Here is a 65,382-nt window from a genome sequence, read left to right on the forward strand (position 1 = left end):
CCGTGCGCAAGCGAAAAGTAAGATTTTGCATCAATATACCATGGTTGAGAAGGTGCTGACGGAACTGATTCCTTATAGATACAAGTTTGGGGGTTTCAGCGTTGTTTTAAGAACGGAAAGTATATGTTAATGTGCAAATTATATTCATCATAATAATTCAGTAATAGTAATGGACATTGAAATTACTATGTAGTATGTATGTGTGTTGTAGGATGAATATTATGATTTATGCCTGTTATCGGCAACCATCTCGTTTCAGACAATTTTGATTTTTACAAAATGATTATACAGATTTTAATAGGTAATTAGTTTTTTATTAGGTATATTTAACAACTATCAGTTAAAAAATGTAGTGTTTATTTTTTATTTTACTCGACTTAAAAAGTGTATTTGTTTTATAGTCTAAGTCAGCGGCAGGCAACAGGCGGACCGCGAAAGGTCGAATATCGGACCGCGAAATATTGTAAATATTAATTTAAAAATTTTAAAAACTTATGGTGTATTCCGAAATTTAACTTAAAGTTAATTTTTCAACAAATTAGACAAATAACTTAACTAACTAACAAATTTTTTTTTGAACTTCCGTTCTCATTGTACATAAAAAAAAAGTTTAAAAAATTTTTACTTCGTGGAGCCCTTAAACATCCTACTTCCTACTAATATTATAAAGGCGAAAGTTTGTTTGGATGTATGGATGTTTGTTACTCTTTCACGCAAAAACTACTGAACAGATTTTAATGAAACTTTACAATAATATAGCTTATACATACATCAGAATAACACATAGGCTACAATTTTAACCGACTTTCAAAATGGGGGAGGTGTTATGTTTGTTTTTATGTTCAACGATTACTCCACCGTTTGTTAACGAATTTTCAAAATTTTTCTTTTGGTATATAGGGTATCATCTCAATTTGGTATTATATTTACAAAAATGGTGATCTGATGAAGGATCCATAAGTAATCGAAGGAGATCCTCAAAATTTATAGGAAAACATGTGGTGACTTCGGTTTACTACTACCAGAAAGTAAGATTTTGCACCGAGGTATACCTAGTATACCGTGGTTCGGAAGGTGCTAAGAGAACTCCTGATTCTTTATAGATACGAGTTTGGGAGTTTCGGCGTTGTTTTAAGAACGGAAAGCATATGCTGCTATGCAAATTACATTCATCATTATCGTCATCACTAACATATTATACCATGCATCGTCCCATGATTATGAGCCTATTATGACCCTGTTATTGGTACTTTTCATAGTCTTTTAGATCGAGACTCGAATTTGTCAAGCGATAATTTAAAAAAATCTATACTTTAATATTATAAACCTAAAGAGTATGTTTGCTTGAACGCGCTAATCTCAGGAACTACAGGTCCGATTTAAAAACTTATTTCAGTGTTAGATTGCTCATTTATCGAATAAGGCTATATATTATAACGCTAACCTAATACGACCGAAGAAACTCAGGAAAATGTGGGAAAAACGGGGGAAATATTAGAAATTTATCTCACAAACTACTGGAGCAATTTTTATAGCAATATTTATGTGAAGGGAGTATAGCTATTTTTTATGGAAAATGTACGGTTTCTGTAAAATTCCTAATTATGGCGGGCGAAGCCGCGCGGGACATCTAGTATATTATATAAACATACTTAACATGATCACGCCATAAAAGTTAAAAAAAAATAATACTTTGTTTATAATATTTTTTTAACTTGAACAAAAAACTATAAATCCAAGTAATATTGTCAAAAAAAAGTGGTTTCATTTATCATCACATAATTGTTTTTATATCAATGAAAGACACATGTATTAACTAAAAAAAATCCACCATTTGTTTATAAAAAATGTATAAACAAATGGACTATTTGGATGCTTTTAAATTTTTTTTTTCTCAACTTTATGCTCTTGAAAATATTATGATTTTTAGAAACATTTTTTTTTCTACTATATTTAGTAGTAACGTATTTAGCGCTGCTAGTATAATTTTTACGTTACGTTACGTTACTACTAAATACGTTACTACTAAATACGTTAAACGTTTATTCTATTCTATTCTAAATGAGGTGGGCGCACGCGACGGGTGCCCGCTCGCGGATTCGTGGCCCACGGCGGTCTTTCGACGCGTGCGCCCGCGCCCGTATCCGCCCGTGTTTTAGCGTTGGCCCTCAGGGCTATCTCTGTATGTCAAATCTAACATTTCTTTTTAAATAAAAAATAAAAATAAAAAAAAACATTCTAAAATTAAAAAAGCGGCCCAAGCGGGCCGCGATAAGTGATAAAAATAGATTTCCAAGAATCCGCGATCAATAATTAACCGGTTAATTTGGGTTTTCAAAATCGTTTGTGTGTTAGTAACCGGTAACATTTACCATTTGGGTTAGGTAAAAACCGTTCGCTTGTTTAACCGGTAAATAAAAGAACGATATATTTACCGGTTTTTAACCGAAATAAACCGGCATTTTCAAACCGGTTCCGAGCCCTGCATATGACGTCACAAACGTGACAGTGCAGCGCGTAAGGGTCAATTCAGACCGCAACCCGATTCGTAGATGCATATTTTCTAAATTTGTACAGAACTTAGAAGACTTTCAGACGTGTTAGACTGTCAATTCAATACAAAGTTAGAAATGCATATACGTGTCGCGTTGCGGTCTGAATTGACCCTTATTCCCCCATTCACTTTATTCGCTGTCATTCGTTTCGACACCGCCTCATATGACGCAACGCATAACGCATCATCGCTTCAATATCCATACTTTACTGATAATATAAATGCGAAAGTGTGTCTGTCTGTATGTTACCTCTTCACGCCCAAACCACTGAACCGATTTTGCTGAAATTTGGTATGGAGATACTCTGAGTCCCGGGAAAGGACATAGGGTACTTTTTACTTACTTTCCGATAAATAAACGAATTTTTGCGCAATGGAGTTGTGGGCGTCATCTAGAACTACAAAATATAGTATATTTGTAAAACATTGTAGCCACGCTACTGCAGCAGTTCTACGCCTTTCGCAATAAAAACAGCCTATCCATAAAGTCTGCCTTTATCTGAAAAACATATCAATGGGAGCAACCAACTTTTCGACTTACGTTGATTCTTTGTATCAGCACAATAGACATAACGAACCAGTAGGCAAACAAATTAACCAATCGGTGCGGGTACCGCAGCTGTAAGCATACATTGCGTAACAATGCGTTGCTCAAGGTCAGGCCGATATGACATACTACGTCAAACGTATTTGCAAGTAGACTTCTAAGGGTCAATTCAGACCGCAACGCGATGAGGCGAGGCGTGGCGTGGCATACATTTGTATGGAAATGACAGATTTCAATTGCGTGAGACATCTTGCGAATCTGTGTAATCCATATAAATTTATAAATGCATCTACGCGTCGCGTTGCGGTCTGAATCAACCATAAGGGCCAACTCACACGTACCACAACCACACGACATCTCGGCGACAGAAAGTCGCCGAGCAGTGGTTACGTGTGAATGGTGTCGCTGCAGCCGCAGCAGCTGCAGGGGGAAGAGTGCGGGCGGTGTGCGCGCACTGCCGTTGCATCGACGCAACGTTGTGGTTGCGATGTGGTTGCGATGTGGTTGCGATGTAGTTGCGATGTAGTTGCGATGTGGTTGCGACGTGGTCTGCTGTGGTTGCGATGTGGTCGGTATTTGACAAGTGGTCGACAACGACTGCAAAATGTGGTACGTGTGAATGGTCCAGTTGTTTCACAATACGAAATATACGCCCGACCACGTGGTGTGGTTGTGGTTGTCGTGTGGCTGTGGTACGTGTGGGTTGGCCTTAGTCGGCCTACTGATCTATGTCTATTGTGATGTCTATTGTGGTATCAGTTTTAAAACGTGGTAATTATGATTTCAGAGGAAGGACAGGAATACCGGGAACTGAGTAATTCGATATCTGTCTGATTAGTATTATAGCTATCAACGCCTTCGTGACTCGGAGGTCGTGGGTTTGATTATCGCGTTTGAAAAGATAATCGTTATTAATATTATACCTATATTTGTGAAAGCGTGGATGTTTGTTACGCTTTTACGCAAAAACTACTTGACGAATCATTATAAAACTTTGTACACATACTCTTATCGGTATCATAAAGAAGTAACATAATATTATGTAGTATAGTTTATATAAAAAAAAAGAAAAAAAAAATTGACGTGGACGCGGACGAAGTCGCGAGCAACAATAATATTGTTTTCATGTTTGGATGCTCATAATATTGATCCATGATGCATACGTCGGATAGGCATGTAAAAAGTCGGTCCTGCGCCTGATCTCTCGCCAGTCGTGTCGGTCTTCCGTCCCACTAGGTTATAACTTATAAGATATAGCACACTATACTTACAGTATACAATCACTTTTGCCTAGCCGATCTTGAAAATAATATTATAATAAAACTTTCTAAACGGGAGCCGGTGTTAAAAGCATTATTATTATAAAATTATTATTAGTAAGTTATTACTACCTATTTTAACTGTTGAAGCTGGCCAGCAACATTCTCTTGAATAAACTAAGTTTCCGTTTGCTTTGAAGTTTGGAATTTGAGCGTATATTTCTTAGGGACTTTTAGGAATTGGTATGCGTATAAGTCACTTTTCACTGTAATTTCTATGTTATAATTTAATAACTAAGTATAAAACACTGCTACATGCGTACTTAGTACTTACGTTGAATAAAATATTTGTTTTCAAATGAATTTTAATTACACACCCGTTTTTTTTATTTTGGGTTTAGTTTTATAGCCAACTTTTATGCATTTTTTAGTAATTTTCAAAATATGTTTTAAAAAAACTGAAGCAAAACTAATTTTGTCTTAATATCTATATATATAAAACTCAAAGGTGACTGACTGACTGACTGACATAGTGATCTATAAACGCACAGCCCAAACCACTGGACGGATCGGGCTGAAATTTGGCATGCAGGTAGATGTTATGACGTAGGCATCCACTAAGAAAGGATTTTGATAAATTCCAACCCCAAGGGGTTCAAATAGGGGATGAAAGTTTGTATATAATAATACTTCTTAACGCGAGCGAAGTCGCGGGCAAAAGCTCGTTACTAGTATAATTTACTTACTAGTATAATAGATGTGTTATTCGAAATTTTATCTCTAGTACTTCCTAATATAAGCGCAGTTATTTCTCTTGGAAATGTATTATTTATCGGATCCCGCGTACCGAATAACAAATGCCATTAAAATTAATAGATCAAGAGCCGACGTTAATTGGTACAAACACGCATCGTATTATCCCCTAATGCATATTATATTACTTTCAATTTCCACGACTTAGGGCCCTTACACGTTAGGCTATGGATCACCAGGATTGTGATGTTGGTTAAGCGGTCTACAATACGAACGTATTATGCACATTCAGCCTAGGTGACGCGGAAAACTCCGTTGCGCAAAAATTAGTTTATCGCGCAGGAATCGTAATTTTTTTCAGGATAAAAAGTTTTCTATGTTCTTTCAAAATTCAGCAAAATTGGTTTAGCAGCTTGGGCGTGAAGAGGTAATAGACAGACAGACACTCATTCGCATAATTTATAATATGGACAGCGGGGCTAAAATGGTGACATTTAGCAATTCCTCTCAATCTATTCAGCAAATGAATTGTCAAAACTGTCAAAGTGACAAATGTCAAATTAGTACAAATTACTAGACATGAATTGCAAGCAGACTTGCATTTTGCGATTTTAAAAAAATGAATCATAATGTAATTAATAATAATATGATTCTCCAAAGCGACCATTTTAGCTTCGCAGATTATTTTACCTAATAAAGCCGGCGCAGCAACTAATGTTCCAGCTACTCTTAACGGTCTAGCTATCACAGATGTAGAATCCTAGGGACACTGGCTCACTAATACACCCATGACCCAGTACCACTGCAGAGCGCACGTCTATACTCCGTCACTGCCCCTGCACAACTGAAACTATTGACTACTTGATAGATGACTTATATAGACTGCTGCCCCACTACTGGTGTTTATGAGACAATGTTATGTATCTACTATGTAGATTTGTATTAGCTTCATGATGTAGATACACTGCACATACACTACAACATAATATATTATGGAGAATTTTAACACAGATGTACGTATAGATCGAAGGACAGACAGATAGACAGACGATATTAAGAGAAGATTAAATAATATATATTTAAGTTCTTTGCATTTTATGATTCCATCCATATTACTATTATTATAAATGCGAAAGTGTGTCTGTTTGTCGGTTACCTCTTCACGGTCAAACCGCTGAATCGATTTTGCTGAAAGGCATGAAGGACGTAGGCTACTTTTTATCACGGAAAAATGTATGGTTCCGCCGCGGTAATCGAATTTTGGTGCAATGTAATTGTAAACTAATGTAAATTAGTTTATTCTAATTTTCTAACGCTCAAATTTTTCATCTCGCTCTAATGATTCAAGTTGAAATCTTTCAAGTCGATCGAAAGCAATCTTTATTGCAATATGATAAGGGTTACTGATTGGATCTCCGGGGGATTGTCTAAACATTAATATTAAGTTATTTAGACTATACGATACGACTTTATTATATGGCAGAACAGTTCTAGAAGAAAAGAACAAGAAAGACCGCTGATTTGTACAGTGGATCCTTAGATGTCACAATATAATTGTGTAATATCATAGATTTTTTTGGCAAGCACAGAATTAGGAAAAGTTTGATTATTCAATCGAACTTCGTCAGTTTCAATGAAAATATTTATTATTGCACGGCATCTACCAAAATGTCTTCAATAATTTTAAATGAAATTAAGTAAATTGACAGATCTTAGAAAATGAATATTTTGCGCAAAAACAAATGACAATAGACACAATTAAAAGTGCTGTAACGAAATGTTTAGATCCATACTTATATTGTGTGTCTGTCTGTCTGTTACCTCTTCACTCCCTAACCTCTGGACCGATTTTGCTGTTTGGTATGGAGATACTTTGGGTTTATCCCGGAAAATGAATGGTTCAACAAATTTTGGCGCAACGGAGTTGCGGGCGTCATCAAGTTTCTTGTAAAATGTTAAATATATTATATTATTATTACTTACAGTATAATAATATTTAGAACGTCCATAATTATGTAGTCGTGACGACATATCGTATCGTGTAAACGAGCTAAAATCAACAAAGCTCCATTTGATATATTCATCGTGTAGTGGGACACTCAAGTACTCCGCAAACAGTGGCGCCGTAATCAAGTTAGTCACTCTTTGTCCACTATTGACAGTGGCAAGCCATTGACAGTGGCCAGCCATTGACAGCACTTTGACAGTTACAAATGACAGTCATGATTTACTGCCAGATGTAGCTGTAATTATCGTCGTAAGGTTGATAAATAGAGAAGTCGATTTTTAAGTTGATGGTTTTGTCATCGACACATATTATGATCTATTTAAAAATTGATTTAATTATTTATGAATTGTAATGAAATGTCATCGAATAGCTTGTAATTAATTTAATTTACATAAGTAACTAAAACTAGCTAAGCCGAGCTTTGTGAGGGCACGTGTTTTTTTGCGTGTAAGGCAGTTTTCTTTTTATCTATACTAATATTATAAAGCGGAAGAGTTTGTTAGTTTGTTTGTTTGATAGTTTGTTTGTTTGTTTGTTTGAACGCGCTAATCTCAGGAACTACTGGTCCGATTTGGAAAATTCTTTCAGTGTTAGATAGCTTATTTATCGAAAAAGACTATAGGCTATATTTTATTACGCTAAAACTAATGGGAGCGAAGAAATAGATAAAAATGTGGAGAAAATGGGGGAAATTATTTGAAAGGGCTTATTTTAACGCGCTAATCTCAGGAACTACTAGTCCGATTTGAAAAATTCTTCCAATGTTAGATAGTCCATTTATCGAAGAAGGCTGTAGGCTATATTTTATCATGCTAAGACTAATAGGAGCGAAGAAATAGAGGAAAATGTGGAAAAAAACGGGGGAAATTATTTGAAAGGTCTTATCTCACGAACTAATGGAGCAATTTTTCTGTTATTTGGCACAGATAAGAAGTAGACCTCGTGAAGGATCATAGGCTATTTTTTGTGGACTAATTTGTCTGTGAACTATCTAATTTACGCGGGCGGCGTGGTCATGACATTACGCGTAAACAGCCAGCCAGACAGACACGTCAAACTTATAACACCCCTATTTTTTGTCGGGGGTTAAAAATTAATATGTTAAAGAACAAATCAATAGCTTTGTCCACACTGTGCCTTTTTTTGTTCATCAAGGGCATGCGTTATAGCGCAGTCAACAGCGAACGTGAGGCATGCCCGCGACGCTATGACACTTTTCTTTCCAACGCGGGTGGATTTTGACGCATTCAATTATTGAATATGCCAAACGAAAGTTGAATAAAAAGATGATGACGAAAATTGAAGATGAAATTGCATTGTGTGGACATAGCTAATAGGCGTGATCTAGTTTTTCCGTAAAGTGTACCACAAAAGTGCTCAGGTTGTGGGATAAAAAAAATTATCTTTCAGCGCTACTACTTTTACAGTGAACTCTATGTAATTGACACATACACACCCTAAACTATTATCACTCAGTTTTATTACACCCTGTATAGAGTTTACTGTGAAAGTATCAGCACTGAAAGAGCAAATTTTTTTGTGATTTGTATTCACAAGCGCCCCAGTATCATGAGTTTGCCCATACAAAAGTTTAAAAAAAGTTTACCTTTCAGCGCTGCTACTTTCACAGCAAACTCTCTATAACATACACACCCTAAAGTATTATCACTTAGTTTTGTTACGCTGTATAATTTATGAGAAATTTCAGCAGGTATTTTCCAACGTTAACTTATCGTAAAGTTTATATTCAGATATATTTATCCCATTAGAATACAAGACTCTAAAAGTTGTTTGGGGCAGGAGTCCCCTCTAGGGTTCTAACGCTTTTAACAATTTCCAACTTTGAAGTTTGGACTAACTAATCAACATAGTAATGTTTTCTTACATTTACTCAGAAAAAATTTACTCCAGGGCTTGGATCCATACTATTATTAAAATGCGACAGTGTGTCTGTCTGTCTGCTACCTCTTCACGCCCAAACGCTCCACCGATTTTGCTGAAATTGCGGAAAGAACGGTTCCAGCGCGATATACAGATTTTGGCACAATGGATTTGCAGGCGTCATCAAGCCTTATTAATATAAATCACCTTAACCCTCAAATTAACATGTAAAAATATTATGTACAACCTCCTCCTTTTTTTAAAGTGGGTTAAAATTGACTAACACCTCTGTTTCCGACATGGTTTTTAGTATACCCACTCAGTTTGATACACTCAAAAGATAACAGAGTATATTAAAAAAGCATATGAATTATAACACCCATATTTCGTCTATGTGACATTTTAATAATCATCAATTTCGGCTTATCAGAAAAGTTGGGCCGCAAAAAGTGAAATCTCATGAAAAATACGATATTGGTAAACTTTGTGGGGTCGATGATATGGCGGTATGGAATAAGTTACTGCTCTCTCAAGTCTATATCAAGTTTATGTATTAGATATAACTTTTATTAGGTCCCTTTTAAGGTTTATTATCCATACTAATATTATAATGTGAAAGTGTGTCAGAAGATTGTTTAATTGTCTACTATTAATCTTTTAGGTACTATCTATCCTACTTCCTAATAATCCATACTAATATTATAAATGCGAAAGTGTGTCTGTCTGTCTTTTTGTTACCTCTTCACGACCAAACCGCTGCACCGATTTGGCTGAAATTTGGTATTGAAATATTTTGAGTCCCAGGGAAGGATATAGGTTACTTTTATCCCGAAAAAATGTACGGTTCCCGCGCTGTAAACTAATTTTTGCGCAACGGAGTTGCGGGCACCATCTAGTATTATTAACCGACTTCCAAAAAGGAGGAGATTCTATGTTTGGCTGTGGATATTTTTTTAAGGTATATTTTCAATCATCTTTGTAGTACGGGGACGGTGGCCGCTGTCATTAAAACTACGCGACGCTATAGTTATGCAGAAACGATATTATTGTAGTGCCCAAGTGTGTGCGCAGTAGACAATGGTTGTAATGTAATATTATTATGTTTTTACCTTTTGAAGCGTAGCTAGCAGAGCAAAGGTTTCTCGGTAAAAAGAGGGGGGGGAGGGATTTTCAATCAAGTCACTGGTCCTGACGCGAATTCAATATTTTTCATCCATCCCCAAAAAATGCAGCACTAAAAACTTTTCATATTAAACTACATGCGTCATTCGTGTTCTGTCAGTAATTTGTGTCGTGGTTAGACCTTAATAATCTTAGTAAAATATTCAAAATATTTACCCAAATTACAACAACCCTAACCCTTTCAAGTTATAAAAGTTTCCTTGTGGATTCTAAACATCATCGCAGCTGGGTTCTGGGGCTTGATTCTCAAGATTCTAGTGTTATTTCGATCACGGGAACTCTTACGCTAGTGTGCACAAAATTAACATTGCGTAACGTAACATAATATTGTGCTAAATAAGAACTGAGAACCAATTGGGTGAAATACTTAATTTTATCAATTGGGCTGTAATATGTTACATAAATATTACAGCCCAATTGATAAAATTAACGGAATCTTTGAGCACAATTTTTACCTATCTCCAGTAGTCTAATTAATTCGTAACTTTGCATACGTAGAGCTTAGAACAATGCAATAAAAAAGTGCATTGATGCCGAATAATACAGCTTTGTAGGTCCTATTATTTCTGAGCAAAACCGCGGACCGATAGACGCGGATGAACAGGCAGACGGACAGACCGAAACTATAAGGGTTCCTTGTTGACTACGGAATCCTTAGGAAAGGGTGTTTTTTTAGTTTTCAAAAACTAATTTTACCAATTTCTTACTAACTTGTCCTACATGCTGTTTGACGCGCAAGTCGATGGCATCTGATCGAAACGAGATTCAATGCTTGAAAATCGGACCCCTGCTGAGTGAAAAGTTTACATAGTTTCTGTATTATTCTCCAAATATGGCGGAACTTCGTGACATCTCGGAAATATCATTACGACTAATTGTTTTTATGTTTGACAAAGTATGCTCAAGTTTTAAACTATGCCAAAGTATTTGAGTGGTTAATCCTTTATCTTGTAAACTGGGATGAAAATGTAGTCTTTCAACTGCATCGTTGGAATTTTGTCCCGTGGTGCCCTAAGTTCACCGTTCAGAAGCAATTTAAACTTTAATATACCATACATCTCTTTACTGTAATTACTTATTGATGTAAAGGTCACCTAATTATAATACCATCCAGTTTATTTCAGCCATACCATCCATGGAAGTAAAACGCATGCAAAGAAAATATGTATTTCCTCTTCACGCTTAAACGATTAAACCCATTTGGATGAAATTTGCCATGGTCCGTTTCGAATTTTTTCAACTCCATGCCCAACCTTTGGGAAATACCGAGACAAAGACGGTTCACATTGGCCAATAACCCTCTTTTTTTGAAGTCGGCTAAAATGAATCATTGCATTATGCACGAACGTTGGAGGCAACATAAAAAGACGTGAGTGGAAGAACCAGATAACTAACATTTTATAATATAAGGACATATTACTATTTTTGTCCCTTAAAATTAAAAAAAAAAAACCTTGTAACTTACCTACCTCATAATCTTCCTAATACACCTGGCTATACATGAAATCCACTTTTTATTTCAAATCATTTTCTCGGCATTATAGCCTCAATTTTTGCAAAAAAAAAAACGGTAATTTTAAACTACTTATTACTTTACCAGCTCCTTCCACTCATATGCCTTCGATTATATCATTCGATAACAAAAATGTGTACAACATATTATTATGTTCCTTTCAACCGTATCTAAGCTCGAAGAAACTCTAAGTTACTTGTCTAAGTTTAGGCGTAGCTTGTAAAATTATTTGAAAATTTTCCCGTAGCCTCGGGCAATCGGAACCTTTATTTAAGCGTTTCAATATGCCTTCAACTAATAAAAACTTTTCGGTGTATGCTAATATTGGCCCTTTTCAAGATGGCGGATATTACAACGAAATATTGTTTAGATTCGTGATTATTATAATAGTTTGTGTTAGGCCACAGGGATCCTGAATTTTTTATGTAATCTCAATTATGTTTTATATGCGGATTGATTTCGATTAGAGCCTCATGAATATTTTTACATTAACTCAATTCAATTGCAGTCAAACTCTTCAGGAAATTAATGTAAAGTTATCATTAAAAATATGTCTTTTAGTGCATTCGTTATAATTTTCTTATGATATGATTGTATCTACTGTTATGCCTAAATGGAATACATATCACGGCACGGGGCGGCGCACCGTTCGCGGCACCGTGCTGCGGTGCGGCGCCGCGTCGTGACGTTGCACGTTGACGGCACCGAGCCGTGTATGATGGAGACGCAGCCTCGTTTAGGTGCCTCGCTTAGTCATCTACCTATTACACGCTCATGCAAGCGACAGTCAATTCCGTCAATCATGAATTATGTTTGACTGATGGTGACTGATAGACTGACGAATGGTATTAGACTGTCACTTAATTCTCTTCAGTTTTATGTCAATCAAAGCCAACATTTTCAAAGGTAAGTATACTTTTCTAATTTTTATCCTTTTTTGTCAGATGTGACACCACTCACTCAAAATTCGTGACTGATGGTTGCATGAAGCAAAAATCAAGATATCCAGACTTTCGTCAATCAACTTCATGCAACCGTCTGTCACGCTCTTACACGTTAGGTTATCCATCAGTTAGAGCCAATGACTGTGTTAAAACTAACAGCAAAACCTACCGTGTAATGGATGCTTTAAAGACGGTGCATTATTCCTGTATTCAGAAATGCAACGACATTATTATGATTGCTAAATCTTTGCCAAAGGATATACAACAATTGAAGCAGAGGGCGCCACTAGCACATACAGGAAATAATCCGACCAAAATCCGACATGTCGCACACGTCATATCAGAATATTGACAGAAACGTTGTCAAACGTCGAACAAAACTCTTTGTTTACTGTCTGTGCTGGTGCTGTCTCTAGCGTGAAAACTTTGCTGTAATATGTCCAGTAGCTCTACCATGAGTTTAAAGCTATTTATCGATACTGACTACGTAAATATTTAGTATGGCGATTTTAGTTCCGCAAGTAAACGCTAGAGGCGCTGTAAAATTTGCCATTATAAAATTTTACGTAGTCGGTATCGAGTATCGATAAATACTTTAAACTCATGGTAGAGGTACTGTAATGGTCAAAACATGTAATCGTAAAGCTTCGTTGCAAATTCTTCTACATCGTTCTGTCTCGGTGTGACTGACCTTAAGAATGAAATTACTTGACAAATATTCTGTAAAATTAAGCCAGTTAAGCGAACTGAATACAACGTTATAATTGAGAATTAACGCGTTAAATTAATGGGCGTAAATGGAGTTAAATACCTTAGTTAATTAAACCATTCGGATTTTGTATGGCGAGGAACAACTAATTTGTAGGTACTGTGTAATAACTACATTAAGGATAATCTTAGCAACACAACTCGTTAAAATGTTTGTAGACAACAAACTAATTTGGTAGAAGTTGCATAATAAGGTCTTTTACATAATATTTAATAGTGTAGTAGGTAAATGATTATAACTAATAATAATACCCTCCACACCGGTTTCAGTGACGGTGGCCGGTTTCATTGTAACCAGGCCAGTCAGCAGGAGTAATTTTATAGTGCCCAAGTACGTGGAGTTATACGTGGGAGAGCCATGCTTCGGCACGAATGGGCCGGCTCGACCGGAGAAATACCACGTTCTCACAGAAAACCGGCGTGAAACAGCGCTTGCGCTGTGTTTCGCCCAATGAGTGAGTTTACCGGAGGCCCAATCCCCTACCCTATTCCTTTCCCTACCCTCCCCTATTCCCTTCCCTTCCCTACCCTCCCCTATTACCCTATACCCTCTTAAAAGGCCGGCAACGCACTTGCAGCTCTTCTGATGCTGCGAGTGTCCATGGGCGACGGAAGTTGCTTTCCATCAGGTGACCTGTTTGCTCGTTTGCCCCCTTATTTCATAAAAAAAAAAAAAAAAAAAAAAAGTGTGTGCGCAGTGCACAAGAGCACTCTCTATTCCTTTACTCTCATAACCCATTGGGATGGAAGACCGACAAGACTGGCGATACCCATCCGACGCATGGATCATCTTACTTGTCAGACAATCAGGTGATCAGCCTGCATTGTCCTAACCAAACTTGGAAATAACAATATGTTTCCAACGCGGGAATCGAACCCACGACCTCCGAGTCAAGAGCCACCCTCTTAACCATTGGACCACGGAGGCGTTAAATGATTATAACTATGTAAAAAGTATAATTGTAAAAAGTTAATCGTTTTGATTTCGAAATAAAAAATAAAAAAAATCTTTTTTCTTCAAGTTCAAACGACAACAATATAAACATGGGACAGACAGGAATAAGAAACAAGTTAAAATAAGTGCCTGTACAAAAAAGACGGCAACATAATTTGTGCGTTTTGCGGACATATTTAGGAAGTAAAGTTTACCCATTATTCAGGCGGTTGGGGAACAAAACGACATCAGTGCAGTGACTGATAGTAGGGAGCATTAGCGACTTGTGAAATGTACTCAACTTGCTAACACATTTCTATGTAACAGCACTTTACTTTAAAACTTAAGTAAAGTTACGATTTAGATTGTATCAAATTAATTCTAATTGTATCTAATAGTAGATCTAATCTATAATATAAAAATGAGTCGCTGAATGTGTTGCTAAGCGCAAAACTCGAGAACGGTTGGACCGATTTCGCTAATTCTTTTTTAAAAATATTTCTTGAAGTACGAGGATGGTTCTTACGGAGAGAAAAATTCTAAAAAATTTTTTTAAATTTCCTGAAAAAGTCTAAAAACAACACTTTTCTATAATTTCTATAATAAAAGATTTGTGATAATACTTAAAAGTCAAATATATAAAAATGGATTTTCAATTATGTTAGTAACGGTAAAACTCGAAAACGGCTGAACGTGTTGGGCTTATTTTAGTCTTAAAATATTCGTAGAAGTCCAGGGAAGGTTTTAAAGTGACACGAAGTTCACCGGGACAGCTAGTATACTTATAAAAGTAAGTCGGGTTTTCCTTCCTGACGCTATAACTCCAGAACGCACCAACCGATTTCCACGGTTTTGCATTCGTTGGAAAGGTCTCGGGCTCCGTAAGATCTATAGAAAAAAAATCTGAAAAAACTTCTAGAGAAAAACAGGAAAACAGGGAAAATCATTTTAAGGCAAAACAACATTTGCCGGGACAGATAGTTTTGTATATTATTAAGATTACGTGGATCCCACGTATACGTGGGAGAGCCATGCTTCGGCACGAATGGGCCGGCTCGACCGGATAAATACCACGTTCTCACAGAAAACCGGCGTGAAACAGCGCTTGCGCTGTGTTTCGCCGAGTGAGTGAGTTTACCGGAGGCCCAATCCCCTACCCTATTCCCTTTCCTACCCTCCCCTATTCCCTTCCTTTCCCTACCCTCCCCTATTACCCTATTCCCTCTTAAAAGGCTGGCAACGCACATGCAGCTCTTCTGATGCTGCGAGTGTCCATGGGCGACGGAAGTTGCTTTCCATCAGGTGACCCGTTTGCTCGTTTGCCCCCTTATTTCATAATAAAAAATAAAAAAAAAGATTTATGATTTTTTTTCTATCGTCACGAGATAACGACGGTCGTCATAACATTAGCGTGTATCAGTTATAAAATTGAGATTATCGCGTTTTAAAATATTATTATGTACATGAATTGTAAGTGTTCAAAGATAACTTTTTATTTGGTGGACTGCGTTCGTTAAGAATAGAGCGTACTAGAATTCTTATACTAAGAAATTCGTAATATCAGTTAAGATTAATACCACTTTTTTTAGGGTTTTCGTTGGGAATTTATTTAGCCGAAGTGTCTAGTCGTCCGATTACCGGATGAATAAAATAAATCTTAGTCGTCCGATTATCGGACGAATAGATTATTTTTTAAGGCTGTTGCTAGTCGTCCGGTAAGTGGATAAATAATTAAAAAAAATATATTTGCATGTTCGGTGTTCCACACACAGAATCAGCTGTTATAAGAAAAAAAAAGGATCAAAATGTTTTATTCCAATTACCCCGGTATTGAGAAAAATAATACAATATATTATTTTTTCCGGACATAAATTAACGTGGGCGGCGGCGCTGCTGGTAAAGGAGAACTGGCAAAAACGGCGTTTTTGTATGATGGCAGCGTTAGTTCCTTTTTTCGCCAAGTTCATTTAAAGCGTTATCGAGCTCTACAGATTAACAGAATACATATTCTTTTTTTTACCCCTCAATCCCCAAGCGGCACCCGGTTGTCGCATAACAATTGAAAATCTATTGTGTCTGCGATTCCCACGATCCAGACATTCGCATTTGGAAATGCTTTGCGGATCTGGATCCCCGGCGGATTGGGGACATCAGCCGGGGTTTATGGGACTCTCCCCGCCTGTGTATACTGTAGTTCCACTCCTCGCCTAGGCATAGTTATAGGCACGATCAACCTACCGCAACAAAGTTAATATAGCTAGCGGAATAGATCAACAATTCCGAGCTGTCAAACGAAACCAAAATTGAACTATATCTGTGTATGTTTACGTGTGAGTGTAAATGATGTTTCTACATACATTTTTCTTAGAGCTCAAATTGTCAACGTGCCGATAAGTGCCGACTGACTGTCAAAACAGATGAAAAAAGGGTTCTGCCACTTCAAATCACGCATCCCTTCCTACCACGAAGTGTTAGTGAAGTTACTGATAGACGATAGTGACATCTCGCTTGCTCAGCTCATTGTTTGGTGTGTATCGCTACTTATCTTTAATTAGAAAAGCAATGTATCAGTAATTTGGCTGTAGCGATATCGATTTTTCTCAGCAATGACTATTAAGCTAAGAAATTAAAGTTCACTGTACAAGGAACACTGACATGATGAATACTGATTCATCATGTCAGTGTCACTCCTCATGTCTAATTTTATCGTTATATCAGGTAGTAATATTATATTTTAAGAGTTTTAATCACGCAAGTTTTCATACAAAAACGTCATTTTTGATCGGACGATTAGATTATCTTTTAAGGCTGTTGCTAGTCGTCCGGTAATAAAATGAAAAAGATTTATTTTATTCATCCGATTACCGGACGACTAGCAACAGCCTTATTTAGCCACCGTGTGGTTGACTAAGTTGACGTCAGTCAGTCAAAATCACTAGTGAATAGATAAAAAGTGAAAACCTCAGAATATAAGGCTGATTTTCCTTAACGCTGATCGTCAGCGCCTACGGTTGGCACGTAGCTTGTCAGCGCTGATCAGCCAGAGCGGATCGTTTTGGTCTCGCGCAGTAGCTCTACCATGAGTTTAAAGCTATAGTATTTATCGATACTCGATACCGACTACGTAAATATTTAGTATGGCGATTTTAGTTCCGCAAGTAACCGCTAGAGGCGCTGTATTTGCCATACTATAATTTTACGTAGTCGGTATCGAGTATCGATAAATAGTATAACTTTAAACTCACGGTAGAGCTACTGATCACCGTGAAGTACAGTCAATTACTCTACCGGTGTTTATATTACGATTGACCATGATTGTATTCGTCGGTACGTGCGTACAGCGCGACACGAAAACGCTCACTGACGGTAGAGGCGCGTCGGCGCCTGTCGGTCGTATAACTACATACATATTGACCCATCAGCGCCGACCGTCAGCGTGTGGTCAGCGTGACAGGAAAATCAGATTAACATAATAGATTTCACAGAAAATACTCCAGAATAACAGCTTAAAGGTACAAGTTGGAAGCCGGCGACATGAAGCAGCAGCGGACATTGTGTCGTCGCGACACGTCTTTTTTACGATAAAGTAAAGCATAGTAGTATCGCGACAACACGTCGTCTGCTGCCGCTTCATGTCGCCCGCTGCCAACCGGCACCTTAAGGAGTGAGCACACTGATGAGCGATGAGCCCCGGCACGCTGAGCCCCGGCACGACCCGTCTCAGTGTGCTCACTCCTTTAATGTTAATTATTGTGCAAAATTCACGAAGCTCCGAGAGTAATCGATGGCTGGAGCGGAGGAACGTGTAATCACCCAGACTACAGCAGTGTATGCAACATATTGTGACGTATTGTATGTCGATAGATGTTACATAAATGAATGAGAATGAGATTAAATAGTTACCTTTTAGCGTTTCGTAGCAAATAACCAAATACTTATCAAAAAGCGGAAATCTTATTTAACAAAAATAAGTAATAATACTTTAGGGTGTGTACGTGTATTTATGCGTGGGAGAGCCATGCTTCGGCACGAATGGGCCGGCTCGACCGGATAAATACCACGTTCTCACAGAAAACCGGCCTGAAACAGCGCTTGCGCTGTGTTTCGCCGAGTGAGTGAGTTTACCGGAGGCCCAATCCCCTACCCTATTCCCTTTCCTACCCTCCCCTATTCCCTTCCCTTCCCTACCCTCCCCTATTACCCTATTCCCTCTTAAAAGGCCGGCAACGCACATGCAGCTCTTCTGATGCTGCGAGTGTCCATGGGCGACGGAAGTTGCTTTCCATCAGGTGACCCGTTTGCTCGTTTGCCCCCTTATTTCATAAAAAAAAAACGTGTTCCTTGTAGAGAGTTCGCTGTGAAAGTAGCAGAGCTGAAAGACCAAATTTTTTTTTTTACTTTTGTATGGGGAAACTCGTGATGCTCGGGCCCTTGCCCATACAAAAGTGAAAAAAAAAATCATCTTTCAGAGTTGCTACTTTCACAGTGAACTCTCTACAAGGAACACGTATACACCCTAAAGTATTATCACTTATTTTTGTTACACTCTGTATACTACTGTTTAAACTTGGTAAGTTGTTGTATACTATGAACAGAGAGTAGATAGTAGAATTATAAAGTACTAGCTGTCCCGGCAAACGTTGTTTTGCCATAAAATGATTTTCCCTGTTTTTTCTATAGACCTCATGGAGCCCGAGACCTTTCCAACGAATGCAAAACCGTGGAAATCGGTTCGTGCGTTCTGGAGTTATAGCGTCAGGATGGAAAACCCGACTTATTTTATATATTAGATTTAACTTTTAAACACTATCTCAGGTAGGTACATGTATTTGCAAACTGACCCTTAGTATCTCCGTCTGCTCTCTAGATTACGAGAACTCGATCTAAGCGAACCAAACGCGCAGTCGGATTGCAGTTCAGTTGCAGTCGGCGTGAAGTCGTGTGAACTGCTTGGTTTGCAGTTCTATTGCAGTCGTATTGCAGTCATGTCAACTGCATTCAAACTGCACTTGAACTGCAATTTGCAGTTGAAATGCGGTCCGTCTGTGTAGACCCTAAAAAGAATATAATAAAATGTCACACAGCTTGTAATATCTCGACAGGGATTTGTTCCACGCAGCGGCGCGGTTTAATCGGCTTACTCTAGTGCAGCCTTGCCGCTTGTGAATGAAAGGATTTGCTAACAATTCCTGCAGTTTTTACACTAGTTTCTATAGGAGTGATATCTATACTAATATTATAAATGCGACAGTGTAACATAGTGACAGGTAACCGGCAGACAGAACATAGACAGACGTCTATCTGTCTGTGTGTTACCTCTTCACGCCCAAACCGCTGAACTGATTTCGATGAACATTGGTACGGAGATACTTTAGTCCCGGGAAAGGACATAGGGTAATTCTTATCCCGGAAAATGTACGGTTCCCACGCGATATACAAATTTTGGCGGAGTTGCGAACGTCATCTAGTCTTATGATATGCTGCAAAGACGATTTGACAGAATGTTTATTTATTTATTTATTTATTTATTTATTTATTTATTTATTTATTTATTTATTTATTTATTTATTTATTTATTTAGGCACATCAACAATATAAACACTTACATTTTAGCCAACATTAAATAAATAAGAGCGAGTGTTTACATCACTTATAGATATGCACAACATTTTAGATAAATTCAATTAAACAATCAAAATTAAGTTAATAAGTAATAAACAATAATTTAGTAAGTCTACATAAAATTAAAAATTCAAAAGGACATGCAATTATTTTAAGAGTGATCATTAGAAAAATGTAAAAATGATTAAAAAAAATTAAAATAAATTGAAAATAATGTCAAAGTTATCATAAAATGAATTGCATTGATTAAAGTTTATTATCATTGTTTACATTTCTTGTCAATAGTTTTTTCTTAAACGACGTGCGTTGGTCATAAAAAATATCTAAGTCTAATTGCTTATGCCAATCATTGTAAGTTTGAGGCAGTCTTACTAATGGGCTGTTTTTGCCTAGGATAGTTTTGTATCTCGGTATATGGAACACACCAGTAGGATTACAACGGGATGATAGTTTGGGGACTGTGAAAGTTATTCTTTCGAGAAGTTCTGGGCATGGCGTTTGGCCTTTAATTACTTCTTGAAGAAAAACTAAATCCATCATACGTCGGCGTTGTGCGAGAGTATTCATATTGAATGCAGTCAGCCTGTCATCATATGAGCTTCTTTTGTTAATGTTCGGAGTCACATATGCCAGGTGTCTAGTGAACGAGCGTTGAAGAGCCTCAATGCGTTGCGAATGAACATTGTACAGGGGGTTCAATATTATGCTTCCGAATTCAAGGATACGATGAACGAAATTCTTAAATAACACAATTTTAGTCTGAGGGCTTTTAAATTCTTTTGAACTGCGCTTCACAAATCTAGAAGCTTTGTTAATAATGTAGTCAAAATGAGGAATAAAGCTCAGTTTGGTGTCAAGTATTATGCCCAAGTCCCTTACAGTTAGAGAAAAAACGATATCAACCCCATTTATGTTGTAGCGTGTAGGAACAACCTTTCTTTTTCTACTAAACACGATGTGCTGGCATTTAGAGGCATTCAATTTCATTCGATTATCGCGGCACCATAGGTAGATGCGATCTTAATCGGACTGCAAAAGTCGAGAATCGGAAGCACTATTTATCTGTAAAGATATTTTCATATCGTCAGCAAACAACGAGCTATGGCAATGATGGATACTATGTACAATGTCATTTATGAACAGCAGAAACAAAATTGGACCCAAGTGAGAACCCTGCGGTACGCCTGACGTCGCCAAATATTTTACTGATTCATGCCCACTGACCACTACAGATTGTTCTCTATGGTATAGGTACGATTTGAACCACATGAGCATGCTACCATCAATACCATATTGGTCTCTTAATTTTTTAATCAAGATATTGTGGTCTACAAGGTCAAATGCACTCGCGAAGTCAGTGTAGACCGCGTCCACCTGCTTGCCATTATCTACATCTTCGAATACAGGAGTTAAGAATGATGTTAAAATGTTAATGTTAAAATAACTATACACAGAACTCACTGACCTCCATTATATAAGTACGCTGGACTTATGATACCCTTCGAAATGACCGCTATTTTTTGTGCCTATTTAAAGCGGAATCAGAGCCCCCAATGCGAGGGAAGAGAACTAAATCTGACGTAAAAATGACGTTTGAAAGTCTCCTTATTGCACTGACAGCAGTAGTGGGAGTACTTGGAACTAATACTAGTTTCTACAATCAATAGCGATTAAACGGCATTTGCAAGTTACGTCAGATTTAGTTCTCTTCCCCTGCATTGGGCGCGCTGATTCCGCTTCAAATAGGCACAAAAAACAGTTGGGTATCATAAGTCCAGCGTACTTGTATAATGGAGGTCAGTGACAGAACTTCATACAAATATTGTCATTTTATATACAGTATGTAACAGAACTTCATACAAATATTGTCATTTTATATACAGTGTGTAACAAAAATAAGTGATAACTGATAATACTTCAGGGTGTGTACGTGTTTTTTGTAGAGAGTTCACTGTGAAAGTAGCAGCTTTGAAAGACGAAAATTTTTTTTCACTTTTGTATGGGCAAGGGCCCGCCCGAGCGTCACGAGTTTCCCCATACAACAAAAAAAAAAAAAAAATTGGTCTTTCAGCGCTGCTACTTTCACAGTGAACTCTCTACAAGGAACACATACACACCCTAAAGTATTATCACTTATTTTTGTTACACCCTGTATATAAAATTTAATATTTAGAAAGTTCGGTGGGATACTCGCAATATCCGGTCCATGTTTAGTTGCGACTATGTTTCCGAATCTGTGCCTCGGGCATTGTGAATACCCCGTTAAGGCTGTGTTTCCACCGGAGCTGAGCTAAGCTGCGTTGCGAGCAATGTGTATTTAAGAACCAATAGAAACGCTTCATTTGCCTGACCACGTTCAGCGCAACGATTTCATTGGTTCTTGTAAAACAACGCCACGCGACGCAGCTTAGCTCATCTCCGGTGGAAACCCTGAAGCACCCCGGGGGTATGTCAGACTCTTACTCACTAAAACCACCTGCGGTTCGCCTTCAGCCGTATAAAGGAGGGATGTCCCGCATCTAACAAACATAGCGGGGCTAAAATGGTCGCTTTGAAGAATCATGATATGAATGATTCTTCAATATTATTCATTTTTCTAAAATCGCAAAATGCAACTCTGCTTGCAATTCATTTCTGTATTTTTATACTGATTTGACATTTGTCAGTTTGACAGTTTAGACAATTAATTTGCTGAATTGATTGAGAGGAATTGCTAAATGTGTCCATTTTAGCCCCGCTGGACTCCCTACACACCCGGTGGAAACGCACCCTAACACCACTCAACCCTTTGTTTTAATTAAAAAGGTTTTGTACTTAGTTCAATAAATTCTCGAATGTCTACAAATTAGGGTAGATTGATAAAACCCCGCTAAAGCGAGTGTGGTGAGTCTAATGTCAGATACGTTAGGGCGGCCCTTCGTCGGATGGTTACCACTTTGATTTAATGCCCTATCTAGCCCTTTATACACGCACAATTTAATAAGGTTAAGTGATAGTTAAGAGTGGGGACGAGATAATGGAAGGCTGTGAAAAGTGGTTAGTGGGGGTGACACACACAACGCGCTTAGGGCCTCATTACACTTACTGAGTGGCGAGAGTAGGGCGAGACAGTGCCCTCGGCCCAGCACATCTATACTTATCTATTAGAATATTATAATTGGGAAGAATTTGTTTGTTTGTTTTATAGCACTAATCTCAGGAACTACTGGTCCAATTTGAAAAAAAAATTAGACTATTTATCGAGGAAGGCTATAGGCTATATTTTATCACGCTAACTGCCGCACTCAGAGTGGAACATTAATTACTTAAATGCAATTAATTCAAAATGTTGACATTAGCCCCATACATTATCTGCCAAACTCTTAATTAAATTGAAGGTTAATCATAATAAAATGTCTCTGAGTACGGCGGTAAGACTAATAGGAGCGAAGAAATAGAGTAAAATGTGGAAAAAACGGGAGAAATTATTTGAAATGGCTTATTTGAACGCGCTAATCTCAGGAACTACTGGTCTGATTTGAAAAATTCTTTCAGTGTTAAATAGCCTATTTCTCGAGAAAGGCTATATTTTATGGCGCTAAGACTAATAGGAGCGAAAAAATAGAGTAAAATGTGGAAAAAACGGGGGAAAATATTTGAAAGGGCTTATCTCGCGAACTACTGGAGCAATTTTTATGTTATTTGGCACAAATAAGAAGTAGACCACATGAAGGATCATTCGCTATTTTATGGGGACTTATTTGTTTGTGAAATATCTAATTTAAGCGGGTAAAGCCGCGCGGAACTTCTGGTCCATTATAAGCATACGGAGTGTTTGGCCGAGAGCACTGTCCAATCTACTCGGTAGGCAGTGGCGAACACTTTACTCGGTAGGTACTATTATTCATTTAGGCCGGTATAAATAGTCAGTACTCAAGATGCATCTCGATTTCAAGACACGGTTCAGGCTTTGTGATTGGTTGGTTGGCTGTCAAAATTTGGAACAATCACAGAGCTGAACCGCGTCTTGAGACCGGGTCGCATCTTAAGTACTGACTATTTATACCGGCCTTAGACGGGTCTATCTATATTTATAACTAGATTTTTTCACGATTCGTCCTTTGCCGTCTGCGTGTGTCATATCAAAATAATTGGCACCATAGCTTAACGATGCAAACAAAATACAAAATATATTTCTGAAAAACGGATGCAGACAAAACTATTTAAATATTTTGTGTGCATCGAGGCTTAGGAACTGTCTTTCTTGACGTAGATATAGATTACATTCGAGAAATTTGAAACAGTGGAATAGGTTCTTGAACTGTTTTTCTTCTATAAGGCAAAGATATAGATTATATTTCTATGAAACAGCTAACTGACTTTAGCTAGATTTGCCGTATCTAACTAACCCTTTAAGACCTTTGTAAATAGGTTTCTCTGAGTCCCCTCTGTTTGTGGGTTAAGAGTGTGTCGCTCTGCTTTCAAAGTGCGTTCGCCTCAATGGGAATAAAGTTTCTTTATCTTGGAATAGCTCTCATTATGAGGTGAGGAAAGCAACTTTTTTATTAAAAATTATACACTGAGTATTTCAGTCATTGTGCGGTCTATGTTGCTCGATAAATATAAACGTTTATAATTAAAAAACAACTGTTAACAATTTTACACAATTAATAGTTTGTAGACTCTAGATTTCACTTTAGTGTCTAAACACACTAGGCCGAAGTTACGCAGCGTAAATTCCGCAAGATTACATCCGCAATGTCAACGCATACAATATACGGACGGAACGCGACGGAATAGTGTGTCATCGGTAATTTAAAATACATTGCGGGTAGTAATCATGCGGAATTTACGCCGCGTAACTTCGGCCTAGTGTGTTTAGACACCTGTTAGAGTAAGAGCCAGCGACAGCCAACTTTCGTCATTTTATGAAAGCTTTTTTTTTAAATGAAATAAGGAGGCAAACGAGCAAACGGGTCACCTGATGGAAAGCAACTTCCGTCGCCCATGGACACTCGCAGCATCAGAAGAGCTGCAGGTGCGTTGCCGGCCTTTTAAAAGGGAATAGGATAATAGAGTAGGGATGGGAAGGTAAGGGAAGGTAATAGGGGAGGGTAGGGAAGGGAATAGGGTAGGATATTGGGCCTCCGGTAAACTCACTCACTCGGCGAAACACAGCGCAAGCGCTGTTTCACGCCGGTTTTCTGTGAGAACGTGGTATTTCTCCGGTCAAGCCGGCCCATTCGTGCCGAAGCATGGCTCTCCCACGTATAAACTTTTCTTCTTTCTTCTTTTTCAACTTTTCCTATTAGAGGTAAGAACGACCAGTAACTATGGAGTTTCGGTCGCGGTTATTTTAGGAGATATCCAGTTTTAAAGGTCTACCTGACCTTGGATATATAGCTCAACAATTTTAATATAGCTCAATATTTTCTTTATCTTGTTTTCTGCGGGAATCTCGTCATCCACCGATATTTTTGACAGTCGTTTCTTACTGCCAGACTACCTCAATAGGTGGCTTTCGGATCTTTGCCGCGAGCGACCGCGACCGACGAAAATTCAAACGAAATGCCACTTTATGACATAGGAGGTTTCATTTTACTCTACCACTAGCTTTTACGCCGTCGTCGCCGGCGGCAGCAAATGTCAATAGAAAATGATACCTATATTCTATGTCATAAAGTGGCATTTTGAATTTTTACCGGTCGCGGTCGCTCGCGGCAAAGATCCGAAAGCCACCTTAATGCTCACATACGGTTTTGCTCGATAGTTTTACTCCAAATCGAGCAATAACCACCGTGTGGACCGCAAAACTGACAGCTCGAAATATGCCATTTCCTTCTATTCGGAGTAAAACTATCGAGCAAAGCAAAACCGTATGTGAGTACTTAGCGTAAGACTTTGAGGCAGTCGGGAAGTTAGGCCTCGCACGAGTTAGTATACCTAAATATTTTCAGATCAAAAACAAATTTCCTCAAAGAAATTACATAAAAATATAATTCTTTCGCGAAAATATGACTCGATGTTTTAAGTAGGCAGAGATAAAAGCGCGTAATTAAAAAGTGAGTTTGAGCAATGAACAGATAATCCGACAGAGAACCATCGATGAGCCGATAATGGATGGATAAGATGAAAATTCCCGGAGACTTTGTGTTACAAAAATTATATTCTTTTTTATTATTAAGCAAACAGCGGCGGATGAAAGCAACTACCTTCACCCATGGATACTCGCAACATGAGAAGAGTTGCAGGTGTGTTGCCAGTCTTTTAAGAGGGAATACGCTCTCTTCTTGAAGGTCTTTTAGCACGCTTTTTTACTTTTTATGGATTACATACTAATCTTGCGTCAGAAAAAAAGCCAACACAGCTGAACCAACATGAAAATAATTATAATTTGCCTACTTTTAACTAACGCTGGCCCTTTCCACCACCCGATCGATTTAAATTTTTTTTGGGTGCACACTGCACAGGAAGTACAGAGCAACTGTTTGGAAAAAAAATTTAAGGTCGCTGAACCTACATTTTTTCCATTTTTTCCCCACCCCACTACACCCACACCCTACAAGTTACAACCACGGCCCGCCAGCACGCAGATTATCAGAAAAGGTTGTTCAGGGAATTATACTAACGGAGTTTTAATACTTTAATTTAATAATACAGCTGAAGCCACATGACTGATTTGGTCGTCAGCTCTTTAGTTTGGCGCGCGCCGGCCGATATGACATACTATAGTTTGTGCGTTTTAAGATGATATGGGTGACAGTTTTCATGTTCCTTGCTACGGGTTTTTTTTACAAGAAAACAAAAAAAATCAAAATGTAATAAATTATATTCCATCTACAAAAACAAATGTTTCCTTTAATTGTAAATGAATAAAAATGAAAATATGTTGCTAAATGCTAACTTATTAATATAAATTTATAAATATTAACAGCTGTGAAATAGGAGTATAAAATTATTGTTACGAAAACATTTGAAAAATGTCAGATGCATGAAACGGAACTTATGTCAATAGAGATTGACTGTTGAATCGAAATCAAATCGATAAAGAAGGGCGGCCATCTTAAATCGCCGGCACCACTGAAATGTCAATACGAAATCGATAATTTCGATTGCAATTCCTTTACGAAGTGATTCGATATTTTTAAATTATCGATTAATTTTTGTTAGGTAACTTCCCTACTATTGTCAATTATAATGTGTCACGCATATCATCATAAAACGCACAAACTATACCACAGAATAGATAATACTACAAGTAGGGGAATGTGAGGTAAAACGATCCCTACGGGTCAAATAATCCCTCCCCTTAAATCAGATTAAACCAGAGGCATCTTTCCAAATGCACGTGAAACGGGTTGCCCATAACCCTGCCAGTTGCCACTTATAGTATCATGGCGATCAGAGCGCGTGGCGAAATTTTATTTAATTTTTTTTTAAAAGTGTCGCTCTGGTCAAAATTAAGCCTGTTTTTGGACTTTCATAAGTTTTTACGAATTCGTGTTTATTTAAATGTTATTTTGTTATAGGGTATTAATAGCAGTTACCTAATATTTAAACAGTTTTAGATCACCCCACGTGGTATTTGATGGTTGTGTTTTGATCGATTTCTTGGAATTTGGTATATGGGGTGAAATGATCCCTATTTGTGTGTATAAAATGATCCCTGGATATAAAGTAGAAATTGGCGAATATTTTTCTTTTGATGAAATTGTTATTTTATTTCAATTTTATTATTAAAGAACAAATATATTATCAAAGATATCGATTTCAGAAGTCACAACTATCGTGTTTTGCCTTGAGACGGACCGATAAACCGACAGACAGCAAGATCTTAATAAATTTGCTCCCCTTTTTATCCTTTGGCTACCGAAGCCTAAAAAACTTGCTAATAAACTAAAAGATGCGTGTTTCTTACTTATATGCTTAAATTGGTTATCAATAATAAATATTATCTCTGGGATTATTTTACCCCAACTCAAGGGATCATTTTATACATAGGGGTGTATAAAATGATCCTTTAGTTAAACTTTTACAAAAACCTCTAGTACAAAAAAAGTACGTACATATGATAAAAAATAAGTATTCTATCACGAAGTTTGGTAAATTCACTACATCCAGCCATATAAATATTGCGATTTTTCCTTCAACTATAGCCATACTTAAGATTTTTCCCTTAAGGAGATCATTTTACCTCACCTTCCCCTAACACTACGTCAAAACTCAAACATATACATTTCGAGATCTCTTCTGAGTAGGTCTTCACATCATGGCGACCGTGTGATTTGTACGGAACCATAATAATAATAATATTAAACTTTAATTGAAGGAAATTGTAGATGTCGGAAATTAACAAAATATACTCTTTATGTAAATTATTAATAGATAGATTTGCTAGCAATAAACATACCAAATGTCTTAAGTAACTTACAATTTTGTATTTTTAAACAAAATTGTTTAATTATCATTAACGTTGTAATAAAATATTTGCATACAAATAGTTATAGAATTACGACAAGCTAATTAGTATGAAAAGCGTTTTTGAATATAATATTATAACACATGAATTGTAATGTAGTTTGTTTGTTTGCATTTCGTCAAAGGGGAATAATTAGAAACCATTTTAACTGTAAAGTTATTAGAAAAAGTATGTCCTAGTAAAAAAGTATAAGGGCCTGTTTTACCACTTCCTGATAAGTGCCGGATAGTCTATCCACCACTTAACTTGACAGATGGAGTACGGAGAATCTGTCAAATAAGTTGTGGATAGCCTATCCGGCACCTTATCAGGAAGTGGTGAAACAGTTACTATTATAAGTTATCATCGAAATTTTAACAAGATTATAATTTGACAAAAATGTAAAGACGTAATTATTATTATGCTATGGAGAATAATTGTAGATAGAATAATTGTAGATAGAAATATTTTTGAAATACTAACATTTTTCAGTAGGAATGGTATAAATTGAGCCGACTTCGGTATACAGTAGTATTTAACTATTCAACTACTTTATAGTGTTTCAAAAGTTTAAGGTAAGTTTAATTTCAAGTCTTCGAACGTTTTTCCCAGACGTATTTGTATGTACCTACGCATTGTACGCATAACCTACGTAATTTGGCAGGGTTGCAACTAACATGGACGTGACATAACCCGACTAGAAATCCATACTAATAATATTATATATATTTTTTAATGAAATAAGGGGGCAAACGAGCAAACGGGTCACCTGATGGAAAGCAACTTCCGTCGCCCATGGACACTCACAGCATCAGAAGAGCTGCAAAGTAAACGGCTGCTGCAAGCAAACGGGGCAAAAACGGGGCAAAAACGTTTGCCCCCTTATTTGATAAAAAAAAAAACTCAGGAAATGAATGACGGTAGACCATAATATTTTTTTTAGCTCAATTTGTTTCTTTTCAGAATCATGAACAAGTTTATCGGAATCTTGTCTTTCTTGGCCGTCTGCGCCTTGGTCGTTGGCTACACCGATATGGATGACTCTTTGAACGTGGAGGCGTTGGCGAAAGACACTCCTCGGTTGAAGCAGTACATGGACTGTTTCCTTGACAGAGCACCCTGTACAGACCAACAGGTGCCGTATAAAAGTACGTATCATGTTAATAAGAAAAAAAAAACCCTGAAAAAAATCTACAGTAAAGTTATTATATATAATTTTTTTATCAACTTATGCAATTATAATTCGTATACGTCGAGTCGCTCGCACACAAACACCGTGCTGGCGACAACGCCGCACCGCCGCGCTGTGCCGGTCGGAGTGGGGGTGTTAGATTATTTTCGTTACGTGATTTCTTGATTCGGTCGTCGTGCAACAGGCCCCCGATAGCGGCAATAGCTTAAAAACATGTTAAGGCATCCACTCCCTTGACATTGTCATTCAAGTGTCACAACGTCCCAATATTGTTACTAGGTCTGTAGGACACTGGACAACACATTATCGCTGTATCGCTTCGATCCGTAGCAAAGGAACTGGAGACCTACCACGAAACCGCTTTGAGACTCAAAGAATCGAACGAGAATGCCGCGTTCTGCTTTAACAACGTAATTTTATCCTGGAAAAATGTACCGCCCAAATGTAAATGTAAATGTGCCCAAAGGAATTGCGGGTGTCATCTTGTTATTAATGTATGTCTATCTTCTTGTAAATTAAGTTCAGTCATTGTATGGCTCTATCTTATATCTTTAAACGAGCAATTGTTGTATATATATATATATATATATATATATATATATATATATATATATATATATATATATATATATATACAACAATTTCCAGGATAAAATTACGTTGTTAAAGCAGAACGCGGCATTCTCGTATATATATATATATATATATATATATATATATATATATATATCTTTACACGAGCAATTCTTGTATATATATATAATTGGAATCTCGGAATCGGCTCCAACGATTTTCATGAAATTTAGTATATAGGGGGTTTCGGGGGCGATAAAACGATCTAGCTAGGAATCATTTCTAGAAAATGTCATTTTCATCGGATACCGAGCAAAGCTCGGTCAAACAGCTAGTAATAATAATGCATCGCCTAGTCACGTTGCAATTAATAATGACCCTTAGGAACCAAGTATAGGAAAACCTTTTAAGGAACCAGTTAAACGAAGTTGAAACGATTATCCACAAATTAAAAGCTTACATCATACCTACAAGGATCTTTTGGCACTTAAATGACAATTTCATGGCTGCGTGGATGCAAAGCAATAGTCACTTAAAATTACACAGATAATTATTGTCATTTCATACAAAAAATGTAACACTTCTTTTCTTACAGGTCATCTTCTAGAAGCAATCAGTGACGGCTGCCAAGAGTGTAACGATGTCGAAAGACACATGCTGAAGGTCTTGATACAAACTGTCAAAGGCTTTAAAAATGGTGACTACAAACTGATGAAAACCAAGTTCGATCCTAACAACCATATGGATACTACGTTCTCTGATGTTGCGAAGTTTTAAAAGTCTAGGTGCCGTTCCTATTCTAATTGCGAGCGACTGCGACCAACAAAAAACAAAATGCCACTTTATGCACTAGGCTACAGGTTTCATTTTCTACCGACATATTGTGACATTGGTCTAGCGCCCCATGTAGGGTTGCCAGGTCGCTAAACCAAAAAGCCGGACAAAGCAGTCAGCTTGTCCGGACATTAGCACAAAAAAGAGTTGCAATCGAGTACTTACAATCTAAACTTTTAATGTAGAAATAGGTTCGGCAGCTCATGTACACCGTACAAATTTTCTGTTTTTTAAAACAATTTAACATCTAATAGCTATACAATATTACATCTCATTAGGTGTAAAACCGTCTATGTTTTGAGGCTCTACAAAGGCCGGAGTTCCATTGATTTTGGCCGGACATGCAAGCAAACAGCCTGACTGTGTCCGGCTTTATCCGGAGGCTAGGCAACCCTAGCCCCATGTCACCTCTGCTTTTTAGGGGCGTAAAGAATAATAGTAAGAATACATTTATTTTGTCAACGCATAATATGCATAAAACAGGAAAAAAGTACTTAAGCTACATTAAATTGTATATAATATTATGTAATGTCAAAATCAGCCTCAGCTCAGCTATACGCAGTGCAGCACTGATATTCTGCAAGGGCCTTTACAACATAACAGACATATAGAGCAAAATAAAACCTATAGCCTAGTTCATAAAACGCCTTTTTATTCGAATATTTGACTGTTGCGGTCGCTTGCTACGTTGTCCGAAACGGTACTAGGCCTACTACGAAATCGTTTTGAGACTCAAACAATTGGACGAGAATGCCGCGTCCTGCTCTAACAACGTCATTTCAAGTTTGTTAGAGAAGGACGCAACATTCTCGTACGATTGTTTGAGTCTCAAACCGTTTCGTTGTACGGGTCCTGACTAGCCGAGATTTTCCGGTAAATATTTCGTTTTTGACTTCTCTTGATTGGCATTATGATTTAACTTCTGTTAATTTTGTTTTGGAATTTATATTGTTAAAACAATTGTTGTTATTAAAATATTTGGTCTGCATTTATTTTAATGATATTATTTTCCTGACACGTTCAACAAAATTTTAAACCGTGAGGGTTTTTGAGACATTATCATAAACTTATCATAAACTAGCTGTCCCGGTGAACTTCGTGTCACTTAATGACCTTCCCTGGACTTCAAGGGTTATATCGAGTTATAGTGTAACACAATTATTGGAAATCCATTTTTAGGGTACCGCGCGTACCCAAAGAGTGAAAACGGGACCCTATTACTAAGACTTCGATGTCTGTCCGTCCGTCCGTCCCTCCGTCCATCTAATAATAATAATAATAATAAAAATCCTTTAGGTATTGAATAATTCCACAAAAAAAAATCTAATTACCCGCCAAACCACATTGCGGTTTGTCGGCGGGCTTCACGCTCTTTACTTTCTATAACTAATATTGTAACTAAAATTAGATGACCTTAAAGCAGCCAAGTAAGTACCCTGAGAATACAGCCCAACAAACAATAATTATTATTGACATACTTATTTGATAAAGTACACTGTACTGACTACTGAATAAGTTTTACATTATAAATTAACATTTATGAAAGCCCCTTATATTATGTACTGTGTAACTAATATGATAATGAGCTAAAACAGCTAAGTAAGTATCCTGAGAATACAGCCCAAAACAATAATTATTGACATTTGATATTTTAAAGTGCACTGTACTGAACAAGTTTTACATTATAAATTAACATTTATGAAGGCCCCCTATATTATGTACTTATATAATGTGTAACTAATATTATAATGAGATAACATAGCTGAGTAAGTACCCTGAGAATACAGCCCAACAAATAATAGTTATTGGCACATTTGATATTTTATAAGTGCACAGTACTGAACAGGTATTACATTATAAATCAACATTTATGTTTAGTTTTAGTTTGGTCAGCTTATACTCACAATTATTATATTTATTTATTATATTTAGTATTGAGTTTTGAATACTTAATAAAACAATCCACTACAACAGCAAAACCAGTTTATGATAATGGTATAAGTACCATTATTACAAACTAGTTTAGGTGATGTTTAGGTAGCGAATTGTTTCATTAAGTAATCTATACTAATATTATAAATGCGAAAGTATCTCTGTCTGTCTGTCTGTCTCGCTTTCACGCCAAAACTACCGAACCGATTGTAATGAAATTTTGTATACAGATAGTTTAAAGCCTGAGAAAGGACATAGGCTACTTTTTTACTGGAAAAAAGGGTTGTAAGGGGGTGAAAATACGAAAATTTGTTCAAATTAAGTTAGTTCCAAAAATTCATACTAGATGGCGCCGCGCGTCTCTTACAACGCGCTAACGCTTGCCCAACATCTTTCTATAAGAGGTGGTATCATTATATATTCGAGTTTCGATTTTTTTCGATTGTTATTTCTTTTTTACACTTTATTTAATAAGTCAGTACTTTATATTATATACAGCGACGTAACCTTAAACCTATCAATGATAAATAGTTTATGGGTAAAGTTGTGTAATTGGGGGGCTAAATAAGCTTTAAAATTTGGCATAATATATAAAGTTTAATTTTAAAAAATGAAATATTATGTGCACACTGCAGAGCTGTTTTGATTTAAGGGGTACCAGGGTTTTTTTTTATAAAAGCTTTTGACACCAATTTTGTTGACATCGAGCGCTATAAACTGAAGTCCACGCGGACGAAGTCGCGGGCAACAGCTAGTATGCAAATAATTTTAAATAAGTAAAGGAACATCACACCTGTAGTCCTTAAAGTTATAACACTTTCATATACAAATATGTATTACACAATACACATTCATATAATATACATATAATCTGTCTGTCTGTCTCCAGGCTGTAATTCAAGAACCGCTATAGCTACACTTCTGAAATTTTGACAGATTGTGTATTTATGTTGCCGCTATAACAACAAATATTGAAAATAAAATAAAATAAATATTTAAGGGGGGCTCCCATACAACAAACCTGATTTTTTCGGCCTTTTTTGCTCTATATCAATAATGGCAACAGGTAGTGTACTTGAATTTTTCACAAAGTACTTTATTATATGTGTATTTATTATTTAATGATAATATTAAAATAAAATAAAAAATTACGGGGGGCCGTCGTAGAGTGTTATATTTTCTGATACATTTTTACAAGAATATACATTGAAATAATCTCATTGAAGCTTCAGTGGATTCGGCCACCATCATCGGCTAAAAGCATTCGGCTTAGCTCAGAAATGAAAGCCGAAATCGACGGTTCCTAGAAAACAACACAAGAGTAAATACGGAGTGTAGTATAAACTATAACGGGTTTTTTTTTAATTTTTTGTTGTTCTGCTGAATTTTAGGCTTTGATAAAATATATTTAATAATTATTAGAGTGTTTTGATGACGATTTTCATTCAGACCATCAAGGGATTGAAAAATGGTGACTACGAAATGAATCGTTGTACGATCCCAATATAACCATATTGAGACCACGTTTGCTGATGTCGCACGCTTCTAAAATGTGGAAAAAAACTTGTGAGGTGTCAAGGGACATCCGAATGGAACGAAATTATTTCTAAATGTTCAAAAAACATGTACAGATATACATAAAAAAATATTTAAAAAACGCCATCTATTGACGCCCAGCCCAGGAACACTAACAACGCGTCGCTGTTTATTCTTAAAAAACGCCATCTGGTTGACGCACTGGAATACTACCAACGCCCTCTGCCCCTACCATGCAGGTAATAATAAAAAAGTGTCGAGGTCAAATATCGTTCTGTCTAGCCTCCTTTACGCCGAACGCGCGATAAGGAACTTCGTTCCTTATTTCATTCAAACGGTGATGATGGACCTTTGTCATTTGGTCGGCTTATATCAATTCAATCTTATAATGGCTCCGATCCCCGCAGTACGCGACCGCGACCGATAAAAAGTCAAATAACATGCCACCTCATAACGTGCAAAAATGCTATGCCACTACAACGCAGCGCGAGCGATGACATAGGCCCTTAGATTAAGAGGAGTCCACGCCGCCCTTTTTTCCATTTTCCGCCCGTTGTCCCCTGTTTCCTCCCTGGATAATGCTAGTAGAGTTATAATTTTTTTCCTGAATATCTACGGCCACTAATACAATGTCCCTATGTTTTCTTTTTTTCATAATTTAATTATCAAATAAGATATGAACGTTCAAAAACCCAAAAAAATGGCCAGATTTTCCGCTGTGTTCAAACGTCCAGAAAACAGATTTGGCTAGATTATACAAAAAAAAGCAAAACATAGGAACACAGCTCAATCCTTTTTTTAATCTTTAATGAAAAAACTACTTAAATCGGTTAAATTTTGGAGAAGGAATCAGGGGACAACGAATCGTTGATTTTCTGGATTTTCTGCAGTTGTCTCTATCGCGTTCTGCGGTATAGGCTTGAGGTAAGGGAGACAGCTATAGATATTACACGTACTTTTTTTCATTTCTCTAGCCCCTGGTGTATCCTCTTAATGTCCGTAGAAAATGAAATCTATAGTCTAGGTCAGTGGTTCTTAACCGGTGGTCTGCGGACCACTGCTGGTCCCTGGAAGCATTCCAAGTGGTCCGCGAAGCCATCCTAATAACATGTGAGAATTCAAAAGTTAGTAAAGAGTATGGAATATGCAGACACATAAATCACATTTAATTAAAGTCTGGAACTTTTAGATTTTTGTCAAATAAAAAAAGAGCGCTAATAAGAGCGCTAAGGACAACTTTATATACAGTCTTTGTTTTCTTTATCCAAAAACCCTCAGTTTAGGTAAACTAATCGGGTGGTCCCCGGCTAGACAAACATTTGGTAAAATGGTCCCTCACGACTAAAAGATTAAGAACCACGGGTCTAGGTCATAAAGTGGCATTTTATTTGAATTTTTGTCGGTTGCGGTCGCTTGCCGCCGCGAGGATCGGAAAATCACTTTTTGTGGTATTGGCTAGTTTCACATAGTGTTATCAAATTACGTAGTGAAAGTATATTCAAATTGTGAAATGAATTTACACAATGAATTATAGAGAAGGCATAAAAAAGATGTTACAGCAAGTAAAACTCACGATTAGCATGGCCATTATAGATTTCTTTCTCGGTAGAATAGACAAAGTGACATATTGACGAAGAAAATCTGCCAATACGATAAGTCGCGCGAAAACGTTGCAGTTATAAACTACTGCAACGTTTTCTTGCAAGACGGCGGCACTAGACATACAACATTATATATACGTGGGAGAGCCATGCTTCGGCACGAATGGGCCGGCTCGACCGGAGAAATACCACGTTCTCACAGAAAACCGGCGTGAAACAGCGCTTGCGCTGTGTTTCGCCGAGTGAGTGAGTTTACCGGAGGCCCAATCCCCTACCCTATTCCCTTCCCTACCCTCCCCTATTCGCTTCCCTTCCCATCCCTACCCTCCCCTATTTTATTCCCTCTTAATAGGCTTGCAACGCACCTGCAGCTCTTCTGATGCTGCGAGTGTCCATGGGCGACGGAAGTTGCTTTCCATCAGGTGACCCGTTTGCTCGTTTGCCCCTTTATTTCATAAAAAAAAATACAACATTGCAAGATTTTGGTCGGGTTGTTTACTTATGTGCTAGTAGCGCCCTCTGCTCCAACTGAAGGTATTCTTCAACAATTCTATAGTGGCCATACTAAGCCGTTGTTATTAATACAAATACCTGTTCTTCCTTCAGGCGTAGTCGTTTAAAGTATTTAATAAATAATCATTTATTCGCAAAAGTATACTTTGTAATATTAATTAAAATTATTCTTCTGATGAAATTTATAATTTAATTGCTCTTAATAATAATGAATTCACAAATTATTTTAATTACAAGACGTGTAATTTATTCAGGTTTTAAATAATTCATGCTTAAAATATTTTGATCTTTGAGAATAAATTTATTATAATATGTAGAGTCTATTCAATATTACATTCGTAAGCAACAAACTTAATCCATACTAATATTATAAATACGAAAGTGTGTCTGTCTGTCTGTTACCCCTTCACGCCCAAACCGTTAAACCGATTTTGCTGAACTTTGGCATGGAGATACTTTATTCCCAGGAAAGGGCATAGGATATGTTATATAGGAGTTTTGGCGTAACGGAGCTGGGCCTGTAGACAAGTGGCAAAGCGCTAACGCTAACGTTAACGCTAGCGCTACAAAATGTATGCGATTTGACATAAGTCATCGCTTCGCTAGCGAATACTAATGTCAAATCCATACATTTTGTAGCGCTAGCTTTAGCGTTTTGCCACTTGTCTACGGGGGCTGAGCTGCGCTCGTCATCTAGCCTACTATTTTTATTGCTTTCCAAAATTATTATCAGGAAAAAATTCAATAGCATTCCCTGCATTATTATCCAACTAATTCTTTGAACATTGTACAATATTAAAAATTAAATTTTAATCAAAGAAAGGACGGGGAATTGTGTAATCTTCTCTATCAACAATGCATAAATAGAATTTCTTTTTACGTGAAACAGCATTGTAGAGAGCGTTGAGTAAATACAACTATGTTAATAGAAAGTCGAGTCGGAAGATTCTCTAGATTGAGTAAAAGTCTCATTGAACCTATTTATTATCTTTGAAAGAAAAAATCGACCACAGGCCGTAACCAAAGTCCCTTTCGTTAAAACCGATGACGAAATTCGTTATCAAAATGTATGAGACTTGACATTAGACGAAAGATACTTTGTCTAGGGCCAGTAGTGTGAATTAGATAACTATAGATGACCCACGCTTTTCCGTTGCACCAAAATTCGTTTATTGCGCGGGAACAGTATTTTTTTTAAACGGGCAAAAGGCCCACCACACATTCCCACCACTGCAACTCCTGTGTCGCCAGGGCACTACGTCCGCCCCGGGGAGTCCCACATACCTCGGTGGTCCTCCCCAGGCCCCGGGGATGCGTAAATGCATTCCCCCAACGATAAAAAAAAAAGGATCAACAGTGGTAACCAACCACGAAAACCTTTTGATATGATCTCAGGGATACCCAAGGGACAAGCTAACGGCCGTTCCCAATATTTGATCTATCTCTGGTTTTGCCCTAGTACAGATAGGAATAGCTCACATTAGACATTAGAGACATATATTTTATGTCAATTGTGAGTGTGTAGGGCAAAACCAGAGATAGATCAAATATTGGGAACGGCCGTTAATCTGTCTTGGGACCCGCAACGAAATTAATCAGAAGAAATGTAGGAGGAGAAGGAGATATCCAATGTCCCTCCCCAAGCAAAGCGGGAGACAGCCAAATTGTAATGACATTGATGTCCGAAAAAAGGGGGAAGCACCACGGGAAAAAAATTTAGTTATACAGTATACTTTATACAATATGCCTACTTCATAAAAAAAAATGTCATTTCTTATGTCATGCGCGGCAACAGTACATTTCTTATGTCCTTTCCCGGGTCTCAAAGTATCTCTATACGAAATTTCAGAAAAATCGGTTCAGCGGTTTGAGCGAGAGACATACACACTTTCGCATTTTTAATATTAGTATGGAAGTATCAAGTATGGATAGGTTTTAATTGTTGATTAACAACTTATTTGACAGATACTCCATACTTTATCTGTCAAGTTAAATGGTGGATAGCCTATCCAGCACTTATCAGGAAGTGGTGACAGGCACTTAGGATTATATATTTTTATGTGGCCGAGTGGCATAATATTTTAGCAGCAGGTCAGAATATCTAATAAAAATAATATACTAAGGGCCTGTTTAACCACTTCCTGATAAGGCTATCCACCATTTAACTTGACAGATCAAGTATGGAGAATCTGTCAAAAAAGTTGTGAATAGCCTATTAGGCACTTTATCAGAAAGTGGTGAAACAGGGGCCGTACCACGAAACCCTTTTGAGACTCAAAGAATCGTACGAGAATGCCGCGTCCTACTCTCACAAAGGAGAAATGGCGTTGATAGAGAAGGACGCGGCATTCTCAATCGATTGTTTGAGACTCAAAACGGTTTCATAGTAAGCCTACTGGCCCTAAGTAGATTAATATACTTACTCTGAAGAGGACATTACATTCTCAGGATTAAAGTACTTTTTATCCCGAGTATAATTAATTACATTTCATCAAAATTCGTCTAGTAGTTTTTACTTAAAGAAGTAACACTATTACTCATACACACACACACGATTGAAGTTAATTATAGATGTAACACAAAACTCACTCACAGAGCCAATTTACAAAAATATATAATTGAAGTGGCCAATTTTAGGCACATTTCGGACATCACTCAAATTAGAATGCTAATTAAAGCACGTTTGAAATGTTTCAATCAATGCGTTATAGTGCGACCCGCGATGTTGCAATTTCAGCCGCTATATGAAACGATGAAACGGTCACATATAATATTTCAAACGGGCTTTAAGCCCACCACACAATACTTCCAGCGCAGTATCTCCTATGTCGCCAGGATCAACAGCGGTAACCAACCACGAGAACCCTTTGATATGATCTCGGGGAGCCCGAGGGACATGCTAAAGCTGTCTTGGAACCCGCAACGAAATTAATCAGAAGAAGATAGGAGGAGTAGGAAGTACACATTTTTCCCTCCCCATATAAAGCGGGACTGGACAAAGTTGCAATGACTGAAAGTCAAAGAACTAAAGGCATACTCACATAATATATAGCATACTATAATAAAGTCTTCTGTTCTTATATTATATGCTTAGACTTTTTAAAAGTTGCTTCTCGCTTTTTGTTCCTATATAATAATATGTTTATCTTATATCCTTAAACGAGCAATTCTTATATACATATTATACATATCGGCTCCAACGATTTTCATGAAATTTAGTATGTAAGGGGTTTCGGGGCGATAAATCGATCTAGCTAGCAATCATTTTTAGAAAATGTCATATTATTCGTATTTTATCGAATACCGAGCAAAGCTCGGTCAAATAGCTAGTATCTTTTAAACAAGGCAATTGATACTGATGAATATTTTTCGCAAATACTTTGAAGAAAACATGTTACTTTACAGAAAGGCTACAATTTTACACCACCTTTGTTTCACAACACTAAAAATGGTGTTACTTTTACATTTTGCACTAATCTTACAATGTAACACCTATTTCGGAGGTCTTATAAAAGCTTTCAAACATGGAAGTAAGTACTTTTACCCCAAAGTTGTTTTATTTTTATTGCACTTCGATTTTCTAAATACTTTATTTTGAATAGCACTGAAATACAATACATCTTCGCAAGTATATTTTGAGTACCTATCTAAGTTAAAACCAGAAGTCCATTATACTTACTTAAATTCGAAAGTATGTCTGCCAAGTGAACCTTAACGCTGGTGGCGATTTTTTAATTTAACGCGCCGGGCGTTAAAGTAAAAAACCGTGTTGGATATGTTTCAGATTATTCTGTGTTATAAAAGTTGACCAATCGTGTTATGCTATGGGTAATTCAAAGACGTCATGATGAATACTGACAATGAACTATAATTTCTTAGCTTTAGTCACTGCTGAGAAAAATCGATATCGCTACAGCCAATCATTATTATCAAGATGTCGCCTTAACTGATTTACACGCGAATCCCTCGGACTTTGAGTCCGAGGAATAGACTCGGGATTGTTTTTATGACTGATGAACGATGCCCTCGCGAACAAACTTCCGCCCGAACAAAGTTGCGGGAAACAAACATATTTTCCGCAACAAATCTAAGAAAAAAAGTATGTATATGGTATAAGAATACCAAACATGTATACTTTCTTTCTTCTTTTCTCATAAAAACTCCAAGGTAAAATAGCTGAAGGGCCTATATTATGTTATCGTCTTACGCCCTTCCAGTCACCATAATATTTACTTCCACACCGGCTTACAATTACAAAATAATTTTCATAGAAACCTGCCCAGCTACGCAGGAGTAATTTCATAGTTTCCAACCCGGAAATCGAACCCTCGTCTTTCAATAGAACAATGCTATACACCACATAGTTGCCGTCTAGAATGCACGAGATAGCATGCTACGGCACCGAAATTCAGCTGCGAATTGAATAGAAATCTCGCTATATGTTGCTGGCTAACGATTCACTAAACGAACAAGTGAGATAATTCGGCGCGGATCTAAAGCATTAATCATTCCACCCGCTCTGACGGAAAGCAACTAATGCGGCGCAGACGGGATACAGGCGACTGCGACTGCGACAAAATACGTGTGGCTCTCGGGGACTGCCGCGGTAAAGGTTGCATAGCATTTTTTATCAACTTATGCAATTATAATTCGTATACGTCTAGTCGCACGCACAAAAACATTGTGCCGAAGTCTGCCAAACAGAAACGACGTTAGACGAAGCACAGGTAAGCCGCACTGACCTGCACAGCGCTGTGTAGGTCAGAGTGGGGGCTTTTAGGTTTTTTCGTTACGGAATTTCTTGATTCGGTCGCTGCGCTCATACGTCTGCCCGAATCCACGGTTTGGCGGCTGTACTGCGAGATTAGAATACAAATATGTTAGTTAAATGACAGCGCGACCGCGCCAAACCAAGCGTTCGCCCCTCACATAGGGTGAAGCCAAACGAGCGTAATTTGTGAGTTGTGAGTCGCAGAACTTCGGCTGGCAGAAATTATGCTGCATTCAGTTTCATACAAAAGTCCTGTTTGATTCATACAAGCGTAATTTTGTGAGTGATGATTTGCATGAAAATATATTTACGCGGCAGAAATTCTGCGACTCACGTCACAACTCACAAAATTAAGCTCGTCGGCTTCACCCTAAATCTAGCCTTAAGGTGGGTACTGACCAACGCTACGAGGTGAATGTAACTTATTACACAGCGAGCATTCTTGCAATCAATATGTCGTATTACGGGGAAACCGCCGCAACGAGCCGCTCATTGCTCGCTTTGAGTGCTCTACCTGACTGTCGATTTTTTGGCGAATCCTTTGACTGTTACGCGGTACAGTCAGTATGCTATTACAAGTCGTCACGAGCGTTGATATTGCTGTCAATGGCAAACCACCACACATGACTCTGTTCATAAATAACCTACCTACAGGTCCTGGCTGTCGTATATCTTGGAGTGAACGTGAAAGCGGAGCACAGAATATTCGTATTTGAGCGTATCTCGCCGATAAACTTTGGTTTGGCGAGGTTTAAAATGTATTAGTTTTTAAGTTTTTGAAATGAATAAATATATTTAAAAAAAAAATAATTTTGACGAGCATGTTACGTCGATTTAACATACTCGGCGCGTAACACTCGATGCGAATGTTACATTACACCTTGTAACATTGGTCAGTATCCACCTTAAGGTATCTAGCTACCAGCAACCGGCGTTTGACATGAGATATTGCGTAATATATGTTACCTGTCAGAAATGTTGTGTACATTTCTGACAGGTACAGAACTGTAATAAGTGCTGTCAAACAGCTGTTGCTTACCGGTCACAAGATACCTACGTAATCGACAAGCAGTTTTATAGCATGCCACAAATAATATCAAGTAAAATTATGTAAGGGACCATAAAAATTAGAAAATTATCCATTTCCGTTATTAAAATAATATGCTAACGCGGACGAAGTCGCGGGCAATAGCTGTCCATACTAATATTATAAACGTGAAAGTGTGTTTGTTTGTCCTTTCTTCGCAGCCTAACGAAGCAACCAATCGACTTGATTTTTGGCATAGACTTAGTTGAAAGGATGGAGAGTAACATAGGCTACTTTTAGTCTTGAAAAACATCATGTTTCCAAGGGAGATTTGCAAGAATATTCGTATTTTACGCGAATTTCGAATTCCACGCGAGCGAAGCCGCGGGCAAAAGCTAGTATGTTTCATAAACGGCTTAACGTGACTAGGAATTGCAATCAGGAAAACCGGGTCCGGTAATCCGGCGGATCCGGCATGCATAGCTTTTTCTTGATTTTTTGTAATTCTATTTTATATCGCTTTGAAAATACTGTACAAATCAGCTACAAGCATGCATACAGCATAGGCTTTGTTTTTGAATTAAAAAGCAAAAATAGAATGATGTTCGCTTCTTAGTTCAGTTTCATCAATCCGGCTGGATCCGGCCGGATCCGGCTGGATTGATTTTGAATTTATAAACAAAATTGGTTACGGTTGGTGTAAAATCCGATTACCCGTATGTGATGTGTGTAATTTAATAAAAATCATCGAATGTAGTAGCGGCGTAAGAGATATTCGGTAGTAGCATTTGTACTACCGAATATCTCTTACGCCGTTCGATGGAGGCTTTAGGTCGGGAAAGTGATTAAAAAAATGTGGATTTTATGTATAGCCAGACATATTAGCCAGGTGATGAAGTAGGTAAGTAACAATGTTTGTTTAAATTATAAGGGAAAAAATGAGTAATTGTTCTGATGTTATAAAATGTAAATTATCTTGTTCATTCACTCACGTATTTAATTAATTTTGATTATATTGCTACCATTTTTTGTAAAAAAATCACAGGTGAACGTCGCAAGTATGCGCCGACCCTAAATGTCACTCCATGAAATTGTCCAGTTATTTATTTTGCTTGTGTGCAGTCTGTAACACTGATTACATTCGCTTATATTATTGATTAAGCCAAAGTTTCTAAGTTTTTCCTAGTCTATTTTGTAGTCAGTTTAAGAGCGTTTGTGCACTACACGGAATGTTACCGTCCGGCGTTCATAACTTTCACGTTTGCCATATAAATAAGGTAGGAAATCGGATGCCGCGCCGCGCCGGATGGTAAAATTCCGTGTAGTGCACAAATGCCCTAAGGCTGCATTTATAAATATACGTCCGCCCAAACTTTCGCAGGAGATAGAGGTAAGCCCTCAACCACAAGTATATTGGTCTATGCTGCATCGGAAAGAAGGTGGACACAGTATCCACAAAACTCGGCACGGTATTATACGGTCTGGCCTATTCAAATGAAATCTTTGAGTAAATAGTGAAGCGCGAGTGTTCAGCGATCGAAGTGTCATTCAATCATTGAGAATAGGGCCCTACACGTAAGCCTGCACCGCGACTGGTTTGGTTCAGGCTGATTACAAACGGATTTACTTTACATGTACACGCGTGTTCAACATGCGTGCCAGGGCTGTCACATTCAAGTTTACCAAATATTAAATTTATGAGAAAGTCTGGCTTCCTCTTAAAAGGCCGGCAACGCACCTGCAGCTCTTCTGATACTGCGAGTGTCCATAGGCGACGGAAGTTGCTTTCCACCAGGTGACCCGTTTGCTCGTTAGCCCCCTTATTTTATAAAAAAAATCACGCTAGAATTTTTAGCCTTATTAGGATGATAAGTAAGCTTTTTGCTACTTTTAGCTCTATCTTATCCCCTCATTGAGCTTCGCCAATGATTTTTTTTCTAAATGCGGTAGTTTCTTACCAGCTCAGATAAGAAACCAACGGGTGGCACACTAGGAGTGCCGACAGAAGCGAAGAACAAACAATATGAGACAGGCATACATTTTCTATGAAACTACTCGACTCTTCCTCAGTTTTACAAATTTTCAATAAAGTCACGTGTCCTGACGCAAGTTTGACCTCTAAAACATCCCAAAAAAGTGCACAATGTCACTTTAGAATAAACCTCATAAACCTAAATACTCTCTTCTACCAACCCTGTGTCGCAACAAACGAAATGGTTTATTTATCGCAGCGCTTAAACAGAATTTCAGTGGATCACTTAATTATTGCAAATTATGCACGAGTGTGTTACCCACTTTGAGCTCGTTTATCCGCTAAAGACTGCCATCGAAGGCGAGCCTGTTGGTTAAAAAATGGATATTTAGTGAAACTGGTAATTGAACTCAATAGTTTCGTTTAACGATATTATTATGTATTTAAGTTTTTGGGATGGATAAGAAATGTTCAACACGCCAAGATACCTAATCGAAAATTCGTAATTGAAGGAAAGGAGACAACTGGCGTGACGAAGTTGGGAGGAAGTACTCCTCTACTAAAGTGACCCTCTGTCTATCTACCGTGTCCTGGTAACTTAGGCCTTGCTCTACTGTAACTACTTATAAGGGCTCTACACTCGCGGCGCGAATTGCGGCTGCGACTCACGAATGCTACGCGCCGTGAACACGACGCGCGAAGCCGCGAAGCCGCGAAGCCGCGAAGCGCAAACACGAAGCTGCGAAACCCTCCACACTCGCGGTTCACGGCTTTCGCAGGCTTTCGTGTTTTTTCGTGAGTTTGAGCGTGAAAACTGCGTGAAAGAAACACTCAAAACATAGACAATCTTAATTTTTTTTTACTTTTGCATATTTTGCATCTCTTTGCCCGTACATTTCCGCAAAAAATACTTTATAGATACAAGAACATGTAATGGCACATGACAACACGTTCATTGTCCCGTCCCGGCTTAGCGACTATTGTGACAACACAAAAGACCTTGATAAAGTTAAATTTACCTTCAGGATATCACTATTTCACTTTTTTTCCTTTCCGATTACACCTTTTGTGTACCGAATCCGGGAATTTGAGGGGTGCAAATGAGGTTGTTAGAATTAATCAATACTTTCCAACACATACGAAGTACTGCCTGGTGGACCTGTGTTATCAAAATCTCGAAAACAAAAGCTACAAGGTGGAGCCAGAGTAAAAACTAACATGGAGGCCGACTCTGAAGAGATTTATTTATTTATTTAGGCACATCAACAATATAAACTCATACATTTTAAACAACATTAACAGCTAGTGTTTACATCACTTATAGATATGCACAACATTTTAGATAAATTCAATTAAACAATCAAAATTAAGTTAATAACAAATAATTTTGGTATTTAACAAGTAATTTGAGATCTCGTTTAGGGTTGATTCAGACGGCAACGCGACGCGTAGATGCATTTCTAAATTTGTACTGAATTGACAGATTGGCATGTCGCCTCGCGCAATTGATATCTGTCAAATCCATGCAAATTTATGCCGCGCCTCGCCTCGCCTCGTCGCGTTGCGGTCTGAAGTGACCCTTATACGTTTGACGTAGTAAGTCATAATATCGGCCGGCGCATGCCGTACTAAGGTTGCGTTTCCACCAGAGATACGTGTTGCGAGGGATGTGTTTTTAAGATCCAATAGCATCGCCGCGGTGAGCGATGTCATGGCAAGCTCGCGTCAATGAAGCGATTCTATTGGTTCTCAAAAACACATTCCTCGCAACACATCTCTGGTGGAAACGCAGCCTAATAAGTTATGCTTTGTTCAAACCTACGCGACCAGGCGACTGCGAAGCGGGAGCGTCAAGCTGTCAAATGAATTGGATTAAAAGCTTCCTATCAGATCGTACCCAATGTGTCGAGATTTCTAGACTTGACAAAAAAAGTATGACTACAACTTATAGATCACAATACAGATTGAATACCAGAGGAGTTCCGCAAGGGGGAGTCATCTCAACGTTATTCTTTCTGCTCTATATAAATGATCTTCCAAATATAACACAGGAAAAGTGCATTCTTTTTGTTGTCGACCTGTCTGTCATTATCCCGGACGACAAAAAGGTAAATTTTGAAACCAAAATAAACTCAGTCCTAAAAGAAATCTCCAAATGGCTAGAAATTAACAAACTAAGCGTAAACGTCCTTAAGACAAAATTTATGTCATTTGAAAATTACAAAACTAAATATAATAATATAAATGTACAGTGCAATGAGCAAAGTATAGAAAAAACAGATACTATCAAATTCTTGGGAATGACAATAGATGAAAAATGCAACTGGGAAACAAAAGTAGATATTACGTGTACAAAAATAAACAGATTCGTACATGCGATCAGAACACTGAGATACACCGCTGGAGAATCTATAGCTATCACGGCTTACTATGGATATGTTGAGTCCATTCTGAGATACGGCATTATACTCTGGGGAAACTCAACACACTATGCGGCGTTAATTCTATGACGTCATGTAGGCCATTATTTAAAAAATTACAAATACTTACAGTCATTTCAATGTATATCCTCGAAATAGGGGTGTTTGTGAAAAATCATCCTCACGCATTTAATAAATTCACGAAGCAAGATAGTAGATACTGCAAGCGAGACCCTACCAAATTAAACGTACCAAGATGCCGAAGTACTCTACATCAAAAGAACTGCCTTATGAGTGCTATATTAATTTACAATAAGTTACCAAAAACTATTAGAGAGACACCGATTAAAAACTTTAAGCCCTGTCTAAAAAGATGGTTAGTAGAGAAATGCTTTTACTCATTAAAAGAATTTGGGTTACAGGCCTTTTAAATATATTATAACGAAATTTGTTTATTAGTAACTAAGTAAATTTATACCTTTAGTAAAAATATCATGAGATGTAAAGAAAAAAAAATGTGGAAGCAGTTACTGAATACACTGACAAAATAAGAAAACATAATATTATTATTATATTAATTAATTGATATTCGTACAGGCTATATTATATTATGATAAATCTATTATCAATATTATATTATAAATAAATGAATAAAATAAATAAATGAAATATTATAAACCTATTATTATTAATTAATTAATCATGTAAGCTGTTACTTTGAAATTGATTTTAAATGTTGTAATGGAACTTACTGAAATAATAATAAAGAAAGAATTGTATTATACTTTGTCCAGCCTATCTTAAAATAATATGCTAAAATATATTATTATTATTTACAAGTAAATTAATCTTAAATATATACAGTAATGTTTTAATGAATCAATGTTAATTATATTTGCACACTATGTAAATAGTAGAATATGCTTAAATCCAAACCGAAAAATTGTAACACCTTTTTGTACCATATTCTGAGCAAATAAATGAATTATGAATTATAAATGTGTGTTTTGAATTGTTGCTCTATTCCGCTAGGAATATTAACTTTATGTTCAAAACACTCATTTGACAGCTTGACGCAACTTGACGCTCCCGCTTCGCAGTCGCCTGGTCGCGTAGGTTTGAACAAAGCATAACTCAGCATTGTAAAACATAATAATAATTATGTCGAAAGTGGTACTCGTGCGCATAGATTCGTCCGTTTGTTTGAATTCGAGGTACTCCTAAGGGTCGATTCAGACCGTAACGCGACGCGTAGATGCATTTCTAGATTTGTACAGTTCTTGCAATCTACGAGTGCGCGTAGCCTTTATTTGTAGTTGTAATAGGGATGATGACAAGGTCAAAGATTAGCAAATTTTGTTAATAAAATAAAGAAATCACGGTAAAAAATAAGTGTTCCCAAAATTTCAGCTTGATAGCATTTGTATTTTTTTGTTATGCGCCTTCAAAGTTGGATATTCAAGTCGATTTTTTTTCAATCAAATTTCATAATATTTATATACAATTCGATAACTTATCCAATTACAAGCAACTTTTGTTATGAAACCACTTTCATAAACGCAATATTTAATATACCTGTCGAACAAAGTTGTCTCCCGATGCGTACAAACTACGAAAGACTGACGTCATACTTTTGTAGCACTTTGTATGGAGCGTTTCGGGCAGGTCTTTTTTATGAGATATTTGAATTGTCATATCTTGGTGAATTTTTAAGCTATCAGAGTCATTCTTTCAACGATGTTTCTATTTTTAAAGTGTCTTTCAATTACCGATAAGAAAAAAAAATAGTCATCATGCCTATTGTGAATAGACATTTTCGTTAGTGTGCGTACCTGACGGAGCAGTCAGTAGCGAGCGAGCCATGTACGCGTGTATAGATATGGTCACTCACACAACTAAGGGCGCCGCGCGCTCGTAGATTGCAAGAACTATACTGTATTGACAGATTTCCTATTCCACTGGCATCGTCCCGGCTTCCTGGAAGACAGCCTTGGTGCACCCGATCCCCAAAAAAGGTGATCGCTAAAATCCTTCCAACTACAGACCAATCGCTTTAACCTCTCTCTTCTCGAAGATAATGGAATCCATTATCAATAGCCAGCTTCTTCGATACTTGGACGGCCAGGGATTGCTAAGCGACAAACAATACGGGTTCCGTAAGGGTCGCTCGGCTGGTGATCTCTTGGCATACCTGACTCATCGTTGGGCTCAGGCAATTGAGTCGAAGGGAGAGGCATTGGCTGTTAGTTTGTACATTGCGAAGGCCTTCGATCGGGTTTGGCATAAAGCGCTGCTATCAAAGCTTCCATCATACGGGCTGCCCGAGAAATTATGTAAGTGGGTCACTAGTTTCTTAGCAGACAGAAGCATAAAGGTCGTAGTTGACGGCGAATGCTCGGAAACTCAGTCTGTTAATGCTGGTGTCCCTCAGGGCTGTGTGCTATCGCCTACTCTATTCATACTGCATATCAATGACATGTTACAAACCAAAGGCATTCATTGCTATGCGGATGATAGTACAGGTGATGCTGTATATACCGGCTCCCCTAATATTTCTCGGCAAAATGTCACTGAGAGTCGAAACGAACTTGTGTCTAAGGTGAAGAATTCATTGGAGAAGGTCTCTGAATGGGGTAGACGTAACTTAGTCCAATTCAACCCCGCCAAGACACAAGTCTGCGCGTTCACCACTAAAATGTCACCAATGGTCGTTTATCCTCGTTTCGAGGGCACATCTTTAACCATCTCCCCTAGCATTGAGATACTTGGCGTCAACATATCGAGCGAAGTCCAGTTCCGATATCATCTTGAGGGTAAGGCCAAATTAGCCTCGAAGAAGCTTGGCGTTCATAACAGAGCGAGACAGTACTTCAGTCCGGACCAACGCCTACAACTCTACAAGGCGCAGGTTCGGCCTCATATGGAATATTGTTCTCATCTCTGGGCAGGGGCGCCAAAATACCAACTGCTCCCTCTGGATCGTATCCAACGAAGGGCTGCTCGAATTGTTGACTGCCATAGTGTTTCAAACAGCTTGGACCCCCTGGAATTACGCCGAGATGTTGCTTCACTCTGCATCCTCTATCGGTTGTATCACGGGGAGTGCTCTGAGGAATTGTTCGGAATCATACAACCTGCAACTTTTCGCTATCGTCCCACGCGAAAAACATACCATCCTCATCTTCCACAGTGCGTTTTTCGCGTAACTTTCTGCCGCGCACTGTAAAACTCTGGAATGAACTGTCACCAGCAGTATTTCCGGACCGATACGACCTGCAAACCTTCAAGAAAAGAGCGTATTCCCTCTTAAAAGGCCGGCAACGCACCTGCAGCTCTTCTGATGTTGCGAGTGTCCATGGGCGACGGTAGTTGCTGACCATCAGGTGACCCGTTTGCTCGTTTGCCCCCTTATTTAATAAAAAAAAAAAAAAAAAAAAGATTTCATGAGCGTGAGACGTCTTGCAAATCTGTCAAATCCATACAAATTTAGAAATGCAATCTATACGTCGAGTTGATGTCTGAATTGACTGTCGTTTGTAGTTTGTGTTTACTTGGTGTTAAATTGAGTGTTAACATAAAAATATCATTTTGCAATTTGATAGAAAATAGTCTCCATCGAAGAAGGAATGAAACTGTGTGTGTGAAAAATTAAATTTAAATAGGAGAATGAGAGTACCATAAAGTTAATGTACCTAGCGGAATAGAGCAACAATCTCGAGCTGTCAAACGAAACCGACATTGATTTACGTCTGTGTGTAAAAATTTGTTTACGTATACACTTACACAAGCATCTTTCTAAGAGGCTAGATTGTCAACGTGGCGATAAGTGCCAACTGGACGTCAAACAGATGAAAAAAATTGGTTCTGCTGTCATGTATCACACGTCTCTTTTTACCACGCAGTACAGATGGTACAGATAGTGACGTCATCTCGCTTGCTCAAGCCTTTGTTTGTCTATTCCGCTAGGTATATTAACTTTATGGAGAGTACTGATGAACGTTAGAGGTCTTTTGTTTTCTTGATTAAGCGTCAAATTTATAAATAATTGCGGTTAAGGGATTTCATTTTATATATCAAATTTCGACATCAACGAGAACTTCAAAAACTTGAAGGATGTTCTATTGTTTTTAACACGTGTATTCGGATCAATATTCAATACTCTCCTTCTTTTTATAAGATAGGGGGCAACGAGCAAAGCAGAGCAGGTACCCGACCTGATGAGAAACAACTACCATTACCCATGGACACTCGCAACATCAGAAAAGCTGCAGGTTTAAGAGGTAATACGCTCTATTCTTTAAGGTCTGCAGGTCGTATTGGTCCGGAAATACTGCTGGTGACAGTAATTCGTATCAAAGTTTTTCTTCAATACGTAGATTTTGTTTGTCTGAGGTTTGAACATAATTATTTAGAACTAGATAACGCCCGTCACTCTGTTGCGCCAAAATTAAATAATCGCGCGGGAATCATACATTTTTCCGGGATGAAAAGTATCTTATGTCCTTTTCCGGGGCTCTAAGTATCTCCATACCAAATTTCAGCTAAATCAGTTCACTGGTTTGGGCGTGAAGAGGTAACAGACACAGGGCCTGTCCACATGTCCACGTTATGACGTCGCGTCGTCAACGTGGAACGGTGCGGTAACGAGGCACGGTACGTTGTTGTGACGTGAAAATTTACGTCAACGTAACGTAAAACTGCACGTCACGATATTGCAACATTGTACGACTACGATTACCATGCCTTGTTAAACTGCTACATTCTTTACTAATCACTACTTATTTAGATAATATGGACCGCACAATACGTATTCTCCTTCTGCTACTGTTAAGAAAACGGAGAGAGAGATTTAAGAAAAAAAATATGTAAAATGTTGCTACACCGTGACGTATATTTTCACGTTACGTTGACGTACATTTTCACGTCACGACGACGTACCGTGCCACGTCACCGCAATGTTCCACGTTGACGACGTCATGACATGGAGATGTGGATAGGCCGTAACATACTGATAGTCCGGGTTACGTAGAACTTTGTTTTTGATTACTAACAAGCAAATTTTTTGTGAGTAGCTTCATTTTCATAAGACAAACAACATTTTTATCTGCGGAAAATCTTAAGAGTGATAGCTAACAGAGATAGAAAGGATTTGACGCTTTGGCGCTTGCCCATGCAAATGTGAAAAAAAGAGGTTTTTCAGCGCTGCTACTGTCACTGTAAACTCACTACAAGGAACACACATACACATCCTTAAATATTATCACTTAGTTTTGTTACACCTTGTTTAATTTAAGAGTAACATTGTCCTACAAATAGAACAATCCATATTTTAGGACCATCAAATCAAAGTATTAAATCCTTTCTATCTTTGTTAGCTACCGTATCACTTTCAATATTTTTTACAAATAAAATTGTTGTTTGTCTTATCAAAATGAAGCTACTTACAAAAATTTGCTTGATAGTAATAAAAAAAAATGTTCTACGTAACCCGGACTATTACTTACAGACAGATAAACAGACAACACTTTCGCGTTTATACTATAAGAATGGATTATTAGTAGATTAAGGCCCTGTTTCACCACTTCCTGATAAGGCTATCCACCAATTTACTTGACAGATCAAGTACGGAGAATCTGTCACAAAAGTTGTGAATAGCCTATTAGGCACTTTATCAGAAAGTGGTGAAACAGGGCCTTAGCGTCATAATATTATAGAGTTAATAACTCTGGTAACTGGTGGTCAGGTATGTAGGTATATCCTTGATGAATTCCCCAAATGTCCAACCTGTATTAGGCCAAATGACAAGTTAAACTAGCTAGTTGGCAACGAACGCATCAAAGGTTTGCTTTGTGCAATACCAATTACAGTCCGGCATTCAAAAGGTTGTCAGGACTATCCTAGAAATTAATATACAGTACAATGTTCTGTGTTTGGATATCTATTCCGAGCTTGTTCAAAAACAGTGCGTCCATAAATTGCGAGATACGTTTCTGATACAGTCTACCCATACTAATAATATGAATGTGAAAGTGTGTCTGTCTGTTTGGGCGTGAAGAACTTCTTCAGAAGAAGTAACAGATAGACAGACAGACTAACACACGTTAACATTTATAATAATAGTATGGCTATTTTAGTTGTTGTCGTTGGTATGTTGTTATACTTTAAAATACTACGAATAATAAAAACTAAGGAAACATAACTCCCATACAACCGTTTTGAATTTGGTTCCTTTTCGCATACTAAAATGTGACAATTATACGATTTACTAATCACTACAATCAAATCTACGAAATAAAGCCGCTGACAATAATTGTCACTTGTATAAATACACAAAATTGTGTACCGAATACATGCATAAAGTACGGTAAGTATGCATGTATTCGGGTCTCTACATTTTTGACACAGTTACTAGTTTTTATTATTCGTAGTTAAAATAAAAGGAGCAGTGGTAGTTCAAGTGACGTTACTAAATTAAAAACGCACTCGCTTTTTAACATGATAATATACACTTCACAAGAACCGAGAAAAATATAAAATAAAAAACGTTTTATAGCTCAAAAGGACGACAAAGGATAAAAGGATTCACCATTCTAACACCAAAAGCAGATTTCATGTCTCAAGAATTTTAATTTCCTTGAAATTCTTTTATTCGCAAGAAAATTTCACGATGTTTAAAATGTTTTAAGTACAAGTATAACTTGGGATTGAGGCTTTATTCAAAACTGCTTCTGCAGCATTTTGGCGAGAAATAGGGTAAGTAGAAAGGACTGAGGGCTAGAGCCTCAAGTGATTTTGACACAGAAACATCCTAGCAGCAGTGGAAATGAAGACAAAAGATTTTACACTTTTTTGGAACAAGAAAATTTGGTGAAACTCTACGAAAAATAAAAACTAGTGAAACTAAACGAGATTATGGAAAAGTTGACGTTTCCTTAAAATTTAACGAAGTTGGAATCAGCTTAGATGATTTAAGTATTAAATAAAAATTCAAACTAAAAAAATTTTATTCAGAATTTTTTCAAAATATGTTAAAAAAACAGCATATCCAGTTTAAATAAATTGCCATGATTATTTTTCGTATTATTTGATTCAGTGGCATCCAGTTGATCATTTGGTAATGATCAACAAGCTTTGGTAAGCTTCGCCGAAAATATACCTGAATAAATATTAAAGTACTTACACATATAATAAAATACTTTGTGAAAAATTCAAGCGCCTACCAGCTGCTGTTGTCATATTTTTTGATAAAGACCAAAATCGGCCGAAAAAATCACGTTTATTGTACGGGCCCCCCTTAAATATTATTATTTTTTAGTTTTTAGTATTTGTTGTTATAGCAGCAACAGAATTACGCAATCTGTAAAAATTTCAGAAGCGATTTTTGAGTTACGGCCTGGAGACAGACAGACGGACGGTCGGACGGACGGACAGACATCGAAGTCTTAGTAATAGGGTCCCGTTTTTACCCTTTGGGTACGGAACCCTAAAAAAAGTACAAATGTTGTGTTTCGAGTAACAATACCCGCGGAGGCGTTTTAAAGACTTGAAGCGAAACCTTCATCTATTCTGTGGCGAAACTCTCAACCCTAGAGTTTAAAAAATCAAGTGTAACATCCATTACTGATGGCAAGCGTTTGAAAAACTTGAAAATCATAGCACGAACAGCACCAACTGCAGTTTAATTTCATACATCCGTACTGCTTTAATCAAAACATAAATAAAAGCGAACTGTTATTTTGCAGACGAAAAATATGTAACAGATGTGAAATAGTTCCTGGAGTTTCCTTCAAAATTCCTTCAAAAAGCGTCCTTTTTCTTTTAGCAAAATAAATAGTGCCAGCTAATTTACTGAAACGAGCTCTACAACTTACAGACAATTAGGTAGTATAGTAGTGTTATACAAAATGTAAGATTCTGTTCATTCGGCAAACGAGCAAACGGGTCACCTGATGGAAAGCAACTTCCGTCGCCCATGGACACTCGCAACATCAGAAGAGCCGGCCTTTTAAGAGGGAAAAGAGGAGGGTAAGGAAGGGAATAGGGAAGGGTAGGGAAGGGAATAGGGTAGGGGATTGGGCCTCCGGTAAACTCACTCACTCGGCAAACACAGTTTAAGCGCTGTTTCACGCCGGTTTTCTGTGAGCCCGTGGTATTTCTCTGGTCGAGCCGGCCCATGCGTGCCGAAGCATGGCTCTACCACTTGAGTTACCTAGTACCTAGTTTCCTAACCAAGATCAACATGAAAAAATCATTATAATATTACTAGATGACCCGTGAACTTCGTATCACTTAACTCTTAAATCTTGTACCATATAAACCAGGGCTTTCGAAACTTATTTTGTCTACAGCCCACTTTGTGAAAAGATTATGTTTTAGCGACTCCCTTGTTTCAATTTAAAATGCATCCAGATTAAATAAAACCCCCAAGCATCCATACAACACCCCTATTTTTTTCTGGGTCCCACACCGCCCTTTAGACCTTCAGCGCCCACAAGGGGGCGTTATCGCCCACTTTGGGAAAGGATGATATAAACCTTCCCTGGACTTCAAGACATAGTAAAATCGATATAGCCATTCTCGAGTTTTAGCGAGACTAACAAAAATTAAATCCTTTTTTATTTGTAAAAATTAGAACATTGCTAAGTTTTTGTAATCCAATACTATTAATAAGCTTTTTTCGATAAGTATCCACTTCTTGGCATAACATTATCGTGTGGAGTTATTTATGCATTTTTAAGGAAAAAAATACGTGTGGCACTTGGGGACTGCCGCGGTAAAGACGCTGCATAACATTTTTTATCAACTTATACAATTAACATACATCTAGACTCTAGTCGCACGCACACAAACACCGTGCCGAAGTCTACCGAACTGAAACAACGATGAGGATGCACGGTAACGCACCTGTCAGGTTTATTTTCATAACGGAATTTTTTCATTCGGTCGCCGTGCTCACAGATCCTGATAGAAGCTATGCAATAGCTAAAAAGCGCTTAATACTTATCTATGCATTGTCGTCTTTAAACTTCCGTTAAACTTCTGTTATGTCCTTATTTTTTATTTTATTTATTTATATCAGGCTACATAGTCCCATACGATATATACCTTAATGACTAACATACATATAAATTATATACACTTAATAACTATACTTTATCACGAGTTATCGGCGACGTGACGCGCGCTTCATACCGGAGTCTCCCCCGGAACCTTCGGAAGACCACATCAGTCGGCCAGAATTCCTCCGAAAAGGTCTATAGAAGATGCGTCGGTACTCTCACCACAAAGAAACTAAAGTTGACCTTGTGGCGAGACTGCAGACATTCGACCCTCAAGTGGAGGGATGTAGTTCACGACGTCATCGATCTCCATGGACCTTAGTCCTTGTTGACGCATCAAACCTAACCCCAAAGCGCAATTTCAGTCTTTCCAATAATTTCTTCAAAGACGTTTGATGAACAAGACTGAGGAATTTCTATGAATTTCCTCAAAGTTAAGGTGACTGATTTAATATCCAGAGCGGACGTAATCGCTCTGATCGTTTTAACGATGAAAGATCTGAGAATTCATATTTAAATTTATTTATTCCATCTCAGGGTTGTGACGCATTTTACCCTACTGTGTTAGAAGGAGAGTTATGTTTTTGAGAGTATGTATCCACACTAATATTATAAATGCGAATGTCTTCACGCCAAAACCACTAAACCGATTTTGCTAAAATTTGGTATGGAGATACTGTGAGCCCGGAGAAGGGCATAGGATACTTTTTATCCCGGAAAATACACGGCTCCCGAACGATAAACTAAATTAGGTGCAATGGAGTTGCGGGCGTAATATCTAGTTTTTGTATTGCTTTGCAGCATAGACGGCTTTCCAGATTTTCACTGGACACTGTCAAGATAATTACTTTCTTTTAATCGACTCTCATAAAAGCAGGAGGTTTGTGTTCGGCTGTAGATTCGGAACTTTTTTATTCAATTTGTTTTGTTTTCTGTACAATATAATATTTTGTAATATTCTTGTATTTCATGAAATTTAGTAAGTATATAGGAGATTTCGGTGGCGATAAATCGATCTAGCTAGGAATCAATTTTAGAAAATGTCATTTTCATCGAATACCGAGCCAAGCTCGGTCGAATAGCTAGTAGATATTAAGTAAATTGTTAACTTTAATATTATTCAGTATTTTGTTATTTCTGTGAATTCATTGTTTATTAAATTTTAAGAGTGACAAAACTTAGAAAAACGACCAACTTTAATACTCGGTTGCAGCATTGCGGTATAATAAAATCTCCCAACCTACAATACGTATCAAACGCTATCCTCGCTTCAAAGTGAAAGATTTTAATTAATCCGTACGTACGGCCAGCAAATGACTTTTCTGATTGAGTTTCTTACGCATCGTCTTTCAGTACTTTTTCCCGAGGACACCAGAAGGGTTATATAACTCCCACACCGGTTTCGGTAACGGTGGCCGGCTTCATTGAAACCAGCCCCCGTAGACGCTACAAAATGTATGGATTTGACATTAGTATTCGCTAGCGAAGCGATGACTTATATCCTAAGATCCGACCGTAAAATCCTGCAAGAATCGTTTTTTTCGATCAAATATATTTTAAAATAACCTTTAGAACGTATAGAATGGATTAATGTTGGGTTGTCTTGTTAAAATAAAAACGCCTGTTAAATAAAAACAGCAATCTTGCGGGTTCTCGACGTCCTCAAATCTTGCCAGGCATAATAATTGTAGGCCTGAACATATTTTGTCTTAAACAAAAGTGATGGCAACCCCAGTTTGAAGCTATCGTGCAACTGGCAACCATGGATATTCATGCACACAATGCATAAAACTTTAATTTTGTATCAAAATTATTAAAAAATCGATGCTTCAATTTTGATGAAGAACTATGTCTGTTTACGGGCTGGCAACCCTAAGTTGCGGCCGACTTAGAGCTGGCAACCATTTATACCTTATATTGTCTCATTTTCTTTCAAATGATGTAAAATTTACTGAAAAAAATATTCATACAAATTATGCATTTATCTCATGAACATTAAACTTAATTAGAGGTACTTGCGGCTACTTTTGACAAGGCAACCCAACATTAATCCATTATATACATTCTAAAGATTATTTTAAAATATATTTGATCGAAAAAAAAGATTCATGCAGGATTTTACGGTCGGATCCAATACTATTATGTCAAATCGCATACATTTTGTAGCGCTAGCGTTAGCGGTAGCGTTAGCGCTTTGCCACTTGTCTACAGGCCCAGGCCAGTTACGCAGGAGTAATTTTATAGTGTCCAAGTGTGTGCGCAGTATACAAGAGTACTCTCTATTCCTTTTACTCTCATAACCCAGTGGGACGGAAGACCGATACTACTGGCGAGAGATCAGGCGTAGGACCGACTTTTTACCTGACGCATGGATCATCCTACTTGTTCATGGATATATTATCTAAATCATCTTACTTGTCAGACAATCAGGTGATCAGCCTGCAATATCCTAACAAAACTTGGAAATAACATGTTTTCAACGCGGGAATTGAACCCACGACGACCCACGAGCCACGCTCTAAACTACTGGACCACGGAGACGTTGGGAGAAGGAACAAGGCCGTCACCAGCTTATGACCACAGTGACGGCGCCGCGCCGTGTCTGATGGGGACGCGGCCTAAGGGCAATAAAGCAACATTATGGAGGATAAAAAATATGCACGCCTGGTACAGTCGGGAGCTCGAAGCGTTACACTTTGGAAGTCTCTGTCTCGATGACGATTGTAATAAGAACGGACTTACCCCCCCATATCCCCATGGCAACGCTCTCGGTTTACACCAAGTATGACGTATCTGTTTGTGTGCCCTTTGGCCCTTGGTGTTATCCATACTAATATTATAAATGCGAAAGTATCTCTGTCTGTCTGTCTGTCTGTCTCGCTTTCACGCCAAAACTACTGAACCGATTGCAATGAAATTTTGTACACAGTTATTCTAGAGTCTGAGAAAGGACATAGGCTACATTTTGATGTGGGAAAATATCTTATTTCCATGAAAATATCGATGAAAATTAATTCGCATTGCGCGTGGTTAGCGCTCATCCCGGGGGTCCTGGGTTCGAGTCCCGCAGGCGGAACAAAAAGTTTTCAATGTTCCTGGGTCTCGGATGTGTATTAAAATAATATTTCAAAAATCTTAAATATACTTTATGTATAATATTATAAAAAATCCAGAAATATATCGATGCAATGAACATTTTAGTTCTAATACGATTCAACAGATGGCGTTTTATTTTTTACTTCATTGTAACATAGAACTAATCATACTTATTAGTTATTATGTTTTTGTTTATAGTTTTTAATACGTTAGAATATTATTTTTAATAATATTATCACTTGGTATAATGATAATCAATCTATCTTATCTTATAGAACTCCTACTGCATTTCTAATATATGTGACAAGTTGACAACAGAAGGCGCTCCAAAATAAAGGAGGTTCAAGTGTACCGTGTTGGCCTATATTCCGTCCAGAAAATATATCAATGCAATCAACATTTTAATTCTAATATATGAAAACAGATGGCGTTTTATTTTTTACTTAAATATATTTTATGTTATTATAAACTCTCGCGCATGAACGCGTAAGTGACGGTCACGATCACTGCTCACTTTTCTGTTACTAAATTTCTAAATACTTCTAACGTTATATCAAAAGTACTGTGTGACTTACACGCCTCGAGAATTAATATTAATAATCAATAATAATTTAACTTCATAAAGATAAACTGCTGTGTCACCTAACCTCAAATACGATGCATTGTGCAAAGTGCAAGGAAATTGTTACTGACTTCGTCCATTGTGGCAAGTGTGGTGGTCACTATCACTTTACTTGTGCTGGAATATCCGAGTCCAGCTACCGTAAACTGGGGCAAGAGAAGAAATCTGCCTGGAGATGTATACCGTGCCGCGCACAAGTGCAATCCTCGGACCCCGCGAACACTGTCTCACTGGCTGACATTTTATTGGAGATTAAAAATCTACGTACCGATTTTAACACGATGAAAACCGACCTAAATGATATAAAATCAGATATATCTAGCACTAAACAATGTATGTTGGACCTGAATATGAAGTGGAGCGATATGCAGCAAAGATTCGACGATATCGAAGGTAGATTGAACGGGTTTGAAGATAAAGTGTCGTGTATAACTACTCTGCAAAAGGATTTGAAGAAGGCGAACGAAATTATTTCCGCACTCGAACAGAATAATAATACGCAAGATCAATTCTCCAGATTAAATAACATCGAAATATCGGGAATACCGATGCGCAACGGGGAAAACTTATACTCAATGCTTCACGACTTGTGCTCCGTAGTCGGATTTAGCCTGTGCGAAACCGATATCGACACCGTTCATCGAGTACGCCGGCACATTACTACCGACAAACAAGCCCTGAGGCACCCGGCTATCATCGTGCGGTTTACACAACGGCGCCGTAAAGATCAGCTGTTGGCGGCGGCGCGCGCTCGCCGCACCCTCTCCTCCGCCGAACTGGGCCTGCAGGGGCCGGCCTGCGCCGTATACATCTCTGACCATCTCACACCCACCAATAAACTTCTCCTAAAACGTGCCCGGGAGCTAAAAGTCGAAAAACAGTATGCCTATTTGTGGGTGAGAGATTGTAAGATCCTATTGCGTAAGAATGATAAATCTAATGTTATACGTATCTCCAGCGAATCAGATTTACTAAAAATTAAATGACTACTATGTCCAATATTACTGTCACTGTGCTATCTTTGCTATTGTTATTTTACCTATATATTTAAACCTAACCAACAAAAATATATTCTCAATACTCTGTTAAAATGTAAGTTTGCATATAATTTTACTTTAGAACTTTACAATAATTATGTCAATCTCCAGACATTACTAAATAATACAATTAATGTTTTCTACTCGGCCTACTCATTTATAAGTATAACATGTATACTTTTTAATACTACTTTATCATGCGTAATTATTCATCAACTATTTTACATAATCGAGATATTATTATTTATGTTTATAGGAGTTGTAATAATTTACAATATAAACTCAAGTAAGCTACGCTATCTAGCTTCAACCCTGTTTATAATTCATCACGACCAATTTTCGCTGGTTTGTTATTCTACTGCACTTTGTTTATGTACCTATAAGCTCGTTGATGTTTATTATGTCACACTCGTTTCTTATCGCATAGCTTTATTTTGCAACCGTAATAAACTCGCCTTCAGCCTGAGAATGGTATTAATTTTTAACTTTGCAGCAAATAATAATTTATTACATCATTCAGATTTTCGTTTTGTTTTAGCCTTAAAATGCCTTTAAATAACTCATTATCAATTTACTACCAGAATGTGAGAGGTCTCCGTACAAAGTCACACGCATTTCTTACCAATGTTTTACTCTGCAACTATGATATCATACTTTTAACCGAAACTTGGCTAACCTCAGATCACAACGACGCGGAATATTTCTTCACGAATTACAATGTTTACAGACGAGATAGGCTAGCCGGGGACGGGCGAGGTGCGCGGGGCGGGGGCGTACTGATAGCGGTGCGACGCGAGCTGCACGCGCGCGCCCGGCCCGAGTGGCGCTCGGGGCCCTCCGCCGAGGAGGTCTGGGTGTCTCTCGAGCTGGGCGCGACGCGCGCCGCGCGCCCACGGGACGCTCGCTACCTGCACCTTGCATGTTGTTATTTCCCGCACGGAAACGACCACACTCGTAGTTTACAAACGTTTTACGATAACACAGCGGACGTTTTACAGAACAACGTAAATGACATTTTTTTAATCGTAGGTGATTTTAACGTTTCTAATGCGACTTGGTACCGCGCTTCCGACGATTCACTGAGACTGCAAACAAATAACGACAGAGTTGCAGAGGACCTGTCAGATTTCATACACTTGTGTAATTTTCGTCAATTTAATTATTGTTCCAATATAAATGACCGCATATTAGACTTAGTGTTGTCGAATGGGACATGCGTAGTATCGTACGCGAACGCCCCGTTGACTCCGGAGGACGATCACCACAAATCGATCGATATTAGTTTCAATCTACAACATCCTGCGCAATTGCAGGACTTCAAAGAATATTATAAATTGATTTACCACGCGGCCGACTTTGAGGCGTTCAGCAAAACCCTACTTGAAACCAATTGGGAGGACGATATGCGTAACTTAAATACTGAAGAATCTGTCGCTTACTTTTATAATATTTTCAATTATTTAATAGACAATTATATCCCAAAAAGATTAGTGAAATCACATTCGAGTTACCCACCTTGGTACTCCCGCTGTCTTATCAAATTAATTAGGCAAAAAATGAAAATTCATTCCAGATGGAAAAGATATAATAATGCTCGGGACTACCAGTTGTTTTCAGATCTACGCCAGCGAGCAAAAGCCCTCGAGCGTGAGTGTTATAATAAATTTATTAATTACAGTGAAGACAAAATCTCTACGTCGCCTAAACATTTTTGGTCTTTTATTAAATCTAAATCTGGCTGTAACAATATTCCTGCTCAAATGACATTTAATGGCGCTACTTCAAATGATATCGTTACTATTACTAATATGTTCAACGATTATTTTAAATCTGTTTTTGTTCCCGAAAATAACTTAAATGATAGCAGTATCAAGGCAGACTTAGATTCTATGTCCCCCCCGGTAAACATAACATCTGTAGAAATTACACAAAAAATGGTACTTAAGCAATTTCAACAATTAGATGCCAACAAAGGGCCCGGTTACGATAAGATTCACCCTATTTTAATAAAGAAATTAAGTAAGGAACTTTCAGTCCCTTTAACTATAATTTATCAAAAATCTATTGCCGAAGGCTGCTTTCCAAATATATGGAAAAAGGCGATTATCACACCAATTCCAAAAGGAGGGGACAAACATGATATCTCTCAATATAGACCCATTTCTAAGTTAAATATTCTAGGTAAAGTCTTAGAGAAAATTGTAACCGAATCACTTACAACACAAATGCGTCATGTTGTACCTACCGAACAACACGGGTTTTTCCATGGACGCGGAGTAAGTACGAATCTTGTGCAATACACTGACTACCTGCTCAACGCTTTGGATGCCGGCCACCAAGTAGATGCCGTGTATACGGATTTCTCGAAAGCGTTCGATAGAATTAACCATTCCATACTTTTAAAGAAGCTCGCTAGAATCGGTATACACGGTGATCTGTGGAGATGGATCTGCTCCTATATCAGTAATCGCAGCCAGGCAGTGGCATTGAGAGCCTGTATTTCCGGCTTCATTATGATCACGTCTGGAATCCCTCAGGGTTCGCATCTCGGTCCGTTCCTCTTCAATTTGTACTTGTACGATATCGGGATTTGCTTCCAAAATTCTCGTCACTTGCTCTATGCAGATGACACTAAAATTTTCAAAATTATAGATTCCAAGGATGACTGTGAACTATTACAAGAAGATTTAAGGTCATTTGAATTGTACTGCAAAAATAATCAACTTCATCTAAATACCGATAAGTGTTGTTATATAACTTTTACAAGGAAGCATTACCCGGTATCTTTCGAGTACAGGATGTTAGGTAGACCTATCGATCGTGTTTCTGAGGTGCGTGATCTCGGCATTTATTTAGATGCTAAATTACATTTCAATTTACATATTGATAGGATAGTGACGAAGGCATTTAAAGCATTGGGTCTTATAATCCGTCTAAGCAAGCCTTTCCGTAGGGGTAATACTTTGAAAACACTTTACATGTCCTATGTGCGTAGTGTTCTCGAATTTGGTAGCGTGGTCTGGAGTCCCAGTTATGACGTCCACGTTCAGAGATTAGAAAAAGTACAAAAAAAGTTTGTAAAATACCTTAATTACCACTCCGGACACACACACACAGATTACAAGGAAAGCATGAAACTACATCACATGTATTCTTTGTGCTCCAGACGTGACTACCTAGATGCTATTTTCCTTTATAAAATTGTCAACAATTATACCAGCTCCCCAGACTTATTAAGTTTGGTACACTTTAAAGTTCCTCGATCTTTTTCCTCACGTTCTAAAGACACTTTTCACATTCCTTTTTGTCATAGAAATTATGCAAAAAATACCTTTCTCAGGCGTTCTTGTATACATTATAATAAAAATCTATGCAAAGTAGACATCTTCTCCTCAAAGTTGCGCGATTACAAGAAACAAGTACGCGAATTATCTGAATTTTAATATCATTATACTTTGTATTAGTAGTAACTTAAGTCCACATTATTGTTGTGTATTACAGTAACCCCTTAGTCTAGTTTTGTGATCGCGACTGTTACTTAACAAACGCATCCTTTAAATCTTTCATAGTTTAGCAATTAATGGTAATTTAGGTTTATTTGTAATCATATTTGTAATAATTTTTGTAAAAAACTGTTTTTGCCTTAATAAAATAAAATAAAAATAAAATAAAAAATAAATAATCCAGAAATATATCGATGCAATGAACATTTTAGTTCTAATACGATTCAACAGATGGCGTTTTATTTTTTACTTCATTGTAACATAGAACTAATCATACTTATTAGTTACTAGCTGTTGCCCGCGACTTCGTCCGCGTGGACTTTAGTTTATAGCGCGCGGTGTCAACAAAATTTGTCTCAAATTAAAAACTTTTTAAAACCCTGGTAAGTGGTACCCCCCCCCCTATACACTCAAACGTCCATGTCTGACAGCTGCCAACCCCTTGAACGTCCACGCGCGCACTGATTAATAATGCGGTCGAGCGCCAGATACCGTCATCGATTTAAAGCCTATTTTCTAACAAACTACAACTGTAACGGCAAATTAAAAAATACCTGTATAAAGCTGATATTATAAGGAATCAAAATATGTGAAAAGTAAATTATAACTCTTATCGTAAATAGTACAAAAAAAAAATGGAACTTTACAACATAGGTAAAAATTGCGTAAAATATTAAATAATTACACGTTTTTACGTAATATTTCGTAACATACCTTAATACTATTTACATATTAATAAACTAGATTATATAAGCGCTGAAAGTGCTCGCCTCGTAGCTGCCATTCCGGTGTAGCGCGGCCCTTAATTAATCAAAATACCCAAAAACAGCTGTGCAGTGTGCACATAATCTATACTAATATTATAAATGCGAAAGTATCTCGGTCTGTCTGTCTGTTTGTCAGTCTCGCTTTCACGCCAAACGCCAAAACTACCGAACCGATTGTAATGAAATTTTGTATACAGATAGTCTAAAGCCTGAGAAAGGACATATTCTACTTTTTTACTGAAAAAAAGCGTTGTCAGGGGGTGAAAATGCGTAAATTTGTTCAAATCAAGTTAGTTCCAGAAATTCATAATAGATGGCGCCGTGCCCTGACGCTTGCTCAAAAGTCTTTCTATAAGAGGTGGTATCATCTTTGATCTTACATTAAAGCTTTGATTATATACTACACCATTTAAGTTTCGATTTTTTTCGATTGTTATATTTATTCTACGGTATTAAAAAACTCAGTACTTTATCTGTGCAGTGACGTAACCTTAAACCTATCAATGATAAATAGTTTATGGCTAA

The 65,382-nt window shown here is 37.7% G+C and overlaps 1 protein-coding gene and 1 long non-coding RNA gene across 2 annotated transcripts; one reads left to right on the forward strand and one right to left on the reverse strand.

Moving 5' to 3' along the window:
- Positions 1-23,466: 23,466 nt before the first annotated feature.
- Positions 23,467-30,000, reverse strand: LOC121734866. The gene is made up of 3 exons (XR_006036792.1): positions 29,941-30,000; positions 29,824-29,826; positions 23,467-23,477 (listed from the first exon to the last, which is right to left on the reverse strand). It is a non-coding gene; the product is annotated as an uncharacterized LOC121734866 (long non-coding RNA).
- Positions 30,001-59,418: 29,418 nt separating this feature from the next.
- LOC121734865 lies at positions 59,419-60,594 on the forward strand. The gene has a single exon (XM_042125505.1). It carries the CDS (start codon positions 59,586-59,588, stop codon positions 60,534-60,536), a length of 951 nt encoding a protein of 316 aa, XP_041981439.1. The 5' UTR covers positions 59,419-59,585; the 3' UTR covers positions 60,537-60,594.
- Positions 60,595-65,382: the final 4,788 nt, after the last annotated feature.

Source organism: Aricia agestis, chromosome 16 (assembly GCF_905147365.1).
Source record: "Aricia agestis chromosome 16, ilAriAges1.1, whole genome shotgun sequence".
Taxonomy (NCBI): domain Eukaryota; kingdom Metazoa; phylum Arthropoda; class Insecta; order Lepidoptera; family Lycaenidae; genus Aricia; species Aricia agestis.

What these genes read in the sequence shown, in the direction of transcription:
- LOC121734865 (XM_042125505.1), top strand. Translation starts at nt 59,586, where the DNA reads ATGCATTGTGCAAAGTGCAAGGAAATTGTTACTGACTTCGTCCATTGT.